At 38.4% G+C, this 72,089-nt stretch overlaps 3 protein-coding genes across 5 annotated transcripts; 2 read left to right on the top strand and 1 right to left on the bottom strand.

The window, feature by feature from the left end:
- Positions 1-835: 835 nt before the first annotated feature.
- On the top strand, positions 836-4,993 carry LOC144707950 (protein OSB1, mitochondrial-like). Its single transcript, XM_078581232.1, has 6 exons — positions 836-1,219; positions 1,314-1,452; positions 2,323-2,407; positions 2,494-2,600; positions 3,670-3,857; positions 4,831-4,993. Exons 1-5 carry the CDS (start codon positions 867-869, stop codon positions 3,853-3,855), a joined length of 870 nt encoding a protein of 289 aa, XP_078437358.1. The 5' UTR covers positions 836-866; the 3' UTR covers positions 3,856-3,857; positions 4,831-4,993.
- A 10,410-nt stretch (positions 4,994-15,403) lies between these two features.
- Positions 15,404-20,725, bottom strand: LOC144707542 (uncharacterized). 3 transcript variants are annotated; one of them, XM_078580712.1, is made up of 8 exons: positions 20,458-20,725; positions 19,797-19,860; positions 19,627-19,720; positions 19,468-19,523; positions 18,485-19,149; positions 17,392-18,097; positions 16,361-16,812; positions 15,404-15,794 (listed from the first exon to the last, which is right to left on the bottom strand). In XM_078580712.1, exons 5-8 carry the CDS (start codon positions 19,111-19,113, stop codon positions 15,515-15,517), a joined length of 2,067 nt encoding a protein of 688 aa, XP_078436838.1. In that variant the 5' UTR covers positions 19,114-19,149; positions 19,468-19,523; positions 19,627-19,720; positions 19,797-19,860; positions 20,458-20,725; the 3' UTR covers positions 15,404-15,514. The 3 variants fall into 3 exon arrangements, with proteins under 3 accessions (XP_078436838.1, XP_078436839.1, XP_078436837.1); XM_078580713.1 differs by having other exon boundaries at positions 19,676-19,720; XM_078580711.1 differs by lacking the exons at positions 19,627-19,720; positions 19,797-19,860.
- A 15,748-nt stretch (positions 20,726-36,473) lies between these two features.
- PUR5 (phosphoribosylformylglycinamidine cyclo-ligase, chloroplast / phosphoribosyl-aminoimidazole synthetase / AIR synthase (PUR5)) lies at positions 36,474-41,338 on the top strand. Its single transcript, XM_078581159.1, has 8 exons — positions 36,474-36,888; positions 37,792-37,886; positions 37,957-38,058; positions 38,191-38,250; positions 38,517-38,689; positions 38,767-38,878; positions 38,962-39,120; positions 40,979-41,338. Exons 1-8 carry the CDS (start codon positions 36,567-36,569, stop codon positions 41,147-41,149), a joined length of 1,194 nt encoding a protein of 397 aa, XP_078437285.1. The 5' UTR covers positions 36,474-36,566; the 3' UTR covers positions 41,150-41,338.
- Positions 41,339-72,089: the final 30,751 nt, after the last annotated feature.

Here is a 72,089-nt window from a genome sequence, read left to right as displayed (position 1 = left end):
CTTGAACAAACCCCGTTCAATGGTTGAACGGGGTCTGTCCAGGGCGGAATGGGTCCCCGTTCAGCGGAACGCTGCCCCGTTCTGCGGAATGGGGTCCCGTTCAATCTGAACGGGGCCCGTTCAGCGGCAGCGGTCCTCTGGCAGCTACCTTGCGGCTCAACGGCAGCCAGCGGCGGCCGATGCCAGCTCAGGCCGTGACTCGAATTTTCGAGATCGGGTTTGACCAAGCATGATGGATGACGGGATGAGACAGATGACCTAGCATGATGGATGATGTGACGGGGAGGATGACGGAACATCATGGGATGACGAAACAGGAGGGATAATGGAACGTGGACCGTCGTCCTGGAAATACTATATAACACCTGAAAGACGTCGCCATGACCATGGATGACGGAGCAGGATGGATGACGGGACGAGACAGATGACCGAACATGATGGTTGATGTGAAGGGGAGGATGACGAAACATGACGGATAATGGAACGTGGACCGTCATCCTGGAAAAACTATATAATGCCAGGAAGACGTCGCCCTCGCCATGGATGACAGAGCAGGATGGATGACGGGACGAGACAGATGAACGAACATGATGGTTGATGTGACGGGGAGGATGACGAAACAAGACGAATGACGGAACGTGGACGTCATCATGGAGACACTATATAACACCAGAAAGACGCCGCTAAGGCCATGGATGACGGAGCAGGATGGATGACAGGACGAGACAGATGAACGAACATGATGGTTGATGTGACGAGAAGGATGACGAAACAGGACGGATGACGGAAGGTGGACCGTCATCCTGGAAACACTACATAACAATGGGAAGACGTCGCCTTGGCTTGTGCAAGGAGAAAACTCATCCATGGCGACGGCCGTAGCAGCGCTTAAACCCTCCTTCCTTCTCCTCCGACTCGCTCGCCACGCCCAAATCCCCAATTCTTCATCATCATCATCATCATCAGCTTGTTCTTCGTGTTCTTCATCTCCATCTAGGGCTCTTCGCGTTGGACGGTTGAGTATCAGTTGTTCTGCGGATTCAAACGGCGGAACGGCTTATCCCAAACCGGTTTCGATTCCATGGCGGAAGGACCTCGCCAACGTTGTTCACCTCATCGGCGTCGTCGGGACGCCCGTGCAGATCAAGTACGTCAGCAGCGGCAAGGTCCTGGCCTGGACTCGCCTCGCTGTCAAGAATTCTGCCAGTGACACTACCTGGTTTGTGATGCGGAGTTTGTGTTTCTTGTTCCTCTGGACTGTTTGATTTTTTTTTCTTTTTTTGGTTTTGAATTGTGTTTGTGGTGATTTTCAGGATTAACTTAACTTTCTGGGATGATTTGGCGCATGTCGCCTTCAATCACGTGAACAAGGGTCAGCAGATTTATGTCTCTGGAAGGCTCGCTTCGGATGCGGTTGAAGGAGATGATAATAAGCGACAAGTTTATTACAAGGTAATTTTTTGGCTTCACGCGTTGAGTCAATTGCGTCTTTGCCATGGTTTTTATGTTTTTACTAGTTTTTATGTGTGTCTCTTGTTGTTGCTGGTTTGAAGGTGGTCGCCTAACTATTGATTTTCATGCTTTTATATTTTTCCGAGGTTTTTTCTTATTTCTGGTTTGAAGGTGGTCTCCCAGGTATTTAATTTGATTATTTTTTATGTTTTACCTGAATTATTTTCTTGTTTCTTGTTTGAAGTTGGTCGCTGATGAAGTGAACTTATATTTTACATGTTTTCTTGATTTTTCCTGTTATTTTTGGTGTAAAAGTGGCAGCCAGGAATGAATTTCATAATTTTTACATTTTCCGAGCTTTTTCCTTTTATCTGGTTTGAAGGTTGTCGTTCACCAATTGAATTTCATCATTTAACGTTTTGTTATTTTCCTTTGATTCTGGTATGAAGTTTCAGGTCTTGAATTTCATAATTTTAGTGTTTTTGTTTTGAGTTTTTTTTGGTTTCTGGTTCAAAGGTGGTCGCTCAGGAATATAATTTCAAAATTTTTATTTCCTAAGTTGTTTCCCTTGTTTATTGTTTGAAGGTGATCGTTCAGGTATTGAATACCATGTGTTTATGTTTTTTTAGTCTTTTTTTTTCTTGTTTCTGATTTGAAGGCAGTCACTCAGCAACTGAGTTTCTAAATTATTGGTTTTCTGAATATTTTACTTGTTGTTTGGTTCCAATATGGTCGCTCGTGAATGAAATTCCACATTTTTTATCGTTTACCCTTTTTTTCTTGTTTCTGTTTTGTAGGTGGTTACTCAAGATTTGAATTTCATAATCTTGTGTTTTTTGCTAAAACTTTTCCCTTATCTATGAATTGCAGGTGGTTGCTCAGGAATTGAATTTCATAGAGAAGAATCTACCGCAGGTGCCCTTATACGAACCAGAGTCCAGTTCCCCCATTCCTGGTGATTATCCATTCGATTATTATCGGTTCGACGTAGATTTAATAAACATTTTTAATGAAAATTATAATATCTCTCTGCTTCTACAGTTGGTAGAATGGGAAATCACAATCCTAATCAGGGCAGCACTCCTGAAGAGTTATGGCAGGCATTCTTCGCGAATCCCACAGAATGGTGGGACAATCGCAAGAACAAGGTCAGCATAATGAGTTTTATGAACATAATATTGGATAAATATTCTAAATTTGAACACTGCAGAGAAAGATGTTTTATATGACATGTTTAAATATTCCTCCTTTGGACTATGCTTGAAAATAAATTCTTTTTGTTTGTCCAGATGACTTCATATCTTAACTTGATAAATCCCCTGTGGGGAGTTGATACGAACCTAGACCTAGGCTCGTATCGGGAGGAGGGTTGGGGACGAGGTAGGGTAGAAGTTCCCGGGGTAGAGAGGTGAAACGGGATTGGTAGAGGACGGGCCGAGCTGAAGAGGTAGGGATCGGCCGAGGACGAGCCGCCTGAAGATGCGATGATGCAGAGACGATCGCGAGGACGAGGATCGTGGAGAGAGACGGAGCGAGGATGTAGAAGAGAGGAGAGGGGAAGGGAACCAACTATTACTTAAGAGCCAACATTCAAGTCTGCCCTCCTCCAAGGAGGGCTGTGCTATTTAAAGGGAACATAGGGGAAAGGAAACATAGCAAATGACGATAATGCCCTTCACGCCGCCAGGGGATCTTATCAGGAGTGTTCTCCGTGCTCGATGACGATGAAGAGAGAGTGATGACTTATCGTCCTTGTCATTTGTTTGGCAGGATGACGACGATGATGGCGAAGTCATCATCATCATCGTCTACGACTTTAACAATGATGATTAAATCATCATCAAATCACAGCGGTGGATGATGACGATGATAATGATAGCTGAGCCAGAATTAGGATAAAGATGACTAGATCATCATCATCATCATCATCACTGGTCTGCAACAAGAGAGGATGATGAAGAAAATTTCATCGTCTTCTTCACTCAAGCTTGTGATGATGATGATAACGACAATGACGATCTCTGGATGATGATGATGATTTAGACCTGTGATGGAAAACACTGTTTTTAGGTTAATCTGAGAACGATTCTTCTCCAGGGAAAGAAATCCTGTAAATTCATCATAAATTTATACAATGCGCGCTATTATATTAATATTCAGTAAATGGTTATTACGACTTTTCTGAACTTTTCTTCTGAGCTTGTCAATTTCTTGCAGAGAAACCCGAAATCTCCTGATTTCAAGCACAAGGATACTGGGGAAGCCTTGTGGATAGAGGGTAGATACAGTCCTCCATGGGTAAAATCTCAGCTGGCAAAATTGGATTCCAAGATGAGATCATTCCAATCGAATGACGTAAACCCTTCATCGTTCATTCGTGGTGGCGATTTTTCACATTTCTGAAGGTAACCCATCTACGAGCCCTCAATCAGAGTGCACCGAATCAATGTTCTGGCCATTTCTTGCATATTTATCGCTTACTCGGTTATTATTGATCCATATTTTTGTTCTTTTATGTTGGTAAGATTTTGAAAATCTTGGCGGAAAAGTTGATAAATAATGTAGAAAGAGTTTCAGTGCGGTTGATGAACTGAAATTGAGTCTGTTGGGTGTTCTACCTCTGCCAGTCGACATCATACTCTCAATTATCTTATATTTCCTCTAAAACTTGCTGTATTTGATATTATTTCTCTTCGCCGTTTGCTTTAGAGCATCCTTTGTAAGCTTATATTTTTCTGCAACAGTTTCCAGGATTAAAAGTTTGATGAATATATAAATTAAGGGGTTTGATGCATTTTTGCACCTCTTAATCATGAATGAGTTATGTTTATTTCAAGAAAATTATATTATTTGGTAAAATGTTTCTTTTTGCGCATAGTGATCCTACTTTTCCCTAGTTTCTTTTTATTTCATTACGTTCTCGAAGAACTTTAGTACTGCCTGTTCGTAAACTCCCGCGTCGTGCTTCTTGATCTTAGCCATGTGGCAAGGTCCTACCTACTATTGAGGTTACCAAGATTCCCTCTTATTCCATTTAGTAGATATTTTATTTACCTTGGAAGAACATATATTCTTCATCCTATACAAAATTCCTCATTCTATTCAAAAAAAAAAATCTTCATTCTTATGTTCTTTGCACCATACAATTTATTTTAGGCACATTTGTGGATAATAGGATGCATTCTTATGCTTGTGTAATGAGGTTAATATATGGGCCAAGGTCCATATACAAGGATAAAACTAATGCTTAATAGAACATGATATCAAATTATAAATCAATCTCCCTTGAGAAAACTATGCTTAATTATAAATCAATTAATACCACAGATCAGGTATTAATATACATTGTTTAACGATTTGTTCTTTCGTGTGCCGCAGGCTAGGGAGAAAAAACTGAGGCCAGATGGCATGATGTGGAATTGGCTGAGGGCTATCTTGCTGTTTCTCTGGCATTAAGAATGTCTCACATTCCTTGTCATACCAGGTTGGAATATGATAACAATGGAAATGATGCTTTAATATAACATTAATAGTTCCAAAATACTGAGAGGGACAAGCCTCCCATACATATATATGTATGTATGTATGTATGTATTTGTACATATATATATATATATATATATATATATATATGTTCTTCAAAAAAATGTGTGTATATATATACATATATATATACACACGTGTATATATATAGAGAGAGATAGATAGATAAATAGATAGGTTGATTGATTGAGAGAGATGTATAGAGAGATAGATATAGATACATAGAAGGTCGAGGGCTGTATTCAGATGTCTCCATAGCCGGGGTTAGGTATTGGTGTGTATTATAAGACGTAAGATGTAATCTTAGATAAGGTGATATATAATGATGTTTATCACACTTCACTTAAAAATAATATTAAAGTGTATAAACTTCTCTTCAACATACCTCAACATAAACCTCTCCCTCTCACATCCCGTCAGTAATAATAAAATTAGAAGTTTCTAAAATGTCTGCTGATGAATTAATATATCATTGTAGCTTTATAGCTACGCTAAACACACATTTTATCACGGACCACTTTAGAAAATTCCAATTTTGTTGCATGATGTGTGAGTTTGTTCCATATTTATTTAATCAATTTCTAATCATATTTATTGAAATTTAAGTCACAGGATGCTTAGAGAAGATTATTAAGTGAATAAAATCAGATTGAACAAGAGTCTAATTGTCTTTTAATCGGATATAGGTTAATAAAATCAGAATGGTCAAAATGAAAGCAACTTGATTATCCACTAATATAAGTTGTTCTAAATTAATTTATGACATGGAACATGTTTTGAGAGAGCAAGAAATCAAAAACTACTCTGTGTTATGTGAGACACTTAAGGACAAATGCTTGTTTCAACTTATCAATGATTTCACCACAAAATAGATCTCTTTTTGTATCAATTTGCAAATGCCTGTATAGAATAGATTTGTATGGATCTCATATTTTCAAACCATCATTTACTCTTGTTCTTTCTTAAGGTAAAAATTTTAGACGATCTGTTACACTAGGCAAGGAAGAAAGGGATAGGACATTCAAATATATGTAAAACTTTGGCCATCTAATCACAAACAGAAGACCCAGACCTTCTGTGTTCTTGAGTTGGTAGGGGTGGCGTCGTTGCATAGCCATTATTATTCCTTCCACGATATATCTTGAATTTGCATCCACTCTCTATAAACTCAGTCTGAACACACATCAAATTTTTAATATTTAGGATAGTTTTAATCATATGTTTATCAAGCTGAAACCTTTTTATCATGGCATCTGCAAGTGCAGGGGATATTAAACAATTATATGGGAGGCTCATCGAACATATGTATAAGAACTATTGTGGTAAACTTATTATAATTTGGTATTCTTGTGCAACAACATAAGTAAATGGCACTTGGGTAGTATTTTTCAATGAGTTCTGTTTTCCATGCAAGAGTCATCACATTATAATTTCTTGACTTTCAATGAAAATGCAACCCACAACAGCCTGTTCTAATGTTTTTATCATCTTTTATCTTTCTCTGAGTTAATCATCAAGCTTGTCGCCTAATTTTTAGCACATAAGGTCATCTTCCATGACCTAGCTAAAGGGTAGAACCCCAGGTACATACATCTTTCTGTTTGTGCTGATACTTGAATCCAATGATCCCTCCAGTATTTTGAGAGTGCTAACTAACACCTAATTTGGATCTTTTTCTTCATACTTTTGCATCATAAATGTGCCCTTTGGCTTTTTAATATATCGTGTCACCACTTATCATAAGAACCCAATTAATGTACTGTCTAACTCACACACATTTTTTTAATTTTAATCAATGAGTTTTAATATTTGACCACATATTTTTGTTGCAGAAAAATGCCAAAGTCATTCCCATTGAATTAAATAGAATGGTGAAGACGGTTAATTTCTTAATTCAACCAAATCAAGTTACACCTGATTGGATCAAAAACTGTACCACTGTGTTATAATCACAAAATATGTCATTCAGAAATCAGGATATTAGGATTTTCACACTGATATTTAGACATAAATAATCAATCAGTTTTCCCAGTTTGTTTTGTCAGAACATTTCATTATTTATGCGTCGGATAATTTTTCGACGCTCTCTCTTGTAAACGCTCCTAAAGTTGTGTCTTCTTGTTACTGGGAACTTTATTTCCAAAATCACTTTCACAACAAGCAAGGAAACACAGATTTTCAGATGGTAAGTTGGGGGGATGTTGAAGATTGGTCCAAAAACATATGACCTTGTGGATGGAGAGGGATTTGAACCCTTGGTATTCATCAGTACTTTGGTTTTCATGACTGACTCTTTCAACCGCTTAGACATGTATCCCTTTATGTTTCGCTCGTCCCAAAATTTTACTTTGTTTCTTTCATTTATCCAAAAATGACATTAAAATTTTTATAAATAATTATTCAACATTCAAATTGACTTTTATTTCTTCAAATGCTAGAAAAATCTAAATAAAAAAAAACCATAAAATTATAATTTATCATAAAAATATATTTAGTGATTATAAGCTTAAAAAGCATGCATATTATATCTTTCCATGCTTATAAACATGTAAAATATATGATATTGTGGCCATTATTAGCATGTTATTAGTGGGGAAGCCCCTTTTCTCCTCAATTGGGTGTTATAGCAGATGGAAGTATTGTGGTCGACAACCCAATCATATATTCCATATGTCATTCAGAATTTATTAATTTAACATATCCATCATAATGCATGTGTGATGTTTATGATGAAGTACATGAATACATGATCTTAGTGAATTCGCATGATGCCATAATATAAAGATCCCTGGTCTTCAAGTGTGTGCACCAAAATATTCATATTGAAAGTATACTAAAGAAGGTCATAAAATATTTGGATAGAATAACACTATCTAGTAACACTCATACGATGAGTGTGGTTGATCCTATGTCCATTAATGTGGAGATACTAAAGGCATATAGTGGGTGCTATTCAGTAGAAATCATTCATTAGATTGATGATTTACCAGCACATCATCACTACCTAGGATGGCTAATTAGGGTTTCATTGTAGTACTGGGATTTTTTGCTTTGATTAGAAATTATTCAAACTCAATTCTATTATGGAATATTAAATCAAATATGTCTAAAAATCAATAATTTCAAAAACCAAATTTGTCATTTATTGGTTCATTGAATGAACATCTTCAAGTTGCTTAGATGTCTGACGTCGATACAAAACCGCATGATGTACAAAGCATTGGGTCTCCTCTTATTTTTGTGACATTGGCTGCCAAAAATCTAATTTCTTCTCCAACCAGTCTCCACTAGAATAAAAAATAGGAAAGAGGTAGTAAAGAAAGATGGATGACAGTGAAGAGGACTCACACGAGTATCAAATGAGGGTACCATAGAAATTATAAAATGTCACTCAAGGAAAATTTTCTATTGATGAGTATGGATCGTCTAAAAGAAATGGTAATTAGGAATTTAATATTCTTTAAATAATGATTCATGAGATGAGAAGGGATACATATAAAATACGGGGTCTATGGACGAGAAAATTTAAGGCAAGAGACTGATAAAATTAAGATGATTATAGTAGATAATAGATAATTATAATTAGAATAATGAGTGAGAATGGAGTGATGTGATAAGAAAGGAAATACACAAGAGTGGCGATAATGAGATAAGAAAGGAAATACACAAGAGTGATGTGACATAAAGAGTGAGTTCTATAAGGGGGGACTACAAGTGAGATGATAATAAGACGGGGATGTCTGAAACATGATCAAATTTGAAAAGGCAAGAAGTTATGGTAGAACATAATAATGAATGTGATCTATGATAACCATGATGCTGAGAAGAACCAATGCAAGATGATGAGAATTACCATATATCATTATGTTCTGCCAAGATCACGATGATTTTCAAGTGCAAGCAAGCTCCCTCTATTCTTTGTTGCCTCTTCTCACATAACGACAACATGAACAAGATCGATGGATCTCAGAACTTCACTAGCTCTCAATCAGCCTACAAGTGTATAAAGTATATTTAATGATGAATTTGAGAAAGATCCATGTCTCTAGTTTAATGGAAAGAGGGGAATGAAGGCGAAGCGACCTTTTGGAACGTCAGATATCAAGATTTTTCTTTATCCCTGTCATCGGCAATGTCTCTTCCTTATTTTCTATTTACCATTTGAATATTAAAAGGTCACTCATTTAATGATTGGCATAAATCCTGCGTCTTCTGCAAATACTAATACCAAGGATAACATGTGTCCCACCGCAGAGTAAGAAGATAAAAAAATACTTTTTTATTTATAAATCATAGTTTGACATCATTGCGTGTTGTTGCCTGCCATGTCAACACTCCTCTTCTCTTTTTATTACATCAAATGACACATTGATGATGGGTTCTGGAGCCTTGATTGAATGATAGAAAATACCTTTTTATGCAACGGAAGCATTGATCAATTACAAATCGATCTCTAAAACATAATACATGACATGTACCTTGTGGAGAAATCATTCCATCCTTGACTTGGTCCCTTTGATATTGTTTTGAAGTTGTTCATGTGTCTTGCCTATAGAAGTATCAACATGATCAAGTTGCTCTTAGATCTCGACACGATCAAGTCTCTTTGATATTCTTTTCCACACGATCATGAAATCCTTGTAGACCTTATCACCATGAAAACTCTCTTTCTGGATGAATGGAGAAACCTCAATTGGAAGAAAGGGAGGGGGGGGCAGCTTTGGCTGGCCTGGGTGCCTAAGATGGGTGCCCCTTCCTCTATTTATATTTTACTTAATATTTTCATAAAAATCCCATTTAAGTGAAATATGTTCACCACTGCCCCTATGATCTTATGCGTGTGACCTTGTTGGCCCATATACTGTTCTAGTTAATAGTTTTAGCGGCCCAATAATAATTATTAGCTAACTAATTAGTTAACTATTTTAGCATATATATTAATTAACAAATGATCGATTTAACCTAGTCGATAGGTTAAGTTTTTAGCATGCAGGGTACCAAACTACACCTCATGCTTTAGAAGATACCGAATAGTGTTTGAGCTCTCTCATGAAACCTTTACCGCCATCGATTATTGTATATGTATAATACTTCATTTGCGCGAGACTCCCAAATGACTTAGGTTGTGGTTGATTATCAAATCCTAATCCGTCATTCGATTAGTAATGATGTATAATGGGGATGATTAGAGAATGCCTTCTCCAATATCCTCTCTACCTTGGCTAGATATTTTATGCATCATCTTCCTGGAGTCAATCTCCTCTTATATCGGGGTCAGATGGTCCTGTCTTGCCTACTCAATCACCTTCATGGGCTTCTTACTATATCCGAGCTATGTCTTGTTTGACTCACATGGTTAGACACTCGCAAGTTGTAGTAAAAAAATTGTTATCCATCCACGAGATGTCTTTGGTATTTCAAGTTAATTGATCATTTATACAACTGTGACTTGAATCAACCCGATTGACATCTAGATGTAATACAAATGAATTCAATGCACTCTTTCTCCAAAGAGTACCCACCATCTATCCTTAGTGTCTCCACACTAGCGACTACATGATCAACCATACTTATTTTTTAAGTAGGATCAGATAGTATTATTTTATTCAAGTAATTTGATGCTCATCTCAACTAACCATCAAATAGGATTATTTAGAATGCATATTTAAAGGCTAGTGATCATTACATTATGATCTCATCATAATTCATTTGGTCATTGCACATATTCGTAGACTTCATTAAAAATATCACACATCAATAAAAACGAAGGAGTATTCCATTCAATGAACTTAAATAAAACATGACGGTGTCATTGGCTTGACGGTCACATAATATCCATCAAGGGGGGAGGGAAAGGAACAAGTAGGAAGAAGAGAGGGGGGGGCATGAGAAGAAGTGGGATGAGAAGGAACAAGAAGGGGCACGAGAAGGAACAAGGATGGAGGGGGGGTCAATGAGAAGGAAGAAGAGCGGGGACGAGAAGTGGTGAGGCTGCTTCTAGCTTGGCCCAAGGTGGTTGGAGGGGGGGGGGTTACAAGGAAGGAAGGAAAGGGGGCACAAAAAGGAAGAAGAGTAGGGGGGGTGGGAAGGAAGAATAAGGGGAGGCACGAGAAGGAGAAGAAACAAGGAGGTCCATGAGAAGGAACGAGATGGAAAAAGGGGGACGGGCGACAAGGAAAAAGAGGGGGAATGCGATGGAAGAACCATAGGAAGGAGGAGGGAGAAGGGGGGGGGGGGGGTACAAGAAGGAAGAAGAGGGGGAGGTAGGAAGGAGGGCGCCATTGTGTTAAAAAAGAAACAAGAATCACCTTTCTAGACAAGCGTTTGCAAATGGTTCATCTGTTCAGGAATCGTTCCCGAACATTGTTCATCAGGGATTTCCTACTTTCATGCTCATGTTTGTTCATGTTCGTTCTCACATTCGCACGCTGCAAATGATTAAAATCCTTTTTGCACATCCAAAGGATTAGGGAGAATAAGATGATAATATGAGTAAGATAAGGAATCATTCATGTAATAAAATAGGAGAAGGGGTGCATGGTAGGCGTTTGCTGAATACCTAGAAATGCAATTGAAAATTCTATTATGGCCTCAATGTGATCTGAATATAATAATCAAAAAATGAAAAATAAGTAAAAATATACCATATTGAGTTAGATTTCACCAAATACACTCTCATGTGGATGAGCAAGGTGAAGGGCGCCAATTGCTGCCTCCTAACTTTAACAAGCTTCCTTGCTTATCCTCCTATGAGCTGGTATATATCCATGTCTTTTTAAGGATCCTTTGGCACTGTGCTGAAGCTGTTGAACTTATATGAGGTTACCATGTGACTCTTTGAGCTGCATCACAAGGGCTCTATACAGTGAACCTTTTCTAGTGATAAGAGATGAAGATAACGGGACAAGAAAACTCTTTTTATAGCTTGGGAAGGGGCCTTGGAGGCTATAGGTGTCCTGATCCAGCCTTGGAGGTCCTCCAAGGGTTGTAGGATTGGCCTAGCAATCCCTCCTTGGTAGAATCTGTCATCTTGATGGCAAAGAATGACGAAAAGGGGTAGATAGAAAGGGATCTGCCCTTGGCCATCCAATATGCTTAAGAGATGGACTGACGGCTGTGATTAAATTGTAGCTGTGGTCCTTTTTTAAGTGGTGCTCCCCATGCGCCATAATTTTTTATTCATCTTCCCCATTGTGCTTTTTTATTCATTTTGATGTGGCTCCTATTGTCCTATTCAGCAGACCTTGGCAAATCACTACAGGAAGAAGAAATAAAAGGTAGGTTAAGTAAATAAATACGACTATCTAATCTTTATGAGTAAGTGTATGATTACGATTCTATCATTAGAGTTTGACCGTCCAGATCCAATCTGGATTTTTAGCAAAGATCCATAAAGTTTAGTTTGGCTCCGGTCCGGTCTAGTCTTGTCCTGGTCTGGTCTGGTTGTCTAATCAATGTGAAAATCAAATTAGAACATTTATGTTGATGGTCATTTTGAATATCAACATAACAAGCTTTAGAACACTTGGTCTTACTGAACAGGAAGATAGGAGAGGATAGGGAGCTACTGAGCACGTTGTGGGTCCGAGCCAGAAAGGGGGAAGGGAAAGCATGGGACAAGGAAGGGGAGACAGGATGCTAATGAGCAGGCATTGGTAATTTAAAAAAAGGAAGGGGAGCAGAGAGCTAGGGTGGGGAGTAGTAGGGAGCACTGGAGTGGGGAAGGAGTAGTAAGGATGGGGATTGATAGTAAAATTTGTTTTATTAAATTTAGTAGGTCCAGTCCTTTATCTGGATTATCCCTAGACTGAAGTTAGACTGGACTTACCAGATTAGAGTTCAACTTCATAAGGGATATCAACAGCCAACACACCAGCCTATCAAGCATTTAGCTCTCAAACTCACACCATTTTTTATTTCGGTAAGATCTGCCTACAAAAGTGTGGGGTTCCTGTTGTCTCGAGAGACTCGCCATGATGACCTCTCATGTATGACACACACTTTCCCTTGAAGGTTCCTGTTAGTGATGAATCACATGTGTATGAAGAAGATGGCATGCCTCCAGCATCATCCGAATAAAGCCTCACCAACACCACATAGCTAACAAGTGAAAATCATTGATGGTATTGACAGTGTCCCTCCCCTCACTGCTCAGCGTTTGACTCGCGAGCAAAGATTACTTGAATGGCATGTAGGCAATTAGCTAGCTGAAGTTGACATGCCAAGGTCTGTCATTTATCATATGAGCATACAAGTGAAGTCCACGTGTATTTGGAGTATTTAGGCTTGTACCTTGCCTAAACAATATGTTGTACACCATTTTCTTCACCAATAAGATATTCCCTACAATCAAGAGCAGGGCATGGCTAGCTCCAGCCATATCTCAGAACCATGACTTGCCAATTAAAGAACATATTCCCTACAAATTATACTACTAGCATTCTTTGGGTGTTCACATACAACTAGAACAACAATTAGGAATATACTTAATTATGGTGGTTGAACAGGGAAAGTGCATGACTATGGTGATAAGTACATGATTAGTAGCCTCAGTTCCCTACTCCACTACTAACTATTGAACTCCATCTTGTCAATTACAGCTTTACTTAGATTATATGTTCCCCATTATCATCCTTTGGGGGACAAACCTCTACTAGTCAGGTTTTTAGAACAATATTCCTGTATCAACTTTGAATGTAAAGATTGAAGATTGTCAGTAAAGGTGTGGATGAGAATATGTCATAAATGTATTTCAGAGCACTACTTTTAATATGTATAGATCTATTAATTATGTTTCAAGTGGCTTCTATTGTTCCAAAAGCCTGCTACCTTTGACCAATGATGAGCTCTCGGGATTGGGGATCCAATCGGATCTGATCATTCAAATCCAGATCGAAAGATTCAAGCGATCAACAGCCAATTTGAGCTAAACGGTTCGAATGTTTTGATCGAATAGAATATTTGTTCGTGTTTGAACAAATTTTTTTATTGAAATATTCGGTTTGTTCGTGTTCGATTGGTCATTTGTTCGAACTGTTTGAACAAGTTCGAACAAATGGCCAGTAAACTCAGGCTTTGCCAGAGTAGAGATAGGCGTGGCAGCAGAGAGAGGAGAGATGGAGTGTCAGGCAGCTGGGAGATCTCCAGACATTCACCGGTACCATTTTGGGCTGGCCGAGCCTCGCCAGAGCTCTCCAGACCTCTCTGACTTGGCTGTGCCAAAGAATTTGTGAAGCAAAAGAAGAATTTGTGAAGCATGAGGAATTTGTGAAGAAGCATGAGGAATTTGTGAAGAATGAAGAAGAAGAAGAAGAAGAGGAAGAAGAAGAAGAAGAAGAATTGAACTGATCAGATCAAATTCAAACATTGGATTCAAACCTCGGGTCTGTTCAAATAATCCAATCCAAACCCAATGCACAGATTGGATTTGGATCGAGTCTGAAATTGAATGATTGGGGTTTGGATTCAATCAAACATTCAAGCAATAAGTCCGAATCCCCCATCCCTAATGAGCTCTAGCTGTTGTATACTTGCTTGCCTCGAACCCATTATACCTCGATCTGGTTAATCATGATTATTTACAAGTCAGATTATTCCTCAAAGCTCATGGTAGATTCATTGATAGAGGAAAAGAACAAGTCCTGTTATCCATTCACTTCAACTCTCATCTACCCAAGACTTTCAAGAAGTCCTTGTTCATGATAGATATTGCTCTTGACTTTTGGACTCATAAAAAGAAGATAATGATGAAGTAAACTTAAGAAAAAAAGCATATTAAAACACCTTATGGTTCACATGCCCCCTGTTCCAGAGGCACAAGAATACCCACAAGGAGATTCGAAATTACAATAAAAGATGAAGAGCCGTCCTCTACATTCGAACGGTGGATGGGAAAAGCTCTTCCGTTTTTGCAGAAATATGGAAAATGAAAGGGAATTGAATAAATACCCAAGAAAAGACAATTTTCATGAAAACTGCAGAAAAAGCTGGGGCAACAAGCAAACTAAAACATGCCAATGTAAAAAATGAACAGCAGATCCCAGTTCACAATCCTCATTTTCTAGAGGTAGAAGAAAGCTCTCAAGAAAAATAATTAACAAAAGAAAATTATTGACGATGATGATAATGACAATGTTGATGAATATGGTGATGCTGATGATGACAGAGCAAACAAAAAAATGCTGATAACAAAATTCAGCGCATTCTAGTTCACATGCCATCTAATCCAGAGAGTCAGAAGAAAAACCATTTAAATAAGAAAGGAATTATGACAAAAGAAATCAATCCAAGATCTAGCCTACAACACACTATAAATGATAAGACCATGAAGAAAAAGGAGACGCTGGACCAAACTGAAGAAGGTAACCAAAACACGCTGATAAAAAAAAAAATAAACAGCACACCCTAGTTGACCTGCCTCCAGAATAATTTAAATAAAGATTTAATTATCTAACCTGCTGCACACAAGAGAAGACCAAAATAAAGAAGAAGAAGAAAGAGGAAGGCCCACCCTCTAATTTCAGATGGGCGCAGCACAGGTGGTCCTAAAATGGCCAGTCTGGTTGCACCGGCTGCAGTGAACAACCCTCTTGACTCTTCCTCTGTCCTCTGCCCTGATTCTCTTCTTTCTCGGCCGCCCCGGCGGTCTAAGCGACTTGGGCGGGTTTATCATCATCTCCACTGCCTTGCTCTCCCCTTCCCCTCCCATGTCCCTCCACAGACTCTTGTCCGGGACCGGGTGAATTGTTTGTGAGTAAGTCTTCCTATAATTTGCCACTGTAAAGAAGCTCTCCGCGAACCTGCCATGATCATCCATAGATTTTAGACCACCCAAAAATGAAGGGAAATGGTATGTTTTTCACGGTATTCCCAAGAAATACCCACGAAATGACAAAAAACAGGTAGGAAATCTCATGTTGCATCTGCGATGATCATCATTCAACATCAACTAAAAAGACAAAAAAAGACGTAGAAAACCCATCATGAGTAAAAAAATATGTTTTAAGGGCATGTTTAAACCAGCTTCGACGATCGTCATTAACAAAACAACAAAAACGGCAAGTAGAAAATTCCATGATAACGAGGCTAAAAATTTTTCGAGATCTTGTATTGATGATCATCATCAAAATCACAGAAAAAATGACATGATAAATAATGTTGCTATATTTTCTTCGGGTGAAATGTTTATTGTCAAAAAAAAGACCAAAAGTTACATGAAAAGTGGCATAATAAATGCATTATTTGCTAGGAATGTTAACCTCAATCTACAATGACCATCATTAAAAAATAACTCAAAATGCCATAAAAAGTAAAATACCCCATAACAGATAGACATTTTATTTTTAGTGGGCAAGCTATATCACACCTGCTCACATTCTGCCGGCATGAGTGGAGCGCAGCCACAGCATGCACACATGGCAAACCGTAGAGCTGCCACCCCCGGCAAAGGCAACACCGGTTCCTTATATCCACAATATTGGGCCCTTCGTGTGCCGCTGCAACTTCAAACTCCGCCTCATTCGCCCTCGCAACAGTGTATCCTCGGGCCCTCTCACATGCCTCCGCGACGTGCCGCTCCGCTGTTGGCACAAGCGTAGCCCCCCACTCCATACTGGCCTCTCTCCGTTCATTAAACCACATCATCAGTTGTCGCCGCACGGTCTCCATCATTTGAACCACAGGCAGGCCCGCAGCCTCCTGCAGCCACGGGTTCAACGACTCTGCCACGCTGGCGCTGAGCTGGCCGAGTCGCGTCCCCTCAAAATACGACGTGGCCCAGAGCCTTGGCGGTACCCGTCGCACCCAGAATGCTGCCTCCTGCAAACAGACATGAGCTTTCAGGATATGCTCCTTTCCCTTCGACTGACGACATCATCTGAAAGGACTCATCAGTGCCTGATCATCATTTGAGAGATGATGATGGGATGTTATCATCGTCATCCATGCCTGCTATAAGAAGATGTTGACGAAGACATCATCGTCATCCATGAGCAGACTAATGACAAGGACAATGACCAATCCTAATCGCTCCCTCATCATATTTGCCAGTGATCATGGGCCTGACATCATCATCATCATTCATGTCACTTTGGGAGAATGATGACATCACAATTGCCATCTTATTCCAAGCAGACTAATGTTGGAAGGCTAAACAAATAATCCTTCCAACTATAATTCCTTGTTAACAAGGAAGAACTTCAACAGATTCAAGAAGGAGAGACAGAAAGAATCTTAACTTCTTCATTAATTCAATCAGTTCCCATGTACCCCTTATATAATGGGATACAAGGGAGTTAGATGTAATGGAAAAGGAAACAACAGAAAAGGGAATGTCAAAATATGGAAATAACAAATTCGGAGTTGCTAACTGACAACTAAAGAGACGAAACTGGGTACCTGTGAGATGCCCTCCATCTCCAGAAGCTTTGATTCAAACTCAATGACAGTCAACGCCTGAGCAGCCTCCCATAAAAGGTTGACCAGCATCGAGTTGTTGAACTCCTTGCGGAAGCTCTCGCTGAGGTGGCGCATACAGAACCCGTGGAAGGCGGTCGGGAAGTTGAAGTCAACACCCTGCACGATCCCCTTCTGCCGGTCAGAGAGAATGGTCAGCCGCGGCATGTTCTCCGTGTGGGTTTCTAGAAGGCTGTGGAGCTCAGATAAGAACCAAATCCAGTTCTCTTCATTCTCTTCGTCGACAACCGCAAAGGCGAGAGGGAAAAGGGCGCCGTCGCCGTCAAAGCCGCTAGCGAGGAGGAGAGTCCCAAGGTACTTGCTCTTGAGGGGAGAGCGGTCAAGGCCAATGAGGGGCCGGCAGGCATTGACGAAGCCAAAGATGGAGGCATAGAAAGAGATGAAGAGACGCCGGAAGCAGTTATCGTCAGGGTTGCCGTAGACATTGGCAATGGAGCCGGGGTTGGTGCGTCGGATCTGGTCACAGTACTGCGGAAGAAGACGGTAACCTTCTTCAAACGAGCCACGGACCGCAGCCATGATCCGTTCTTTCCCCCGCCAGGCTTGCTTGTAGGATAGTGTGATGCCGTGCATGCGGTGGATTTCTTCAAGAATTTCCTTTGGCTTGTAGTGGGGGTTCTCTCGTAGTCTGGAAATCATACAGATAAAGGAGTCAATTCAAAACCACAGATCTCAAAGAAGGGTTCAACACATCCCGACATCACTGATAAGTAACATTGACATTAGTCAACATTTGATTTGCAAATGATGGCATCATAGTATACAGGCATCAGTATCTACATCAATCTTTTACAAAAATGTGGACCATGCCGGTTTACTTTATACAATGGACTGGGCTAACAATTTTAATAGCTTGAACAGAACGAAATTGATGGCTGATGTCGACGGAAGAAGACGACTATCAGTGATATCCTATTAATTGCTATCATAACTTAAACAAAGTCAACGAGGGTCGTTGAATTTGACAATAGCTGAACCTAATTTAGAGTGAAAGAGAGAGAGAGAGAGATCTCACCGCTCTTCGACAGAGTTGGCGACCCACTGGACAGAAGCCTGCTGGTGGCCAAGGTGGGAGATGCCGGCACAGTTGTGAGACTCGTGGATGGTACGGATCGTGAAGGTCGGCACGCCAGGGAGCTTAGCTGCGTGAATTCGCCACGGGCAGTTCTCCGCAGCGCACTTGGCCGTGAAGCGGGTCTTGTCAGACTTCACGGTCTGGATCTCAAAGTGGCAGGCGATGGCGGCGTCGCGGATGGCACGGCGACAGCTCTTCACATCGGAGAATTCTTGTCCGACATGGAGCTCGTGCTTGGGATGGATGGCAAGGGCCCGGGACTGGAGCACCGGGGCCGAAACCATGGAGAGCGGCTCGAGGTTGTGGTCTAGCGGTTCTGCGAGGGTGAGCTCGTGGTGCTCGGCAATGGCGAGGGCATCGGCCTGATTGTTGAACTCGTCGTCTTCGTCTTCGTCTTCCTCTGCCTCGTGGCGGTGGTGTTGGTGGTGGTGGTGACTGAGGAGGAGTTTGTGATCGAGGGCGTGGCCCAGCCCGATGCCGTGATGATGCTGCTGGTGCATGTCGAGCTCGTGGTTCTGGCCAAGGGCTAGGTCAGGGTTCTGCCCTAGAACCAGCTCGTGGCTCGCCATGGCTGCTACTTTCCCACCTTCCGGAGATTTCTCAACCTAGATCGAGGAAAGCAAGAACAGTAATTCATCATTAATTCACTTTTTGGATGAACAGATTAAAGAATGATCAGTTGATAAATTTATGCATGAGCGACGGATTCCGCCCAAAATAAGAACAATTTATTCATGAAATTATCCGATGCGGATGAACAGATTGGTGAAAGATCAACAGTTGAGTTTAAGCGCTAGGGGTGGGGATCAAGAAAATAAGAACAATAGTTTCAAGAACCTCTTCCCGCGGATGAACATTAAAAAGAACGGTAAACCAATTTTGAGCCGGAAGATTGAATTTTTAATCGAGGGGCAGGGATTTACCAGAGAAACCTGTCAGGGATCCAACTCCATGGGAGCACAGGAACTATTCACTACGGCTGAAAAGTTAAGAACAAGATAAAATCAGCACAAATCTCGAAGAAGAAAAGGACGAACAGAAATTCTATGGCAAGGAAATGGGAAAAAGCTTCTGAGAGTGACCGGAAGATGAACGAATTGGCGAAGAAATGGACGAATTCATCATAGAAACCTGTCACGAGACAAAATCCACCGATGTAGGAAAGAGTATCCCTCGCTGAAAAACGAGAAAGACGACGAAATCAGAACGAAAGCCTCGAGGAAAAAAAATCTGACCGTCGAGAAGGACGTACATAATGTAGAAACCAGGGGTCAAGAATAAAGCTCCATCCGATCTAAGGAAGGATCTCACCGAAGCTGGAAAACGAAGAAAGCGATAAAGTCAGAATGAAAAAAAAACACGAATAAAAGGTAAAAAACAGAATTTCCATCGCAACGCACTGGAAGAAAATACTCCGGAGAGACAATGCAGAACGAACAATCAAACTCCATGGGTAGCCAAGAAAAACGAAGAGAACGAGGAAATCAACAGGAAAATCCCAAAAAAAACGGTGAAAAACAGAAAGCAATACCAAAATCAGCAAGAGAAACAAAAGGGTACAACAGAAATCAAAAGCAGAACCTGCGAAGATCGAGAGACGAAGCAAATCGAACGATCAAACTCATGGGCACCCACGAAAAAAGAAGAGAAAGACGAAATCAGCACGAAAATCCCAAAAAAAACAGTGAAAAACAGAAAGCAATACCAAAATCAGCAGGAGAAACAAATGGGTACAACAGAAATCAAAAGCAGAACCTGCGAAGATCGAAAGATCAAACTCATGGGCAGCCACGAAAAACGAAGAGAACGACGAAATCAGCACGAAAATCCAAAAAAAAAACGGTGAAAAACAGAAAACAACACCAAAATCATCAAGACAAACGAAAGCCAAAAACAGAAATCAAAATCAGAACCTGCGGAGATCGAGAGACGGCGAGTCGAGGGAGGAAGGGGGGGAGCTTCCCCCGCCCCCCTGGGCGGAACGGGGGGGAGGAGCTCGTTCCGGCGATTTGGCGGGGTTTTGGGGAATTTGAAAAGGTGGGTAAGGGGCAAGATGAGGAATTTTGACGAGGGTAGTCGGCGATTTGCAAGGGCAGAGACGGGAAGCGAGGTGGGTGTGTGTGTGGGGGGAGGAGGGGAAGAGGAAAGGGCAAAATTGGGGTAGAAGAAGAAGAAGAAGAGGAAAGGGCAGTTGTGGCCTTCTGGGTGGGGGTGAAGAAGACGATCTGACCATGATGCCCTCTCTCTCTCTCTCTCTCTCGAAACCCTAATCCGTGATCAATCTTGATTTGATCCGACGGCTTGGGTTTTTTCTTGTGGGGGAGCCGTTGGATCTTGATCGGGTGGTTTTTTGGGTGGTTTTTCTTTCTGCCTTGTTTCTGGGGATTGTGGTATGGGATATTTTGGGTCATTAACTCCTCCCTCTCCCTCTCTCTCTCTCTCTCTCTCTCTCTCTCTCTCTCTCTCTCTCTCTCTCTCTCTCTCTCTCTCTCTCTCTCTCTCTCTCTCTCTCTCTCTCTCTCTCTCTCTCTCTCCCTCTCTCCCTCTCCCTCTCTATCCCTCTCCTTTTCCCTCTCTCCCTCTCCCTCTTCCTCTTCCTCTCTTTCTCTCCCTCTCTCTCTCTCTCTCTCCCTCTCTCTCCCTCTCCTTTCCCTCTCTCCTCTCCCTCTTCCTCTTCCTCTCTTTCTCTCCTCTCTCTCTCTCTCTCTCCCTCTCCCTCTTCCTCTTCCTCTCTTTCTCTCCCTCTCTCTCTCCCCCCCCCCCTCTCTCTCTCTCCCTCCCTCTCTCCCTCTTCCTCTCTCTCTCACTCCCTCTCACTATTCTTCGCTCTCTCTCTCTCTCTCTCTCCCTCTCCCTCTCTCCCTCTTTCTCTCTCTCTCTCTCCCTTCTTCTCGCTCTTTTTCTCTCTCTCACTCCCTCTCACTATTCTTCGTTCTCTCTCTCTCTCTCTCCCTCTACCTCTCTCTCCCTCTCACTATTCCTCGATCTCTCTTCCTCTTCCTCTCGCTCTCTCCCTCTTCCTCTTGTAAGAATTCTTGGAAGCAAAGGAGGCAGAAGAGAAGGAAACGAGAGAAGAAGAAGAAGAAGATGAGACACACTAAGATTGGTGATTAAAAGATCATTGTAATTCCCCAAGAATTAAGTGATTACATTGGTTATTAATTTATAATCTCATATAGTTGTGTAATAATAGAAACTTTCGGTTTTGGATCCTACAAGTTATAATTGGTTACAGCGAATATCTATGATTTAATCCTATCCGTTATAACTGGTTACAATGGATACGAGGATGAATCCAGGCCGTTGATCTATTTCCTCTCTATGATTTAATCCTAGCCTTCTATCTTTCATCCTAACTATGTTTGAAACTATATTTAATCCTGACCGCTAAATCTCATAATCTCATAATGTGTCAATTTATTACAAGCTTATCTGATTAAGTCCCTATCGATCTGGCTGTTGACTGTGACGTCCACGTGGCGAGTTGGCTGAATCATCAAAAGAGTTTGCTGACTCCTCAACACCTCTCTCTATCCCTCTCTCTCCCTCTCACGATTCCTCTCTCTCCCTCTCTCTCTTCCTCTTCCTCTCTCTCTCTCCCTATTCCTCTTCCTCTCTCTCTATCTCTCTCCCTCTTCCTCCCTATTCCTCTCTGTCTCTCTCCCTCTTCCTCCCTCTTCCTCTTCCTCTCTCTCTCTGTCTCTCTCCCTCTCATTCCCTCTCCCTCCCTCTTCCTCTCTCTCTCCCTCTCTCCCTCCCTCTTCCTCTCTCCCTCTCTCCCTCTCTCTCCCTCTCTCTCCCTCCCTCTTCCTCTTCCTCTCTCCCTCTCTCTCTCTCCCTCTCCCTCTCTCTCGTCCTCTCTCTCCCTCCCTCTCCCTCTTCCTCTCTCTTGTCCTCTCTCTCCCTCCCTTTCCCTCTTCCTCTCTCTTGTCCTCTCTCTCCCTCCCTTTCCCTCTTCCTCTCTCTTGTCCTCTCTCTCCCTCCCTTTCCCTCTCCCTCTCTCTCCCTCCCTCTTCCTCTCTCTCTCCCTCCCTTTCCCTCTCCCTCTCTCATCCTCTCTCTCCCTCCCTTTCCCTCCCCCTCTCTCTCCCTCCCTCTTCCTCTCTCTCGTTCTCTCTCTCCCTCCCTCTCCCTCTTCCTCTCTCTTGTCCTCTCTCTCCCTCCCTTTCCCTCTCCCTCTCTCTCTCCCCCTCTCTCCCTCTCTCTCTTTCATCCTCTCTCTCCCTCCCTTTCCCTCCCCCTCTCTCTCCCTCCCTCTCCCTCTCTCCCTCTCTCCCTTCCTTCCCCCCCTCCCCCTCTCTTCTCCTCTCTCTCCCTCTCCCTTTCCCTCTCCCTCTCTTCTCCTCTCTCTCCCTCCCTTTCCCTCCTCCTCTCTCTCCCTCCCTCTTCCTCTCTCACTCTCTCCCTTTCCCTCCTCTCTCTCCCTCCCTCTTCCTCTCTCACTCTCTCCCTTTCCCTCTCCCTCTCTCATCCTCTCTCTCCTTCCCTTTCCCTCCTCCTCTCTCTCCCTCCCTCTTCCTCTCTCACTCTCTCCCTTCCTTTCACTCTTTCTCTCTCTTTCCTCTGTCTCCCTCTCTCCCTCTTCCTCTTTCTCTCCTTCTCCATCTCCCTCTTTCTCTCTCTATCCCTCTCTCATCATCTCCATCTTACTCTCTCCTCCCTCTTCCTTTTCTTCTCTCCTCCATCTTCCTCTCTCTTCTCCCTCTCCCTCTTCCTCTGCCTCCTTCATGTCATATTCCTCTCCCTCTTTCTCTCTCTCCCTCTCTCCCTCTCCCTCTTCCTCTGTCTCCTTCCTGTCATATTCCTCTCCCTCTTCCTCTCTCTCCCTCTCCCTCTCTCCCTCTTCTCACAAACAACAGAATTTTAAATGAATAATTCCAGCGTGGGTGAATTTCTTTCAGGACCTTCCCCCATTTAGGCAGTGGGTATTATTACTAAAACCCTTAACTTTAAATATATTTTTCGACGTCAATTTTAATTTTATAATTTAAAATTCTGTCATTCCTGACGGCCGTCTCATCATATCACCCATTTGAGACCCTCAATCACTGCCATATCACTTGTTGTGGGTATTTCATATGGTCATCCATCATCGTCACTAGGCTATGGAATGTCATCCTTCATAGATCCTTCACTGAGACAAATGACGTGATGGATGATGTTGTCATTCCTGACCACCTAATAAAATCCCATCCCATTTGTTCTGCTACCATTTAGCCTTTGGACAACAGGAAAAAGTAACATATAACTCCTGATAGGGAATGGTAGTCGTCATCCGTCATTTCACACGCCACGGTAATGACAACATGACGCTGACAATGATGAAATTGGTGGCACGTGACGGTGACGGTAACGGTGACAAACTTTCTATGACGTTTACATGATGGTGACAGGAGTCCTCAAACGAGTGATGTGAAGGGACGGCTGTTACGGATGACATGACAGGACGGCCATTGCGGATGACAGCTGTGGGAGATTTTTAAAAAACATTTTAAAAGGGCCAAAAAGGCTTAAAATCATTATAATGCATTGTGCATTCATAGGGGATGTAGTTTTTTCCAGTGTGGAAGCAATAAATCATTATATTTTACTATGGATTTTATTGCTGCAAATTTTTTGCTTTGAAATATTTTATCTGCAATCTTTTCATGAAATTTTGAGTATTTATGACGTTCTATAAACTTGTTATTAATTCCTTAATTTGAAATGAAAAATAAGGTCAAAACAGTTTCAAAAAATTATTTTTGGTATTTAAAATTAAATTCCATTTGTATACCCCCAATACTTTTTAGTGGATTATACATTTAATGGCCCACTATTTTTAACATGTTCCAATTATATACTAATTTTGTTTTTCATTAAAAATGACACGGCTGTGAAGACATTAATTAGATATCAAATTTGGTTATCTCAGGAGAAGGTTCAAGATACTACGTTAAATGTAACCCTCATGTTTAAGTATTTAGATTATGTTGTCCAATAATACCTCTTATTTCTTACTATTGTCAACGGGTTCAGTTTTAAAGATCTGACCCTTATTGGATATTAGAATGTATGATAGTATGGATGATAACTTTGCATCCCCAAACATGATCTTGGATATTGTAGAAGATTGGGTTCATCTCCCTCATCATGGCATTAATGACACCTTTGGATGCTCCTTTTGGCATGGCGGATTGGCAGTGGCCCAAAATCATGTCTAGATCTTTTGCAAATAATATGCCCTGATCATATTGAGGTGCTGATATATAGAATCTCACATATACACAAAAAGAAAATACATGAATATTCTGAAACTTGACCAAAAAGTATCAAGGAAGAGAGGGCTACTCATGGTTTGGATTCCCCGTGCCCTTTCTGAGTGTAGACATAAACTTAAACAAGGGGATGTGTCCTTATCCGACTGACACATGTAGACCCAACTGGATTGCATATAATAAACATATAAAATAATTATGAGGAAACTTAGAATATTGGTGGACATAAATGAATGAAATTACAAAAATTTAGAATATTGGTGGACATAAATGATGATGGACAAAGAGAGAAATGGTGGTGGAAGCTTGAGGCAATAACTGCCATTGGTGATGGCAAGATGAAGAGCAGTGATCATGACAGCTTGAAACACAAAATTTAATTAAAAAATGCATTGTCATTTCTTGTGAGTTTGCATCCTCAGTTCTCCACGCAGAAAAAAACAATACAGATGGCTTTCTTAAGTCAACTCCTTGACTCCAACAAATCGAGTTACAACTCTTGAGGAGTCACCTCTAAACTTACAAGACTCTGCATCCTGATTCTCTACTAGTCAAAAAGTCAAAACTCTTTGGAGAGAACCACAAGAGTCAATGAGATGATATGGTTTAAATACCGGTTTTGAAATTTGCGATTTCATTTTTGGGTTTTCCATACCAATCCGGGAGGAGGGCTATAGGGAGGGAGCTTTGCGCGTGCGTTTAGAAATAAACTTACTCCCCGAGTTGGTTCATTTCTTCCTGCGCATACTCGGGCGTGTAATATATCTATCGCCTCCCCGAGGAGGTAGAGATATTTCCTGCATGTATGTGTAGATATCAACTACCTCCCCGAGGTAGTTGATATCTTGTGCGTGCATATGCATGCTTGTGTAAGTATAACATAAATAAACGCGCTCACGTGTTTATTGTAATATGATAAGCCAAAAATAGTGGTAAAATTATGCAGTTTTTAGCCCTTGTCGTTGTAAATTTTAGCTTATACAATAAAATTTATAAAACCTCACTTAAAATGCACATGATGAGTGAAGGTATCATCCTAGGGAGGCTAGTGAGAAGTTCAATTCGATGATTTTCTATAATTAGGACCACTTAATCTTTAATGAGGATCAATTTAACCTAATTGGAAAGAATATTGAGAAAGGGAGGTAGAGGAGATGAGAAGAGTAGAAGAATTTAGGGGATTCTAAGTTGAATTAGTTGATCCAAAGAAGAGGATCAAGGGATTCACTTTAGAGGGAATTAAGAAGAAGATTTTTTACTTGGTTTGTTTGTCTTGCAGATTAACTAATTCAGAACTGATTACAACACTATTTGATAAAGATAAAAGAAACTAAAGTTTTAATACCCTAGAATTCAAAGTTAATTTTTTTAGAGTTTTTTTTTCTTTGGGAATGCAATTGAATGCCTAGTTTAATCCCTAAATTTCTCATCTCAATCCTAATCAGGGCTTGTACATGCCACTCAAGCCAAGCGATTTAGAAGTTCAGATCAGAATCAAGAAGAAGAAACAAGAAATTGAACTAATTTCATTCAAAATGCACCAAAATTCAAATACAATGAAGGGAAATGTACCAAACAAGTTGATACAGGCTGGGGCTCTTCTCTGTCTTGCAGCTGTGATAGAGAACCATCAAGAATGACCCCCTCTTATTGAAATTTGGCTTTTATACCTAGGTAAAATGAAAAAAATGACCATTTACCCCTAATTAGTAATTCGTTAATATCTATCAATGTAGGCTTGATCTCAATGATCCAACCATACAGATAGAAATAGGGGATTATTACGAGCAAATCCATTAAAAAATCATCTCAATCGGACTTATGGATCAAAAGTTATGAATAAATGAATTTAAACCAATATTAGCCATTGGATTTAAATCATTTATTCATATTTATATGTTTTTTCTCGAGCGCTGAGGTGTCTTCCGCTGATTGGACGATGACTCTTCAACTCCTCCAGGCGGGCGCATCCTCCTTGCTCCACGTATCCCCCTGGCAAAAATAAGAAAAAAAAAGAAAATTTAAAAGTCGCGTTTTGCATACATTTTGATACGCACATACGTGTGCGTTTCTTCTTCGCCTTGTCCTTTGATAGTTTGCCACGTCACCGGCCCTACACACACATTGTATGCGCTGTGGGGGCGATGACGTTACCTCCCAGCGCTGGCGCTCATTAAGCACCGTTGGATTATCATCCGACGCTCACCGTGGAGCTACGTCGCCAGACCGAAAGAATCCCTGGAATTTTGTCAAAAGGACCCTCTTAAAAACTGGCATTGCTATATGACGCCGCCCACAGGTAATTGCATATATACCCTGTGCACATTCTCTGTCCTCCGTTTTTTTTTTCTTAAACATTAAAACAAATAATCAATCATTTGCAATTAAACCCTGAAACATTTAAATCATATCTTTACGCCTGCAGTCACGATCGAGAGCTGTTTTCAGGGTCTTTTTACAACAAAACTTTGCAAAAAGGCCCTTCAAAGTTCAGAAATTATGTCAATATTTTTTTCCTCTTATAAATATATCTTTTTTTCCTTAGAATAAATGCATTTCCTCTTCAAATAAATCTCAGAAAAATCCTAAAAATCGTAAAAAATTATAGAAAATTCTAGAAAATTCACTGATTCATCCCTATACTGATAAATCACGAAATTAAATATTAAAATTGCCATTTTCATTCAAAAATAGTTATTTCGAGCTCCAATAAATCCTTTAAAATTCATAGAATCAACAAAAAATTAGGGGAAAATCAGAAATCACTTGAAAACAAAATTTTCATGTAAATATATGATAACAACCCCATTTTAAGCTCTTTAAATGCATAAAATTGTGCTAATAACATGAAATAAAGACCGAATTTAGGGTGTTATCATAATATACTAAGAAATGAGCTCTTCCTGATGAAGATCAATAGATCAAATATATACACTCAATTGACTAGAAAGAAGTAAAATCTAAAGTAGCTCAATTCATCTCTCTCAGATATTTCTACTGTTCAGTATCAAATTTTCAATCACTTTGTTCACAAATCACTATGATATTCTAAAATGATCATTCAAAACACTTTTCTTAATCAATAATGATAGTAAACTTCAACAGTCACAAAGTGTATCATATAATCAATCACTAAATTTGTGTCTTGAGTCAAGTAATCAATCTCAATGCTTCAAAAATTTTCTACATGATATCAACACTTCAAATAATTGAATCCTTAAGTTAATTTCAGTGATGTAACACAAGTCAACTATAATCTAGTAGATCGATCAATCTTTAACAAGAGATATCTCATTATATCTAATCAATACCATATATATGAATGTGATATGAATTTCAGTCAATCAGTAAAGTTCATATTAGGTTATTCAAAGAGAAACATGTAATAAACCTGCATTATATTATTCAATTTTAATTCCTTGTTTTTATTGAAGCAACATATTTAACATAGAAGTATCAATTTCTACCAAAATATTTTTAGAGAACATATTCTTTCAAGATTTTACGATAGCAGTTATAGCATAAATTTATAGAAAATGCTTACGGTGAATCTTTAGAACTCAAAGACTGTCTTAGCAAAGATGATAGAACAATATGTTATTCCATTGAACATTTGGAAACATCAATGTTTTAAAAGAAACACAAAGTTCTTATACCAATTTCCTCTACATTAGGATCTCACGAAAAGATTATTTTAAGGCAAAGTGCCAAAAGATGATGAACCCAAAGTCAAAACTGTATTATTCATAATACTAATGTAAGGAATTGGGATGAATGGAAATGATGATAGGGCGCAACACCAGAGGAAAAAACACCAAATGGCGGATAGGATGCATGGCAGAAGCAATGGATTTAGTTGCACTACGATGCTAACAAAAGCCGATGCGATCTATCAATGAAAACTAAGGCGCACATAAGCCGCCGAGTCAGGTCAAAATCCCCAACGGAAACAAAGTAGTGGATCAAGATGATAGATCCTTGTGACTTGACATGAGACGAATGTGACTAACGTAAAATTTAAGACAATTACCTTGGCGATGACGCAAAATGGAAAGTTCAACAAGAATATGGAAACTGTAATTTGGAGCCCATCCATGTATAGGGGAAATAAACTGTAATTTAACAAATATATATCAAATCATATAAAGACTGCGACAGGCCTTTGCCTGTTTAAGGCTTTGAAACATAATAACCCCAGGAGTAGCGAGCATGAAACTCTGACCTGCTTAGATCAAAGAGATTTGGTAACCATATGCAAATAAAAAAAAACAAGTAATTGTCAAAAATAGGGTAAAAATTGTGTCGCATCCATACATTACTATTACAATTAATACAATTCTTTCTTCTTGCAGGCCCAAGAATGATACAGCCTACACATCTTGTGCTTCTACTTGGTGTCTCCAAGGAAGTGTTGTATCATCCCATTTAATTGAAATCCTGCATAATTCTGCAAAGGACAAATATATAAAAAATATTTCTCATGAAGCTCTGTGGTACTTAAAATCATGATTAATACCTCATACTACTCGTTGTCGTTAGAAAAATGCTTGACATTATCACCATCACAAAGATGAGCATTCTCAGAATGTAACCAACACTTCACAGTGCCAAGGAACTTAATGCTTTCAACAGTAAGATGCGCCCTCTTGAAAGTGATGACTGCAAGTCCTTTGGAGAATAAACTCTCTGTTGGGCCACTATTCGTGCATACAGAAAGAAACTCTTGAGCAAGGGTAGATACTCGAGGGTAAGTCCGAGCCCTGATGTATGCCCACCATCCTTGTGTTGTCTCTACATCCTTCCTCTCTTTTGATTGGAGATAAGTTTCCAATTCTTCTGTTGGGGTAGGTACCCATTGTTCCTTCATTGATGAGTTCAGTGAGCCAGTCATCACCCACGGTCATTAGAAGCTAGATCTTGGTCCCCGTGAAGGGGCATAGTCGTCATACATATACCAAAGCATCATGACTGACACTAGGATTGAGTGATGCCCCCTTGTTGAAAGGGTCAAGAATGGACGTTGTTGTGTTCGCATGGTTATTCGATAGAATTGAATCCTACTTCAATATCTTAATCTTCATACTCTCACACGCTTTTTGGATAGATGCGATTTGACCGACATTCAGCTTTCTTCTCGAAGTGAAGATTGTGGACATGTCAAACTTATGTAGGGTAGTATCAATATGTCTCATCATGGCCTTCAAAATGCAAAGTACTTCCATGACTCTCAATGTCTTCGAGCCAATTACATAGTTTGTTATCCTATAAAATGGCCTTAGGATGTCACAAAAGTCAAGACTAGGATGAAAAATTTCCCACTCTTCACGAGAAACTCTCAACTCCTTCTCTCTTACGGACGATTTGTAAAGCCATGAAAAATTGATGACCTCTCAATTTTCCAATGCAACATGTAACATGTTGTGAGTACTGATCCATCGTATTGGGCGGTCTAATGGGATTTGGTTATGATTATTTTGCTCGAGATCATTGCATGTCTTCACGTACTATTGACATCATTGAGTCGATGCTTGGATGTTTATGACTAAGGCTCTCAGACGAGCAAACACATCCCCCAAGACAAGTGCAGTATCATGAATCTTCATGTCCATGACTCGCCGCGGCCTTGCACATGGCATCCAAATCATCTATGTCAGCATCATACACACTATCATCTCCTTTTCCAACTATGCAGTTGTCTGCAATCCTAGGGGGAGGTACATTCACTGATACACTCAATGACTTCAAGGCAGCCTGAACAATGATATTAAGCACAGGGGCAGCACATGGAATGTTGATCCATTGTGAAATGGTCATTCACCGTCCTAAGTTCCTTCGTTAGTAGTGAAATCATATGCATGTTGTTTGAGGCATTGTCTGTTGTGATATCGCCAACCTACAATGAAAAATGGTGAGTTATGGAATAAAGTAATATACTACACAATTAAGCTTGATGGATTGTCGCCGACCTTCATTCTCAAACCAAAGTCATCCAATGCCTGGAGCACAATTACGCTCATATTCTCGCCATCATGTTTCTCCACTAGCTCGCGTATTGCAAGAACATGTTCACATAGTTCCCACTGGTTGTTCACCCAATGAAGCCTGATGCCTAGACGATCACATGAACTCTCAGAATTCCATGCGTCCACTGTCAATGAGACCTTAGGGACATTTGCTAATAACTCTAAGAGTCTCCCTTTCATGACCCCGTATAGTTTCTATGCCGCAGCCTTTGTGGCCTTCAATCCTGGGGGTCAACTATCATCTCAACGGCGTACTTCCACATGATCTTGAACCCCACATTGTCCACGATGGCCCACACAGAGTCCATAAGACAAAAAAAATTACACTATAATCTCCTTCATCTTCTCTTGTGTCTTCATCATTGCACTGCCCTACTAGCACGCCTCAACTATTGAGCGTTGATCATAAGGAATGTCCTTAAGTTTAGCATAGATTCTACCATGACTGAACTGCAAATGCCTCCAGAATATGTTCGTGGATCGATCTTGGCGTCTCTTCAACCTATTCCGTAATGGGTCAACTTTTTGGTCACAACATAATAGGCACGCCCATATGCCTGACCTAAATTTTCTGAAATCTCTCAATATTTCTACCTTCCCTTAATGTTTGGTATGAGATGTCCCTCTGTGAGATTTTTTGGGACATCATTATTAGGTAAGATCAAGATCAGTTATGACAGTCCCATGAATGCCTTTTGAGACAACCAAGCTCGTAGACACCTTAAAAACCTAACACAGAGATCAACTCTCATTTTGGGCATCACATCATTAAAATACTCCTAGCTTAACCCTCATCAGCAGGAGTTAAGAGAACTAAAAAGGGGAAATTGTGAGGGGCAGGGAAAGAGAGTGAGAAAGAAAGAGAGAGACAGGGAGAGAGAGGGGAAGAAAGAGGTAGAGCGAAGAGAGTTAAAAAGAAAGAGCTAGAGAGAGGTAGAGAGTGAAATAGAAAGAACCAGAGAGAGAGGGGGCGAGCGAGAGGGAGAGAGCTAGAGAGTGAATCATAAGTGAGAAAGAGAAAGAGTGAGAGGGGAGAGAAAGCGCTAGAGTGTTAAACTGTTAATATGTGAGTGAGAAAGAGCTAAACAAATCATAAAGGGATTAAATGGATGGAATTTATACAGAGTGTGAGGAGCAAAAAATTCAAAGGGCAATAAGTATTCCTCAGTTATTCTATGTTGGTTTCATACTAACTCTGCCAAGGTAGCCGAAAGCTATTTTTTCTATTTCTCCATGATCAATGATGCACCAACAAATCAAATTTATCAAGCTAAGTTGGCCCACGGGCAAGAAGATGATGAAAAACTTTAAAATCATGATAAAACATACCGGTGCCTATCCTAAAGTACACATATGAGATTTCAATTCTTGGACATGCAGGGAAGGACTGAGGTTCTCTATTTTTCTCATCATAATAATCAGAATTCACTTTCTCCCATGGAACATAACTGCCTTAATTCCAAATCCTTTTAGCAAGGGATTATACTTTAGGACAAAACATAGTGTAGAATTCATATTAAAGGCATGCCTGCATAATTAGGATAGGTCCAACAGATGACCTTGGCGTGTTCCAAACTTTGAGACTACATTCCAAACCCAGCATTTTAAAGTTTTGTAATTTAATAGCTCTTTTACAATCTCAACGCCAAAAATGAAGAATTTCATTCAACTCCAAAAGGACTTATTAGAATTAAGGAATATATTTGTTATCTTCCTAGATTTGAAATTACACTAGCTTTTAATATAAAAAATTTTAAGGTTATATTTCACAAGGCATTCAGAGATGTATGGTCTTGTACTTCTCTTACTATTATCTATTAGGATCGGTTATCTGATAACACCCTACATTCTCTGCTTAATTCAAGTAATTATCACAATTTTACCCTTTCAAAGAGTTAAAAATAGGGTTGTTATCATATGTTTATATGTTAATTAATATTTCAAGTGAATTCTGATTTTTACCCTAATTTCTGTTAATTTATGATTTTATGGAATTTATTACAGCTTGGAATAACTCTATTTAAATGGAAATGGCAGGTTCAAAAATTAATTTAATGCTAATTAATGTGGGGACAATTTAGTAAAATTTATAGAATTTTATTGATTTTTTGGGGAATTTATTCGAAGAAAAAATGAATTTTTAAATACAAAAGGATATAATTATAAAGAAAATAGTACTTTAAATCAATTTCTAAAGGCAGAGGGACTTTTATGAAATTTTGGTTACAAATATGCCCTTAAAATAGCTCTCGGTCGCCCATCGCAGGCATAAAGATCCAATTAAAAATAGTTTGAGGCTTTTATTGGAATAATCTATATTTTTCCATGTTTTTTAGGGAAATATGGAGAAGAGAGAAAGTAGAGGGACATATGTACAATTACTTTTGGGTGGCGTTATGTTGTGCACGCAAATAAAAGCAGGGGGTTTTGTGCAAAACTTCAAGAAGTGGATTTCGTAGGGACATGTTGCATGATCTCATCCATCGGAAAAGAATCCGATGAATTGAACATAATGGGAGAAATCTATCTTTGAGGCAGTAAGTGCACAGCTCGTGCTGCACACACAATGCGTTTGCATAAGAGGTGACGTGGCAGCTTGTGAGTGGGTGGCACTAGTAAAACGCACATACTTGTGCGTTTTAAAATGTTTTCTTGGTTATCTTTCTTCGTTCTTTTAAATTCAGGACAGGGGTATGTGGTGCGCCGAGAGAGGAGGCAGCAAAAGGACCTTAAATTTTTCCAACCAATCAGGAGGCAACACACGATTGCGTGTAATGAAAAAATTTAATTAAATAAATGAATATTGATCCAACGGGTATGATTGGTCAATATTCATTCATTTATACTTTTAATCCTGAAGTTAGATTGAGCTCAAATTTTATGGGTTTTCTCATTTTGACCTCTTTCTATCTGTATGGTTAAATTAGTCAGATCAAGCCTACATCAATGGAAAAAAATTAATTACTTATTGGGGGTAAACTAGATGTTTTTACCATTTATCCTAAGTATAAAATCATAAATTCGAGTTGGGGAAGTCATTTTGGAATTTTCACAACTGCAAGACAGAGAGGAGAACCAGCCTGGATCATCTGAATTTGGTATATTTTACTTCACTGTAATTGTATTTTAATTTTAGTGTAATTTGAGTTATGTGTTAGTGAATTTCTTTGTTGTTCTTCTTGATCTCTGTCTGAAACTCTAAGTCGCTTGGCTTGAGCAGCATGTACAATCCCTTACGACGATTTAGAGGAGTGATTATTGACTTTATCTAACCATTCAACTTGCAATCTAAGAACTAAGAAAAAGAAATTTTAATTTCTAGCAAAGATTAGATTTTGTTTATGAGATAGTAGTGAGTAAATTGGGATACCAAATTCCCCCAAAACAAACTAAAATCAACTTTTCTTCTTAACCCCTCCACTTGACTCCTTTGATCCATTTTATTGGATCAAAGACGTCAATTTAGAGATCCCAAATTCTTTCATTCTTTCCATCTCTTCTACCCTCCTTTCTAAATTCTTAATCTAATTAGGGTGATTTTATCTTCATTGACGGTGAAATTAACTCTAATTAGGGTGAAATTATTCAAGTAGATCACTAATTGGATTGCATTAGTAGCTTCCCATGGACGATACCCACACTTATCACTATACATCGTATGTTACAGATTTTATTGTATAAGCTAAAATTAGCAACAATAAGAGATTTAAAGTAGATAATTCAACCCTATTTTTGGTTTATCATTAGGCATAGCTGTAACTTGCTCTTTTCCTCCTAGCCCAACTCGTCAGTCTTATCATAATCAAACTCACAGATGATTGAAAATATTGCTTCTTGATTTTGTTTTTCACATGATCCCCTCACACTTGTAAATCACTTCGTGATCAAATGAACTAGACTAAAATAATGATGATACGTGGAGGCAAAAAATTGAAAGAGAGAAATAGTCATTTAACCAATGAATGGAAGAATCAGTTCACTAGTGATGGATCTTTCATCATTTGGAACCTTGTGAGAACCAACCAAATGAGGAGCTGTTGAATAAAATATAGACGACAAAAGACAAACCTGAAGTCGTTCCACTTCCAGAGTCCACTTTTTCTTCTTCAACTCCTTGCCCTTCACCACTCTTTCTTCCTCAAATCCCTCCTTTGACCAGGCTCTTTCTTCCACAAGCCTAGACCAGGCTCTTACTTCCTCAAAGCCTTGAGCCATTGACCACGCTCTTTCTTCCGCAAAGCCTTGAGCCCTTGACCACGCTCTTTCTTCCTCAAAGCCTTGAGCCCTTGACCACACTCTTTCTTCCTCGAAGCCTTGAGCCCTTGACCACACTCTTTCTTCCTCAAGACCCCTTACCAGTCACGCTTCCACGCGTTTGGAGAGAAAGAGCCTGGTTAAGGCCCTTAACCAAAGAAAGAACCTCACTCAAGGCCCCTAGCCATCACACATCCATGCGTTTGGACCTTGGAAAGAACCCATAAGAAAATTTGTATTTCAAGTCTTTTATTTTCCGTCACCTGTGACGGTGATGCCGTTCGGTGACTGGGACGTGACGGGACGAAACGCTAGGTGACTCATGACGAGATTGTGACAAAATTTTCAACAATGCTGGGACGTGTGATGGGACGGTGACGTGACGAAAATACCATCACATCACCCTCAGTCACCATACGTCACCCATCCCGTCACCTCATGTGCCGTTCCCTATCTCTTGCTTCCTGCATGTCACCCATCATAGCTATTTCGTCACGTCATCAATCACTGCCACATGGCTAAGGAAAGTCATCCTTTACAGATACATCACGATGACGAATGATGTGACAGATGACGTTGTCATTTGGATCCATCATCATCCTTCAATTATCCTTCAACTTTTGGACAGTAGAAAAAACTAAAAATTTCCCCAGAACAGATGGCTCCTGCTTCCATCATGTCACCATCACATAGTTATTTTGTGACATCAATTATCACTGTCACATTGGTAAGGAACATCATCCTACATGGATCCATCACAATGACGAATGACGTGATGGATGACGTTGCCGTTTCCTACCACCAAACAAAATCCCAACCCCTTTGTTCAACTAACATTTATCCTTTGGACAACAAAAAAAATAAAATACGGCGTGCCCGAGAACAAATATCTCCTGTATCCATCACGTCACCCATCACAGGTATTTCATCACGTCATCATTTCGTCACGTCATCCATCACGGATGGACGACGTGATCCATCACGGATCTGCCCATCACATGTTTCTCCTGTTTCCATCATGTCACCCATCACAGGTATTTCATCACGTCATCCATCACGGATGGATGACGTGATCCCGTTTCATCACGTCATCATTTCGTCACGTCATCCATCACGGATGGACGACGTGATCCATCACGGATCTGCCCATCACATGTTTCTCCTGTTTCCATCATGTCACCCATCACAGGTATTTCGTCACATCATCCATCGCCGTCACAGGGCTAAGAAACGTCATCTTTCACAGATCCATCACCGTGACGAATGACGTGACGGATGACGTGACGGATGACATGGCAGTTCCCTACCACCAAAGAAAATCCCAATCTCCTTTGTTCAGCTACTATTTTAGCCTTTGTACAGCAAGAAATAAAATAAAATAAGATATCTCCTGCTCCCATTTCCTCCATTTTCTCCACCAGAGAGGGCAGCCCAACTCCCTCTCCCCTTCCTCTTCTTCTTCCTCCTTCCCATCTCTCCATCTCCGCCATGAACGGGAGCTTCAACTTGTCCTCTGCACCATCAGAGCAGATCCTCCGACCCTATTTCGCCGTTCGTTCTTCTTCCCAGGCGACGGGGAAGAATGGGTCGACGACGGGATCAAGAGGGCTGCAGAGGATTCTCCGAATTGGGTCTCCTAGAAAGTGCAGAAGCGTTGCTTGTTGCTCATCTTCTGTGGAAGGAGGGGGAGAAGGCCGTGGCTTGACGTACAAGGACGCCGGCGTGGATATTGATGCCGGCACCGAGCTCGTTCGCAGGATTGCGAAGATGGCTCCTGGCATTGGCGGGTTCGGCGGATTGTTTCCCCTCGGTAGTTCCCTTATCCATCTTTTTGATTCTTCCTGAGTGCCTCAGTTGAATGATCATTCTACTCTTTTGATTTTAATCTTGGTATTCGCAAAGGGTGATCGATTGAATTATTAGGAATTGCATAGATTTTGATTATTTTTTTGAAGAGTTCCGAGGATGAGATTTAATGATTATATGCGGTTGTACCCTCCAACTTTCTTCCTAAACCCTAAACCCTAAACCCTAAAACGAGATCCAATTCTCCTAAAATTCATGGAATTATGTTTCGATGTGTAAACTTTGACTGCGATTGATGATGATTTTTTTGAAGAGTCTAGGTGTGTGAGATTGATGGTTTGTTCGAATTATATGCTGTTTTACCCACCAACTTTCTTCCGAAACCCTAAACCCTAATACTAGATCGAATTCTCCTAAAATTCATGGAGTTATGTTTCGATGTGTAAACTTTGACTGCGTTTGATGATGATTTGTTTGAAGAGTCTAGGTGTGTGATATTGATGCTTTGTTGGAATTATATGCGGTTGTACCCACCAACTATCTTCTGAAACCCTAAACCCTATAACCTAAAACAAGATTGAATTCTCCTAAAGTTCATGGAATTATGTTTCGATGTGTAAACTTAAAATGCGGTTTATAATTATTTGTTTGAAGAATGTATGTGTGTGAGGTTGATGATTTGTTGGAATTATACCCAGCTTCTATAGTGAGGATGAATTCTTCTAAGTGCATAGAGCTCTGTCGCTTCAAGTTTGGTGTAACTAAACTTAAGCTGAAATTTTTATTATTTCGAAGAGTTAGGCAAATGAGTTTGATGATTAGTTGCAACAAAACCCTCCAACTTTCATCCTAATCTCTTAAACCCTAAATACTATTCTCATGAACATATTTTCCTTTTATTTATTAGGGGATTCATACCTTGTCGCTGGCACTGATGGCGTGGGAACAAAGCTTAAACTTGCATTCGAAACTGGCATCCATGACACCATTGGCATTGATCTGGTAGCTAGTCTCATTTATTCCACCATTTTTTCTTAGAATTTTATTTTTCTTTATTTTCACTTTTTTGCAGGTTGCCATGAGCGTGAATGATATTGTTACATCTGGCGCAAAGCCCTTATTCTTTCTTGATTACTTTGCAACTAGCCAGCTTGATGTCGATCTCGCGGAGCAGGTAACATAAAAGTAATTCCATGCTTTTCCATTTTGATTTTCCTTCGTCAAGATCAGATTTTGGATTTGTAAATATGATTGAGTGATTTGATTATTACCATGATAAAGAAAAATCATTTTCTGGTACATTCAGGTGATTAAGGGAATTGTTGACGGATGCCAGCAATCTGATTGTGTTCTTCTAGGAGGAGAGGTAATACTGCCTCTAATATTCATGGACTTATCTGATCAGTAATCTAAAATTTTTGACTCATTACTAATTCTATATTGTATTTTGGAGATTCAAACTCTTTGACCTAATTCTTCAAATTATTCTTTGCTGCCCTCCTCAGGGGAGGGATTCCTGTATTTAATGGAAACCTGACCTAAAAGTAAAATGGTGACAATGCCCCTAATGGGCTGATCTGACAGAAATACCCCTACCAATTTTAACCATTACTTTGAATATCTGCATTTCAGACAGCAGAAATGCCGGATTTCTATGCGAAAGGCGAGTATGACCTTAGTGGTTTCGCCGTTGGTATTGTCAAGAAGGATTCAGTCATGGATGGAAAGAACATCAAGGAGGGGGATTCTCTGATTGGCCTCCCTTCAAGCGGTGTTCATTCAAATGGATTCTCATTAGTCAGAAAGTAGTTTTTTAAATCCTCCTTTTCTATTTTAAGAAAAAAATTCAGAATTTTTTTCTCACTCATCAGATTTCTTCCAGAGTTCTAGCTCGGAGTGGTAGTTCCTTGAATGATCAGCTTCCCACAATCAATGGCAATTCAATCACATTAGGTCAAGCACTGATGGCTCCGACAGTCATCTATGTCAAACAGGTAGATTTATATGGAAATAAGATATTTTTTATTTTTGTAGAGATGGTTCTAAAAATAATATTTTTTGGGTGCATTGAAAACAGGTTCTTGAGATTATCAGCAAGGGTGGTGTGAAGGGTATAGCGCATATCACTGGTGGTGGCTTCACTGATAACATACCTAGAGTGTTTCCAGCAGGCCTTGGAGCAAAGATTTATAATGACTCTTGGGATATTCCTACTATCTTCAAATGGATTCAGGAGGTATTTCTTTGGTCCACGATTTCTATGGTTTTCTTGTAATTTTTGCGCTACCAATTCTTTGGTTCTCTAGTTTTGTTTATATTATTTTTGTTAGAAGTAGGGCATTATAGTAATTTCCCTTCTTGGGGTTCTTGTTTTATCCAAAATGAAAGAAATCAACATCAAAGGTGAACTCCTGTGAGGTGATACAATGATGCCTAAGAGTCTAAACTTTCTCCTGCCCTTATCATGGTGGATTCCGATGTTCTGTTGAGAATTGTCGCATGAAGAGCCCCCTCGCTTAATGCAGCTCTTGCTTCTGCATGTTTACCTTTTTAAAAGAATAGTTTCCTGCTCGATGCCTTCTCTCTCCTCCCCATCTGATATTTATACTTTCTGCTTCTAGTCGTCATGTGCTCCTGCATGTGACTGTCTGTATTGTCCTTTAAATCTCTCTGGCGCCAGCTGCTTCTCATTTTTAGTCTTTTCCTCGGTTAAGCTGACCCCATATTGTAACTGGTTCCTACCCCTACATCAGTTGGGAGCTTTTTGGCTTACATGGGTTTGGTTTTAGCTTCTGTAAGACCAAACCCGTTAGAAAGAGGATAATAGCATGGGACATTTAATTGACCAACTTTTTTGTTCTATCACCCCTTTATCTTCTCACATTTCTTTCTCACTCTCTCTCCTACTCTAGGTTCCACCCTCTTTCTTCTTCCATATGGAAGCTTGATAGTGTAAAATGGGATTTAACTTTCATTTAGTGCGGTTCAATCACTTGTTCAAAACGTTAAGCCCTTTCTTTCAGTTGTATTCAAGCGCTCACCAACTGTGCTAAATGCTATTACTCATTGCAAGGGCCCCGCTTTTCATATTTAAGCTGGATGTTGTTCTTTACTACTCCCCTGTGACACCTGCTGGTGCCTTATTCATGGCCCTGGCGTGCAGTGTTTTGCTTCCGGAATTTGAACCTGCTACCAGGCCCTGATACTATGTTGGATTCAAACGATTACCAACAGTGCTAAAAGCTATAACTGATAACAAGGGCGCTACTTTTCATCTTCAAGCAGGATGTTGTTCTTCAACACGTTCAATTCCATTTAGGAACCTAATAGATTTTTTCAAGGATTAGATAGATTTTCATGTCATTCCTTTAAGTTGATTTCATATATGATTTTGTTTTTTTAAATTTATGAAATGAACTGAATTGGCTGGTAGTAGAGTGGTTTTCAATTTGTGAAACGAGAGTGTACTTTTACTTTATAGAAACCTTATGGAATTTTCCTCTTATGATTCATTTCCATGCCAATATTATGGTATTTTAGATGATACCTAATGTTATTATCCTTGTAGAAGGAGGTTATCCCCATTCTTAAAGTTTCTCCTCTTATCCCCAAATTTTATGATTTTGCTCTTTTTACCATTATTTTATTTGTTTCGAGCTAATTTTGAATGTTGGACTTGCGTAATGTTGATTTGTCCCAAGTTTCCTGTGACGTAGTCTGAAATTTATTCCAATTCTTTTATTCCATTACTCATGGAAATATTGAAGGCTGGCCTGGTCTTATGTTAACGTGCGAAAAATCATGTTTATTTCATAATCCATTCTAAATTTTTGGGATTCATCATTCCTTTTATAATTATTTGATTCCGTTCCGAGATAATTTAATGTTGAAATTTCATAAGTATTATCTGACGCAATTTGAAATTTATTTTTCCTTTTAACTTTTTGTTCAGTCGCCCGTACTACTACTAAAAGTTGGGTTGACGAAAACATTTATCTATTTTAAGTCTTATGTGACCTGGTTCAGAATCCATAAACGTGTCATCATTTTCTGTTTGTGGATTAACATTTCTTGTCCTTGTTAATTAATTGCAGACTGGAAATATTGAAGATTCAGAGATGAGAAGAACCTTCAACATGGGAATAGGAATGGTTCTCGTTGTCGACCGTGATGTCGCCCCCAGAATAATCACAGAATCCAGCAAAACCAACCCTGCGTTTCTTATTGGTGAGGTGATAACTGGTGAAGGTGTGATTTTCGCGTGAGATCAAATTATTAACAATTTTGGAGAAGAGCAGGCTTTCCGCAGCGCATTATTATTTGATAAACTTTTCATTTGCAGAAGAAATAATATGGCCTACTATTTCATGTTACTTTTCATCAGGTTGGATAAAAGTTCATTTACAAAAGATGTCATACGTTCTTTTTTTTTGGCAAGCAATTTGTTAGGTGGATCTTATATTGTCGAATGGTCTAACATAACTTACCGAAAGGTGGTCTACATTTATCTACAGTGAGCAAGGTGATAGTTTTAGAGCTGATACCACCACCAACAAGTTATAGATGAATAATTTATTGTGGCTTCTGATATAACTAATGTGGATTGATCTCGTGTGATTTATAATCTTCTCCTGATTCTAGCCAATATAACCTTACATTAATCTAGTACTCCTGATTTGTAATGCATAATCTTGTTCAATGAGACAACTAATTTTACTTTAAATGTGGTCACTGAAAGGGGGGAGTTTCGATGCGATTCTCATTGTATGTAGGGTAAATTTGTCATTTTGGATATCATTTTCTACTCTACTCATATTTCCCTTTAAATGAGGCAGCTCTTTCTTTAGGAGGGCACTCAAGAAATATATTGGAACTAGAAGGTGACATCCACTCTGTCTCTAGTTCCTGGCTGATGTCCGTTCCATCAGTATCTCCCCTCAAGGCAACATCCATTCCACCAACTCTGATTAACTCCACTGAGATATCAGATTTAAGAGGCAAAACTTTCAGTAGGGAAACTCAATTTAATATGAATTAAGTGCAAAGTTGATAAAGACATTGGAGAGGATAGAGAATCCTCAATGCTATAACATTACTTTGGATTTATAGATCTGAAATAAAGCTTTGGAAAAATCTTCTCCTTACCCAATTGTGGATTTTTGCTTTGAAAATTTAAAGCATGGCAGTTGCTTGCACAATTTATGCTGGACGATTATATTACAAGTATAGGAAACAAACTCATTTGTATGAAATATTGAAATTACGGTTTGCTAGATGAAATACTTTTCCTCAAGGTATCTCTGGTATATCGTTTTACCCTATATGCCAAAAATGTCAAACAGGAGTCCAATTGTGAGGATGTTTGAGTTACTGTCTTCTTCTTTAGTTTCTATTGGTTTTACTTCTATCATGGAATAAATTTGATAACTGGGGATGATATTTTTGGAAAGGCCAAGTTTTTAATCCAGGGAAAAATAGTGTGCAAATGTAGTTTGGAAAAAGTACTTACCTATTTATCCAGTGGTTAAGCTTTAGTAGACTCTGTATCTTGTAATGAACAAGAGTTTATCAACAGAGGATAAATAAAACTAATAGTTGATATGAGCACACCATCACCAGAATCAAAGAAAATAAGCTTATCCTAAGTATAGTTGGAACCAACCTTCAACGATCAAATTATATGATACTTATGAGGTGCAGAAGTTCCAGACTTACGATTCCAAAACTTCTTGAAAAAAGAGACCCATTCTCGAAGACATGAATATATGTTGGCTTCTTTTAGTACAAAGCCCCAAGGATCTATCTATCATCAATCTATTTTCCCCTCGGAAGATTTATGTAGAATCATTTAATCTTACTTATGACCCCAATCATAGGTATGCACCTTCTCCATTTTTCAGAATTTAATTATGACTTTAGGCACACTCAATACTAGTCTGAGGAGTTTTCATGAGAAGGAAATCGAAAACAATTTGGACTTGGTGATCCTCTAGTGTTGATGTACACAATGGTGCATTGAGGAAGTAGATAGGCTCACACATATCGTGGACTGATGAAAAAGAATTAGAAAATCATGAAGTCGAGTATTTTAGTTGTCAACTAATATATACGATATCTTGGAGATATGTTTAGAGCTAGTAATACATGTTTGAGATTTTTTGATGTGGATTTCAAATCTTAAATAGGATTTATGAAACAAGTAAGTGTTTAATGGACCATGGGTGAATGACGTGAATGAAGAGACGACTTGTTTTGAAATAAATCGAGTAAATAATGAAATATTTTTAGTAAACGTATATTTGATTCATCAAATAAGGGAATAAAATTAGTGAGATCTTTAGAAACTACCGACTATAGAGATATTTGTCATACCTTTGTTATAGATCATTATACTAATGTAAACACATACTTATTTCATAAGTAAGGAAATGAAATTGCTGAGATATTTAGGAAATACCAAGTATAAAGAATTTTTGTCATACCAATTAAATAGTTTAGCTTGATCCATGGAAAGCAATTATAAGAACTCAAAGATGTGATAATATCACTCTAGATTTACTTTAACTATTTATTGATATTTATCAAGGATTACAAATTAATACAATAATGATATACAAATTTTAAATCGACATAAGTATGGTGCCTTTGTGATCAGCGTAACTAGTTCTACAATAGGTCTAGCCATGCCCTCTATATTGACGATGAATTTTTAATATATATTGAGATTAGTGTTCCACAAGACATGTTAGGCATGGATTCATCCAATACATATAGACCCACTAGTCAATGCTTATGATAAATGGAGATATATAACAGATGCCCATACTTGGGTGTGCCATTGTCATGGAGCTGACCTTGTACATGACAGTGGAGAGATATACTTTCCATAGGCCGTCTCTGAATGGAGTTAGGTAAATTGACAACAACATATGGAATGTTTGTTTGATGATGCATCGTGGTGTTGACAACACTAGATTTAGTGTGCGACAGAGGCCCTAAGCTTCCAGGGGCAGATCCTACCTAGGAGTAAAAATAGTGTGAGTTTGTCAAGTGACTGCATGGGTAGAGAATGTGTCAGCCATTTGGCTCACAATGTCCACACATGAAACCTCACAATGTATCTTTGAGCATGTTCTAGATTCCAGTGATATCAAAGTCAAGGCTTTGCTTAATCAAAGATACACCTCAAACACTCTTGCGGTTCCATGCTAGTAGGGATTTGGAATGTCAAATATGTTTTGAAAGAAATAAGTTGATCAAATCCTTATTTTGAGTATTTTTATTGCTTTCATTATTTTGTTTTAAAGAATGTGGAAGGTATATAAGTTGATTTTTCAGGAAAGTTGAGAAGGCAGCATGAAGAATACGATACATTTTGAAAAGGTCATTGATAATATGATAAATGCATAGTTATTTTCGTACATTTTATATGATTTTGGTATTCTTAATCTCAACTTTATCATGTTATTATCTGAATATTTATGCATCAGCAATAAAGTCCAGTTTGAAGTCAAGGAGTTATATTACTGATAAAAAATTTATAGTTCCACTAGTGCAGAAATTTACAGGAATGAAAAGAGTCAACAATTGATGAGCTAGAGAATTTCTGGGATCTTATTGATTCTGAAAATGGGTTTGAAATGGTCAAATGGTGTTGTGAGCCTTCAAAAGAACAATCAGAGGAAGATGGGCCACGACCTAACCTGCTAATTTGGCTATCAAATACTTTATAAAAGAGGGAAACTGCAATTTACAAGGAAAATCTCTCAACCAATGGGGAAAAAGAGGCAAAATGGCAATGAAATAGAATATAAAATCACAAAGGGGTCTTTTAGTAATTTTCCCTATCTATAAATACTATTTTTCCTTATCATTTTCCATCATTCTGGAAGTTCTATAGCAAGTGGCTGGCCAGCAGGACAAGGTAATATCCATGATCTAGGTTGCTTAACCTTCTTAATGTAAGTCTTCTGAAGTTTGAATTCAATCACACCTCTTGTTTGCATTGAAAAATTCCTGATCCTGGAAAAATATAAGAATCTAGACTTGATCGGAAGCATCGAGGGCTCAAGAGGCATACATTAAGGTTATAGGCACTTAGACCTACATTTTCCAACTATTCTCTATCCAATTCCACTTTTATTCCATCACTTTCTCACTCTAAACACCTGATTTTCCTTATATCTCTCTCAAGAATCATCTATTTTTATCTGTAAGCCTTCCTCCATACCTCTAGGTTGTTCCCCCAAGATTTTGTGAAAAAACTCAACCGTTTTCATCTTCAAATTCCACTCCCAACATCTCCTACACCATTCCTTCTCTTTCTCTCTCTATCTCTTAAGGTAGACAACTTTCTCTCTCTATGATCCGAACCTTTCTTTCTCAAGACCCTACAATATATCTCTACTTCATCTCTTTAAAAAATCACATTAAGACTTCATCGTTTACCCATTCAAATCTTGGATTTCTCCACCACCGCCACTGTTGTGTAGCACGTGAGCGGCAAGCACGCCCTTTCACCTGCCGGTCACGCGCTCCAAGAGTGACGGGCCTGCCAGGCAGAGGGATGTTCCACCTCAGGACGTAGCCAAATGCTGGCTAAGTCCCGAAGCTGGTGAACCACCTTGAAGTGGCCTAGACCGGGCCGAACTTGCTAGAAAAACAAATCTAAATTTTTCTGCCTTTAAAGATTGTAAAACAATTAGGGAGAAATTCTCTAAAAATTAATATAATCAATTTATTTTGTTTTTGATTTTAAAAAAATCTATACAAATAACCAACTATCATATTTATTATTTCGAGTGATTTGTTTGTGAATTTTATTCCAGAAAAATCTACATATATATTTTCTATCTCTAGTACTAATTAAAACTAGGAAAATTATTATAAAATATTTCAGTGTTATTCTTTGCATTTCTTCTTCAAATGAAATCCTAAAAATTATATAAATTAACTTAAAATCCAAAAAATCCAGAAGTTATATTTCTCACTTTTATACTCATTTCTTTCATTTCCTATCTTAAAAAAAATTTTAAATTAAATTTCTGCCCCCATGTGGTCCGACCACTTACTTGCCCTATATTAATTATAGAGTATTTAAGTGGAGATTTTCATAATTATTTTTGGCTAAGTCTAGATTGAAACAACGGCATAAAATCCCCAAATTTGGACTTATCAGTAATTGCAAATTATTTTGGTGTTGTTAAAAAAATTGAATTCATAATCCAAATTCTGATTTAAGAGATGAGATGAATATTTCAATATGAGATAAGGCCCATTTTAAGAAATTAATAATAACATTACTCTATTCAATATCCTAATATATTAGCTAACTAATTTCTCATATTATCGTCCTATTCGTTCTATTCAAAACACAAGCATTAGACCCTTCTCTCAGAAAAATGTCTCAGAGATATATTGATATAATGTTTGAGTTATGAATAAGGAAAATTGGATAATAAATGTAAATTTAGCATGTCATTTATGTTTCAGAAGAGATATAATGCTTTTAAATTAACATATATCCTTGACAATGATTCTACATCTTCTTTTTAAGAGTTCTGCAAACTTATTAGAAGCATGAAATTATAGCTGCCTTCCTTCATCAAGTTTCAATGTTTAAAAAATTATTCTCAACTAAATAATGGAAATATACTTTACTTAACATTACATATGATATTTATTTAAAATTGGAATCCTAATCCTATTATGCATCATTTTATGCATATTTTTTCTTAAAATATGAGATTAAATCCATTTGACTCCTCCAAAGTCAAATTGTTTACTGCTCAGATTTTTCCATGAGTATATGATGCATGAGAATAGGTAGAATACATGAGATGGTCACAATATGAGGACAGAAAGGAAAAAGACACTTCATCAACTTCAGCTTCAACAATATGAAACAGGTTTGCATGGCATTGAATAGATCATTCAGAATCGAAGAGTATCTCTAGTTTAAAAAGTCAAAGTCAGTTTAAAGTTCGTAAATTAAAGAAGTCGGACTGATGAGACAATCCATCGTAAGTATGGCTGGATTAGATCGTACATAAACTTTATGTTCTTCATAATTTGAGATACTTGATAATTCATGAATAAATAGGATTGAATTATTGATCCAATGGAAAAAATTTGGTGGAAAATGGATGTGTTAAATTTAAAGGGGTACTTCTGTAATTTTTGGGATTTGATTTTTACAAAAATAGGATTCCACGTGGCAGACTAGCCACATGGCGTGCGCTGCACACAGGTGGACAAGTTTTGTTTATGCAACACAAGATAGATCTTATGATTGGTGCTGCCAATCGGCATTGTCCAATCACCATTTAATCACATCCCATCCCACAAAATGTGTGGTGCCTCGTGTAACCTTCAATTATGATCAGATGAAGGCAAAGTAATGCATTTATGATACAAACAGGACACATCTCACTTCTTGAAGGTATTGGATCACAATCATGGAAATAAAATGGTCCACATTCCACCTAACTTTGAAGAATGAAAGAATATATAATAGGCACACAAAAGGGGCGATCTTTTCTGTGTGTATATATATCCGCATACACAAACATTCTGTCGCACCCAATCAGGACACAACAGCCAGCACATTAACAAGCACCCAATCACATGGATGAATGACTGTGAATTTTTTGAAATTAAAACCACTATATCTGTTGATCTATGAAGCATTTTGCAATTAGATTTTATGGGCAGATTTATCTATTATCACTGTTTTCATCTATGTAGCACGATCTTGAATTTGGGCACAAAATAATGGATATTATGTAGCCGTCAAGCCGATCACACCACCATGTTTTTTTTTAAGTTCATTAAAGATAACATTTGTTCACTATTATTTTTGTGTGATGTTTATTATAAAGTACACGAATACATGCAATGACCTAGTGAATTATGATGAGATTGTAATATGCTGATCACTACTCTTTAAGCACGTATTCTAAATATTCATATTCTGGATAGTCGAGATGAAGATTGAATTATGTGGACAGATTAACTGATGGTGAAGCCCTCAACGTATCCGCATTTTTTTTTCTAGGTTTAGTTAAGGTTTTATATTTAAATAAACTTTGTACTAGTGGTCTTAAGAGGGGGACCCTTTCCTAATGGGTTCCCCCTCTTGGACCACTCCTTAGGGCCCATTATCCTCCCTACATAACGGAAGGAGAGGGCGCCCGACGGAGTAAGTCCATTCTGAATTTTTGGAAAAGAGAAGAGTCCCGTTCCGTTCCCGTTTTGAGAGAAGAGAGTAAGAGAGTGAAGGGCGGACGGGACGGGGCCGACTTTGGCCGCCCGTCCCGTTCCGCCCTCCCCCGTTCCGTCAGGACAGACCGACGGAACCCTAGGCGGCGGCCGCCGCCGGGGTCCCAGGTCGGTGGAGCGCCGCCCGGATCGCGGAGCCACCGCCCGAGCAGGGGCCGCCGCGGCGCAGGCCGCAGCCGCAGCGGCCGCAACCGCCCGCAGCCGCTGAGCGACCGCAGCCGCCCGCAGCGCCGGGTCGCGCAGCAGCCGCAGCGGCCGCAGCCGCCCGCAGCCGCCTGCAGCCGCCGGAGCGGCCGCAGCAGCCCGCAGCCGCCGGAGCGCCCGCTGAGGCCGCGGCTGCCCGCAGCGGCCGCGGCTGCCCGCAGCGGCCGCGGCTGCCCGCAGCCGCCGGATCGGCCGCGGCAGCGCAGCCGCCGGATCGGCCGGCAGGCCGCAGCCGCCGGATCGGCGCGGCAGGCGCGCGGCCGCAGCCACCGCAGCCGCCGGGCGCCGCAGCAGCCCACAGCACCCGCAGCCGCCCGCAGCGGCCGCAGCGGCCCGCAGCGGCCGGAACCGCGCACACTGCCGCGCACTGGTCAGTCCTCAGCCGTGCCGACTCCGCCCATTGGGCCCAAGCATTATGGGTCAGTGCCTCTATTCCGGTCCAAGGGGCCCACTCGACGAACCGGCTCCCGCATCCCGAGGTGCCACATCCCGCGCCTCAAAGCGCCGTCGCCGCCCTCTGCATCCCCGTGAAGTCCAGCCGCCAGCCGTCGTGCCTCAAACCGCTCTCCGGGAAGCCCACTCGCCATGCAAGCATCTCCAGGATTTCCACTTTGTGAGTTCTCCGACATCACAATTTGTACTTAAAACACAATTACTCACTTTTTCCCAGGATGATCTATATACCAATATTCATCTCTACCTTCTGGAGCTAACTATCATAAGAGAAAAAAAACAGTAAGAAAACTCCCAAGATATTTTAAAATTTTATCCTTGATGACATGGACTTGTCTCAAAGCAGACTGAATGGCCCAATTTCCCATTGTATAGCCAATCTCACATATATGACATCGCTGTGAGCCAATTTCTATTTCTCCAATATTATATTCTCCTTGAATAATATGTATTATTTCGTGAAATAATTTTTATTTAATTACCCATTTCAGCGACATGTCCAACAACAACATCACTGGAGAAATACCTTCTTATCGTGGGGAACTTTTAAGTCTTAAATTCTTGTAAGCATGGGGGATTTGAACTATCCCGGTATCTTGAGCATCCTCAGACATTAAGTATTCACCTTTTTCAGGAACTTGGAAAACAATAATTTGAGTGGGGATATTCCACAATTGCTCCTTGAAAGATCAAAGAATGGCCAACTAGTTTTGAGGTTGGTAATGTGCCATTGTTATTTATTATTAATTTTTTTCTACATGATACAGTTTAGATCAATAAAAAGCAGTGTTAGAACCTATTGAAAGAAATAGCTTCATGATTATTGCTTACTTGAATTTTCTCTATTTTGTACTATAAATATTGTGATTTTCATATCCATCAAAACATAGGAATCATGTTTTAAATTGTCTTGTCTTTGTTAGGATATTTGTATTTTTAAGGAAATAGAAGACAGTTTTTTCTCTGATATTAAAATTTGTTTTAATCTAAGGGCATAATGTTTTCCTCAGAAAATTTTTAAATTTATAAGATTATGAATGACATATGTTGCCTTTTATCAATAATCAGACCATGGCTGATGCTACCAAAAAAGATACAAATCTAGGATTTTCAACTGCATTGTGAGTGTTTTAAACATTATATCTCAACAATTCTATAAAGAATGAGGGATATAAACGGATGCTGGCTCTTTAAATGTAAAGCCACATGCGTCCTCTGACCTATCTTATATTGAAATCCTAGGGTCAACAACAATCCACTTTTGTGTTGTAATGTAACTCTATGTGAGATGACATCAGTAACAAAAAAATCAAGGAAAAAAAGGGTTACTACTCCCATTGCAGTAGCAGCCTCAATCTCTGTTGTACTTGTCTTCGTGGTCCTGCTAACAGTTTGCACTCTGAAGAGAAGAAAGAAAACATGAATTTCAGGAAGGTGTGTCTTAGTAAATTCAGACTATTGCAGTGATGATGTTGAAAGGTTATTATTGGAGTTATGATCAAATTTTAATCATCTTCAGGGATACTTCAAGTTATGAAAGAAAAGAGAAATCCAAAGAGTTTATCAGTGGATGAAGAAAACATGTGTCAGTTTGATAGTCATGTATTTTCATTATCTGACCTGATCACAATTACAAATAATTTTCAACGGAAAATTGGAAAAGGAGGCTTTGGAACTGTCTATCATGGTCAATTAGAAGGTGGAATTCAAGTTGCAGTCAAAGTACTTTCTCAATCTTCACTACTGGGAGTGAAACAATTCAAAGCTGAGGTGAAAGATAAGACCAATTCATTGCCTATTGTTTTTTATCGTATAGTTTATTTATTTATTTTAGTGTCTTCAGTGATATATATTTTGTATTCCAGGCACAATTATTGACTCGGGTGCATCACAATTATTCACTGTGGGGATATTGCAAAGAAAATCTTGCCCTAGTTTATGAATTTGTTCCAAATGGCTCTCTATCCGACCATCTTTCATGTTTGTTACAATAAACTTTTATGTTTTACCCAAAACATTTAACGGACATGGTTGTTTATAAAATGTCAATATCATATAAAAATATCTTTTCAGGTCACTCTTCAGATATAAGTTTATTAAGCTGGGGTTGTCGACTTCGAGTAGCTCTTGAAGCAGCAGAAGGTTAGATTACAAAATACAAGTTCCATCTTCCACCATGAGATAAGGTTTAAAGAATACTATTGAATTAAATTTCAGGCTTTGATTACTTGCACCATGGATGCAAGCCACCCATTATTCACCGCAATGTGAAGGCTTCAAACATCCTCTTGAATGAAAAATATGAGACAAAATTAGCAGATTTTGGGCTGTCACGATCATACCCACAAAATGATGAAAAAACTCACATATCAACAGTTTTAGCTGGCACACCAGGATACATTGACCCAATGTATGTCAAAAAAAGTGATGTTCCTCTTATTTGGATAAAACACTATCCCTCGACTGTTATCTAATCCTGTGTGCATTTTCTTGTGCAGATGCTTCCAAACAAACATAATGAATGAGAAAAGTGATGTCTACAGCTTTGGGATTGTTCTACTTGAACTTATCACTGGGAAGAAACCCATTCCCATGGATGACCAACATGCCCATATAACACATGAGGTGCAAATGTATTTGGAACATGGAGATATTAACAGCATTGTGGACCAAAGAATGCAGGGCCAGTATGACTTAAATTCAGCATGGAAGTTTGTTGACATTGCACTAGCTTGTACATCACTCAACTCAAGTGAGAGGCCAACAATTAATGATGTAGTTGTGCAGTTGAAGGAGTGTCAATTGCATGGAGCATCAAAAGAAATTCTTGTCAGGGATAAATATTCTAGCTCGCCATCATATTCAATAGTACTTGCTGGCCCTTCTGCAAGGTAGAGTTTTTGCTCAACTTTATCATGGCATATTTAATGCTTTAATTTATAGAGTGAGGAAGCTTCATAATTCCATGATGTGAGATATGTCCCAAAAAATACTTTGGTGAATAAAGTTAGTTTTGAGAATACTACTTTGAGTATTAAAAATATTTTTTTTACTAAGAAGTCACAGTAAAATCCAAATTCCTACAATTTTGTAATATAAAACTTGCAGATTTAGATATAGCTCATGTATATCAATATCGATCTTGATTGTATTTCAAATTAATCATTTAACTAAATAAAATGTCATTTCTAAAATTAATCATTTATAAAATGTCATCCACAATCAATACCTGGAGTAATCATGTGGCAAAAATAAGCCATTAGATAAATTTGACATTTTATTTTCAAAACTTCACAGCTAAGTGTGAACTAAAAGAATTTTGAACACTGAATTTCAGAATCGTAGGAACTGAGCACCCACATGACCTTTGAGAAGCAGTATTAGATGTTGTTTATTCAAAAGTATATGATTGGATGCAATCCTATTTTATAAAACAATTTATGATTATTTTGATTAACTATAAAAATCCTACACAAAAACATATGGTAAATTCCTGCATAACAATTATAATATATAATAAAATTTACAAATTAACCGAAAGATGTCAATTTTTTAGATATTTGAGTTAAATTCCTACCAAAATACAAAAAAACTTCCAAGTTTAAGATCCTTAATTAAAGCATTTAAAATTGGAATTAACAATACGATACTATTTGAATGTATATTTTAGGACTTGTTTATTTAAAAATGTAAATAAAATAAAAATAATGAATTAAAAATGACCTAACGTAACACATAGCATGTATTACAAAACTTTTCACCTATTTCCCTCCAAGTTTATTAGTATCGCTTAGTTCGTACTTGTCGATGAGTTAATTGAAATGACAATTGTTGTTTAACGGGATAAGGACTAAGAAACACGAGTGACAATAAGTATTTCTAATCCTCACTCAATATTTTTTTTGACGTCCAGCCAAATGTTGGGATGACTACACCAATGACAAACTTCCCATAATCCAAAAATAAAAGGGAATAGAAAGCTTACAGAGATATTTAAAAAGAACTTAACACACTAAGAATGTTAAAATAATACATTTATATTTCTTAAAGGTTAAAATAAGTCCACTTTGATGTATTAGCTGGTTTAATTAATAAATAAATTTCAAGAGTTCAGTAAACAAATCATTAAGATTCTCTTTTGATGGCATTCAATCTTCTCACATTCAAGGTAGAATATATCACTTTCTTGAAACTTGGATAATCGAAATAAACAGTATTAAACTCTGCCAATTTTCTTAGAAAAATTGGCCAGTCAGAATAAGCTGACATGCCAATTTTTTTCTTGTTACATCACCATTTTTATGTTCCTTCATAACAATAAAACCAAAATATTTGGTGCTGATTGATGTGCATATTTTAATCTTTAGATACTACAGAAACTCTTCAGATGACAATTATATCATTCACTGATTTCCCATATAAACGATGTTAGAAACAATAAGCCATTCATCATGTTTTGATGCCTTGCCCATATGGTGAAAGATTCATTTATATTTGTTAAATTGAATATAAATATCTAATTACTTGAATTTAAAATCATAAGCCTTCGTCTTTGTATTTATATATTCTGCCATAAGAAATGGTTAATGACTGAAATTAAACTGTTTTATCTCCGACATATTTATGTATTATACAATTGAAAGTAGCTTTGTGTTGGCTACCATAGAGATAATCATAATTTAAACAATGATCATTTCATTCCCCGGGATATATGAAAATTATAAAATTCATATTTTAAACTTTATCTATGATTTCTATAATGTACATAACTTCAGGTCAACTCTAGTATTATCAAATGATGGCCATAATAGATATGTTTATTACAACAATATAGTTTTATTACTTTAATTTATCTTCATAAAGCAAACTCTTTTTTAAGCAAAATAAATGTTTATTTTTATTAGATAAATAGTAAAGGCGTTCAATAGAGAAATTAACATACTGTTTATGTGTTTTGAAAATAAATGATTACAACTTATTTCCAAATGTTGAAATGATGAGTTGTAATTATTTAGCTAATATAAATAATTATATATTTGTCCTAGAATCAATATTATTCTACATCTGGGAGAAGGAAAATTGAAATAAGTTTCCATCAATGTCTTTCTCAGTATAACATGAACTTTTCATTTTTGGTATCCTTGTTCAGCCCAATTTTTGAGTGATTTTCTTGGGGAGTATTCACACAAACACGGTTAGGGCACATCATTACCTTGGGGCGGATACCCCCAAACACCCTTAAGGATTAACCTAAGCTGTCTAAAAAAATAATTGTGTCTCCCATTTCCACTACCTAATTTCATAGGGAGAAAATTCCTTTGGTATTTAAAAAATAGAAAACAAATAATATAGGTAGAGAACCTAGTTCACCCCCAACATGGTTCTTTTTTGGATGTTCAGAATAATTTAAATCCATTCGTTTATTTTCTGGGGATTTAGATAAATGTATTTTTTATAAGGAATTTAAATTATATCAAAACCTTAAAGAGGAAAGCTTCAAGGAAAAGACCGAACATTTTTTAGAACTTCTGTTAATTAAATGCTACATATTTTAAAATATTAACATAATGTTTCCAATAAATTTTAAATATTTTGATGATAAACTACCTGAAAAATAGTAAATAAGTTATAAGAATACACTTTTCAAAATTCATGTCTTTGGAAAACAATTTTCAGCTATGTCATGAGTACTTAATGGTCCAATGTTGATATGCATACCATGGTCACTATCTAGCCTAATAAACTTATTGATTGATTAATAGTTTAATTTTTTGAACATAATACTCTGAAGTTACTGCTTCATTCAAACTATATATTACAGAAGTATAAATTTGATGCAATGGGTGGGCCACTCTAATCATCAATTTGGGCCATATCATGAGCATGTTTAACACTAAATACTGAAATAGGATATTGGTGATTATCTTGATGTCCCTCTTATGAACATTCAGAATTTATTCGTTGACTGGAGTTCAAAAGTTTACTAAAATACGTCTATGAATAGACATGGAGTATCATGATATTCAAGGTATTTAGGAAATTATAGACTCTTGAAATGACTACAAAGGAATAAATGAAAATGAAATTTACCATTGGATAAATAAATGCTCTTTTGAAATCTTTGATAAAAATTATCCACATTATAGTACACTTATTTTAGGATAAATAATTATTTCAAAATTTAAAATTATAAATGGATATCAAAACAACATCATCAAACTAGGAATTTAATGTCAGACCATTATTTTCAGATTAATACCTTACATTGAGTGCACCATTTGATAGGTAATATCCATATTTTTCTAGTATTTCAAAAAGGATCTAATTGAACACATATGTTTCTCTTCTTCCCATGTTTTGAAACTTTTGAACTCTTCTTCTTCCCATTTATTGGATTACAATGATTTAACTATGCATCAATTATTATCTTCAAGTGTATTCATAAATATTTTTTAGGTGTTTGACCGGAATGGGATGATTATGACAAAGATAATCAAGCCCCGCCAAAATATAACCTTGATTGTTCAATGGGTTTGCAGCCTCAATCATCAACCAGTGCACCCCATGGACTGTCAACTAATAAGCCCAATCCAAAAGAACCACCATGATAACATTTTTTAGTTTAACTCTAAATAGCACAAGATCAGATGGTTCTGATTTAATTTTTTCTAGTTCAAAAAAAACAATTCAGTTAAATTTTTTGGAATGTTAAAACCTATTTTTTAAAAGAAATGTTTAATCCAATTTAACAAATTTATTAATAATATAATTAAATAATGAAGGCAATGGCATTTATAGAATTTCATTACTGGAATTCTAGAGGATTGTCAAGAGGTAATGTCTTGTTAGGCCTCATTAGGATTGCACATGGGTCCCCAATCCTGTACTAGTCCCACCTCTTTCCGCCTTAGGGGCTATGTTTTTGGTACTTGGAAGGGTATCCCAATTAAAGTCTACAATTTACATTTTGATACTATGGAACAAACCTTGAGTGACCTATAAACTAAGAATCTTATGATTTTGGAATTTAAGTAAGAACTTAATGGGGGAATACAATTGTTTGACTTTACTAATGGGGCATGATGGTGATGTTGGGTTCTGGTGCTTTGATTAGAGTGCTAAAAAACTATTTTATATGCAATGGAAGTGATGATCAATTCTAAATTGATCTCTAAAACACTAGACATCATGTGTACCTTGTGGGTAACTTGTTTCATGATTTACTTGCTCACCTGGAGATTGTGCTGCAGCCATTGATGTATCTGGCCTCTAGCAGTGTCTACGCTATCAAGGTGTTCTTGGATCTCCTTTTCCACTTCTTTGAGTCTTCTTCAAGATCTTGTAGATCTTCACACCATGAAGACACTCTTCTTGGTTAATCGAGAATATGAGAAGTAATAAAGGGGGGTTGCACAGCTCTAGTTGGTTGCCTAAAATGTTTGCCTTTTCTCTATTTATACTTAACTTAAGTTTTTTTGAAAAAAAATCATTAACCAAAAATATATCTACCAATGCCCTTATAGTCTTATGTGTGTGACTCTCTATGTGATGTATCATTCTAGTTAATAAATTTAGTGTCCCAATAATAATTATTAGTTAATCTTATAAATTAACCAAGGAATAATTTAACCCAAGATTGACTTTTTGATTGATAGGTAGATATAGATTGACTTTTTGATTGATAGGTAGATAGATGGACTGATGAAGAAACGCGTGCATACTAGACAGTATAGTAGAAGCAGATTTATAAGTAGATGGATAGATGGATAATCGATAGATAAATACATAAATGTTTATAGACGAACATACAGAGTAGGTGAACCAAAGCATAATCGATAACGATAAACAATCTTCGGCAAGAGACAAAGAAATCAAGAATCAAGGGAGACTGACAATGCTAGTAAATTCTGTACATACCCGCCGTGGAGGGATTCTGCGCCAAGGTCTCTGAAAACAAAAAACCAAGCACCAGTACAACGAGAAACATCGGTCCTAACCGCACCAGCGGAATCTCTTTCATTCTCTCTTTGAATCTCTGTCTCTCCCTCTTGCTGCGTACTCTTGTTTTCTTCTCTAACTTTGGGTATAAATAACCTTGAGCTCTCTTCCCGAAACTGCCGAAGGCTATGTCAACGCCATCACTGGCGAGTACTGGATTAAAAAACTTGGTTCGTAGGAGCTAAAGACTTAGTCAAGACGTTGGGTTTCAATCAACAGAACAGTCTGTTGGGCTATAGCTGCAGGATACCGATGGTTTCGCCCATTGAAGTTGCGTCGTGGGGACGACGTCTTTTAAGACAACCTTATCATTAACGAAACAGGAACGTTGAATTCAATGGATGAAAGGTCTGCTATGGAGATTCTTCCGTAATGATCCTCTTTCTTAAAACAACTTAAACCCCATTTTTATTTATTTTAATGAGCAATCAATGTTTGATACAGGATAAGGAATCTCCTTGTTGTGTTCGCTTAGCTGAAATTTAAGACTTCGCGGTTCGAACGTGGTTTCTTCGGATATAATATTTTCTAACAAGTTTTGAAAAGTTCTTCTGAACATAGAAAAATTTGCTGGAAGAGATCATTTTATATCATGTCTCAGTCAATGTCTCTTCCGACGACAATATGATAGTGTTTTTCGCGGACTATAACGATATTGTGGATGGTGAAAACAATGATAAATATCAGAACTCCAAAGGCCAAACAATATGGTATGTAGGAGAGACGGAAATGAGAGACAGCAGAGGTATCAAATTCAAGTAAGTCACCGTCTCCCAAAAGTCAACACTATCAAATCTGACATAGTTCTAATATTGGAAAAAAATAGATTTAATACCCCTATGTGCCTTGGGGTAGCGAGAAACATATTGATTGCATGTGGTTCATTTTTGTAGTTAGATTATGTATGGCGAGCAACCAATCCAATGCACATAAACACATGAGATTATTAAAGAAAATATTAATATCATGATACTTAAAAAACCAGGTGTAAGAATGTTTCAAGTCCTCCCATTTATCTCCGCATTATAGTAAATGTGTAATTACTAGTTTAAAACAATTATCTCAAGATAATAGTTACAAGTCAAGAATAAAAAAGCTTAAACCTTGCATCCTGAACGGATTGTTCTCTCATGATTTATAAAAAGAATGCAAATGAAGTCAATGAATTAGAACACTTTTAGACAATTTTCTACCTCTTATAAATTGAAATAATTTTTTCAGTAAACTACTATTTTTTATAGTTTTATGGATTATTCTATTCCAACTTTTTTTGTAACTGGGAGCTATTTTTCCTATAATTGTAGCCCACAAAGTAGATGGAAATATTTATATGTTTGATAAAACTTGTGTGCAATGTAAAACATAATTTACCAAAGATATAAAAACTATGAAACAGATTCATTTATTTCACCTGAATGAAAATTTGTTCATCAATAGATGGTGTCCAATAAAATTTAAGGTACACAACCTTACTTCCACCAAATTTTCATTATGCCTTAGGTGAAAAAAATAAGGGTTGGTTATTTTGTATGTATAGTGATATTTTTGATACCTTAATACTTAAGTCATATTATGATTCAACATGTACTTTAGTTTTTATGGTTATCAACTTACCAGATATCAAAAACTTATAAGGATAATCAAAAAATATTTTTTGAATCAGAGACGCCCCCATGGGGAGAATAAAAAGCTATAAAGATGATGGCATATGGCAGTCTTAAAACATGGATCTTTCAGTCGTTATTTTTATTTTGATTGTATAGTGCACTAACTGGATTGACATACATTCGTCAAACTTACTTTACTAAATGCATTACAACCAGGAACAACGGTTTACTTACGCATCAATAATATATATTTGATTAGAAATTAGTAGTAGTTGGATATGTATAGATTCAATTTAACAAAAATAAATAAATGTTTCACCATCTAGTCAAGGCTTCAAATCATGATGAATGACTTGTCATGTCTAACATAATTTATATGGAACGCCAGTCATCAAATTATGTCCATTTGGATAATTGTAAACATAAATCATATCGGAATACTTTATGTAGCCACTAAATAATAGGTTATGCAAATCAAATTAGCATCAAAAAATTTGGTTTTAGTATGTGAAGGAAGATAAGAAATGGTGACATATATAAAAAACCCTTACAGGTCCACATAGTCTTCTTATATAGTTTAGTGTTGTTTACTGAAATGAAATACATTTCAAAACAGTGTTATAATTGACTTTGAATACGTTAAGATTACATGCCATTAAAGGATAAAAATAACAAGGACTAAGGTCATGGAGAGGTCCCTAGAACTGATGATCTCCATAAGTTATAATTTTACAAAATTTTCAATTGATAATTCTAGAAGAATTTATGATATGAGATATTGAAATTCATTTGGTAATGTATCTATGAATTTAACCAGATAATAAAGAAGGTAACAAAAATTTAATAAATATAAAATAAAAAAATTTAACATTGTTACTGTGAATATTTGATTCAGTTTGGGATTACTCTGAAGTACTCTGAAGTATTCACTAGAATGTATTTGGGGATTGAGGAAAGATACAGGGTCCAACTAAGAGATATTTTGGGGTCTTACCTGAACGGAGCATTGTATGCTGACTTGGATAAAGTGCTAGGCAGATCATTTCCAAAATACCTTCAACTACAAGGAGGTCAGATCTACATCTATAATCTATATATTTTTATATAGTTTTAAATGTTTTGTTAATAAGTATCATTGGATTGTGCGACATCTGATTTTCTTGTTATACTCATCAAAACACTGGCTGGACGTCAATAATTTATTATTAAGTATTTTGGATACATATTAAAATATGAAATACCTAGTTTCACATGTGTTTTGTTAGTTTTATCCAGAAGCTCAAAATACCAGTTAAGAAGCACAAAGTATATGTCACAAAAAGTGATGGGGACCATCGCGTCAACACAGACACGGGACGATTCAAACCGCACCGAGCCGCTCGTGCCGATGCTCACGTCCCCGACTTCAAGTATTTGGCTTAAAATCATTCGTATGTTTTCCTTAGTGTTTGATTGTATTTTTAATTTTGTTGGACAATCAGACTGGGCCATTATGTGTTGGGCCTCGTCCGTTAATCATTATTTTCTCGTTGTAGTGCTTGTCTAGGGGGGATTTTGTCTCGCGATGTTTTCTTTCCCTTGGGACGTCCCCTTGGCACCCATCCTCCCTATATAAGGGGATGACATGCCCAAGTGAGGTAGGATTTTTGAAAATTGAAAAAGTTGAAAATTTCTTTCTTTTTGCTTTTTAGAGAGATTAGATAGCAGTTAGGTATGTAGAGAAAGTGGAGGATGTGATTCTTTGTCGTCGCCTACGCCACCCACGTCGAGATCACTCTGTGGAACGCTCCGCCACTGATCGATCACCTTCACACCCTGTCTTCTTGAAGCCCCTCCAAGAATCAGGTTCTTGATTGATATCGCAGCTTGCATCTGCCACCAATGTCGCCCTCGCTCACTGCCATGCAGCTAGTGCCAACTTCGCTCCAGTTTTATCGCGCACCCCGCCACTAGGTGCACCAGCGCATCGCGTGCCCCCGCCCGCGCATCGCCAGTGCGCCGCGCCCGCCTGGCGCACTCACGCCCCCCCACGTGCCGCGCTCTGCTGGGGGTGTCCCATCCCTTGGCACGCCCGTGCTCGCCTGGGCGCCGTGCCTTGGTTCCCGCCTCCTCCACCCTGCACAGTGCCCTGGCCGCTTTGCCGCCCTGCTATGCCACCGTGCCGGTGCCTGTACACCCGATCGGCTGTTCGTGTGCCCACACGCCTCCTGCCCCCGCGCTTTGCTCACGCGACTACACCTGCGTGCGCCATTCCTCTTCGCAGGTGCGCCCAGGTGTCCGTCCGTCCGCGCATCTGCACCGCAACTATCTCCACAATCATGCCGGCTTACAATCAACATATTATATTGAGGAATTATGAAAAGTGGGTTTCGGCTCCTGCCAATCTCGGTTCCTACCAGGTATCTCCTTGTCGCCCCTCTATCATATCAGTATTATTACTCCTTGTAGTGTCGTCTTCTCCTATCACTTCTATCGCCGTGGTTAACTAAGATACAATTTTTGTAGGATAGCCACTTGTGTCGAGGGGTAGGATATCCATTGAGGTGGACGATTAGATTCCTGATATAAAGTGTGGACATTCTTGAGCCGTAAAATGCTCCTTTCGTCCTAGGTATTCTTGTTATTTCGCGGGTCATTGAGATTCTATCGTGATTGCCTCATCCTTCGAGATTTAACTGGGTTGTTCACCTAAAACCAGTCGTGCTTCTTATTGCTTGTTACAAGTTTTTCTTAGAATACTTGCATGCATGACATTCTATCGATCTAAGAATTCTGCCACATAGTGTTGTGATTCAAGCCGTTGATTCCGGCATACTCGTATTACTTCAATAAGACTGGAGGGGAGGAGGTGGGAAGTTTTGTAATACATACAATATGCAAGTTTATTGCCTTTTGAATTATTTACTTGTGATGATATTTATGTTTTTTAAGGTAACATGTCCTAAGCATGTACTTTTAAATAGTATATTATCTTACTTCCAATTTTAATGCATGAATTAAAGATATTACACTTGGGATTATTTTTTGTCATTTCATATGAATCCAACCCAACTATCTGCAACATATGCATCTCTTGGGTAAAACTGTAGATTTTATAACATATTTGGGTCCTTAATGCTAGCACGCACCCTCTATTCCTTACTAGGGTTTCTTTAGATAATTCAATAAGCATAATTTTTATAGAACTAATTGCATTAAATCATAGACTAATGATTAAACAAGATATAATACTGTATACTATTAAAACCCACTTCTTAACTCGCAATTTATTGTAAATGTTTCAAAATAGCTTTCCAATTTTGTCTTTGGATTCTTCCTACATAGTTTCTGCACAAACACGATTACACCAGACATTTGTTTTGTTAGTTTAAAAAAAAATCAAGTTCAATATTTATATTTATGAAAGCCATATCTTTACTTCCAAGTTTTGCACTAAAAATCATGGAAAGATGAATTTTTAGTTAAACCTTTGAGCAAATCAATCTAGCGCACTGTCCAAATATTATCATCAGAATGAATCTTTCTCACAAAGGTAGTAATTGGGAGAGATATATAGATGGGTGGATAGATAGACAGATAGAGAGACATAGAGCTAGATAGAAAGACGGACATACAGATAGGCACATAGATCGATGGCTTGATACATAGAATGCTAGATAGAAAGATCAATAGATACAAAAACTCTGACTCCACAATTTACTCAACCCATTGTCCAAAAAAGAGATTTAATAAAATATGGATTAAATAGTATTAGTTTTCAGCTGAGGAAATAGGTGAAATGGCCAAATGTTTGCCGGAGTTCATTATTTGTGCATTCACATATTGACGTTCAGATGTGAACATAGTTTATCATGAAATGGAGAAGCTCAACATTTGCATGGAGGCATTCTCGATTAGTGCACTTGGCAATAGACACATTCTGATCATAGTTTAAAACAAAATAGATTTTGAAACTGCTTCATGTCAGTCACAAGGAAGATTATAATGATTTACTATGAGATAGTTCTGATAGACCCCAACATTTTCACCTGATAAAGAGTCTAAAAGATTCCCAGTCTGGATTGGAATCACACAATTGAGATCCCATTTATATATGTTGAATGCCCTTAGATCTATTATAGCAATGTTAGGAACCTTAATAACAACTGATAAAGATGTCAGCAATTTCTTGAGTATATATTAGGCAAGAGAAAATGTAGACATTAATATTTTTCAAAAAACCCCTGAATATATTTTAATTCAGCATGTCTCAAGTGAAAAAATCAGACAAAGAGTTATGGTGAAAAGTCACTTCTATATTGTGAATAGTGTCAAAATACGTGACATAGTATGTCCTACTGTAGGAAAGCCAACCTCAGTACCCACACTGAGTCAGAATCAGTTTGCTTTGTAATCGATTAAGATGGAAAAAATATATTTCAGTCAGAGAAATTATGCTTCAGAAAAGCCTATGATGGAATGGCACCCAAAAAGCAAATTGAGCACTAAAATAAACAATCCAATAGTACAAGGTGACGTTAATCTCAAACAAATGCATGTTTATACGAGTTGAGCGTTGAGTGTAGAGCTAAAGAATAGGTTCATGTTTCAGTCAACTCTCAATCTAAGTCAGATGTAAAAGTCAAACTAGTAATTCATATCACCACACGCTATCTAGTAATACGATAGTAAGTAGGCAATTCCAATATGCAGGAAATACAAAGCTACATTACCAAAAATCTTAGGAATACCTTATGGAGAATGAGATCTCTATACATTTAGCCTCTTGGATAGTTCACAGAGCCTCTTAATTTGATTAAATGATCTATACACTTTTCTGAAATGTTACGGGTATTTAAAATCACAAACCTAGTTAAGAAAAATGAATAAAACTAATAGGATAGAGATAACATTAATGATATAACCCCTTTCTCATAAAAATAAATATGATATCAAACTAAATTCGACATACAAAATGGTGTAGCCCACGGACGGGGAAAACTTTGGATCTTGTGGAGTAATGATGTTAACCTTAAAGTTATAGATTGATGCATCCAAAGCCGAAGAGTATAAATTCTAATAAGGAATGTCTCCCTATCGCTTACCATTGTACGTACCTCATATCATCCAGAATTGAGAAATGGGACAACATGACCTAGAAATTTAGTTCCACATGTTTATCAATGATTATTGTTGGTAATTTAATATTATTAAGAATGTAGCGGGGGGGGGGGGGGGGGATTGAACAGCCCGAATCCAAGAGAGATGAAAGTCTTTAATGATTCCATCATGTAATTGAATATAGTTGAACCGATACATGAGGGGAATCCCCTATTTTGTTGCAATGTACGAAAAGGTAGTCAGTAAAATTCTGAATGGCTCAATAGAGTTCTTGTAAATCAGCATACCCGTGAAATAACTAAAGCTGTGATTCAAAAGTTATTTGAAACCCTTATCTGATTATGCTACCATTTTAATGAGATTGCATCAGCTGTGCACCGACTTAATAGGACCTCCATTTCAGTTTCACTAAATTTGGACGGGGCATCTAAAATTTTTGAAATTGATAGAGTCTAATTGGGGAGGAAGAGTAACATCAGCGCCCATGCAAAACCTAAGGAATAAACTCAAGAACCTGAACTAAATTATTAGACATTGGAATCAAATCTCATTTGGGAATACGGATTGAGAAAAAGAGAAACTGAAGGGTGATATCGACACGTTGGAATTTGAACTACAAAATTGTTGGGAACAACACAAACATGGATTCAGGAAAAGTTTAAGATATGATTTAGCAAGTTGAGAGGGACTACAGGAACTTATTATTTTTAACCCAAAAAGCTAATACACAATGACTGATCGAAGAGGACAGGAACACTAAATACTTTCACTCAATAGTCAACGATAGGAACAAAATGGAACATTACACTTAAATCTGGGGCTAATATTATTATCACCAAAAATAATATTGATTAATGAGTAGTGGACTTTTATTCGGTTTTAATAGCTTTGTATACTTCTTATCCTGAATGTATTATTGTGTCAAACTTCAACTAGGAAGGAAATCAAAGATACCTTAAATGATAGAAATCCAGACAGTGCGCGGGGTCCCAATGGATTCAAACCACAGTCTTTTAGCAAATGCTGGCATCTCATTCATCAAGATGCTTGTGATGCTATTCAAAGATTTTTTGTTGCATATTGTTTGCCTATATCATGGAAAACTAGCTTTATATCAGTTATACCAAAAACTGCATCGCCAAGATCTTTTGCTGAGTTTTGGTCCATTAGTCTATTTAATGTGGTGTGTAGGATCACTAAATCAAGTTGGAATAATGATTACGCCGTTTACTTCCAATACTTACTTCTGAAGAATAATTTAGATTTGTAAGCCACATCTACCCGTGACATTATAACCCTAGTCCAGGAATTAGCTCAATCTTTAAACACTATAGTACAAGGGAAAAATGTTTGTTTGAAACTCAATCTTAAAAAAGTGTATGATAGAATATAGTGGTCATTTCTGTTTATGGTTCTCCAAAAATTTTACTTTTCTCAACAGTGGATTGACACAATAAAAGCATTTGTGTAATACTACAGTTTCTCAATATTTGTTGATGGGAATTCAACACCTTTCTTCCAATTCTCGAGAGGTCTTTCAAGTGAATCCTTTGTCACCAAGTATTTTTATTCTGGCTCAGGAAGTGCTTAGTAGGGATATGTTAACAAGTATACTGTCCAACAGAGTAGAAACATATTCAACGAAAGGAAATCCATCATTTTGTGGATGACAAAATAATTTTCTTGAACGACACTAACAGTATATTAAGAATATGATGGAATTATTAGTACAAAATGTAAATATGTCATGACAAGGAATAAATACAACATCAAGTGCCTTTTCTATTTTTAATGAAAAACATGGATGAAAAATTGTGGACCTTTAAGAACAAACATCATTTGTCTGAGGGTTATTTCCTTTTCCATAATTCCGGTGTCCAATCCTTCGAGGCCTAGCAGAAGCTATTTATTTTGATGGAATTTTGATGGTATTCAGAAGGAAGCTGGGAACATGGGAAGGTAAACTGATTTCCCTTAGAGGGAAGCTGATTTCCCATTCCTATATTATGTTCTCAGTAGTATTCTCATTCCTACATTATCGCTCTTCATTTTCCCAAAAAACGTATGAACATCTATAATGTGAATTATGGCACAATTTCTATAGTCAAGCAATAAAGGAGGACAAAGAAGGCAGTAGACTTCATGGACCAATATATGTCATCAAAATTAGGAGGTTGGTCGTGGGATAAGGAATCTAGATGGTGTTGGGAGAGCTCTATTAAATGAATCAAACTTTAAGTTTCCATGAGAAGGAAATGGTACAGAGGAAACTCGTTCGAGCAAAATTTTGGGATTCAGAAAGTGAAAATATTCAAAAGCTAATGCTATACATAACTGGGAAATTAAATATACATGGGAGGAGATGAAGCTGATAAATAAGGGGAAGGTTGGAAAAAGGGATATCAATGCATGGAGTTAAAAATGGACAAGTTTGGGGTGCTTACAGAATACCCCTGGATTTAGTTGTAATGAACTACACCTCATAGTTCAACAACCTTTCAGGCAAGATTCCGAAACATACATAAGTCAAATAGGTGTAAGGAAAAGTAAAATTACCGGCGAAGAAAGAAAATAATTCAGCAAACATCTTCCAAGGACTCTGCAGTTTGCAGTATCACAAATCACGGAGAGCTAACAGTAAAATTGTAATGATATCATGTGAGCAATAAACGTCCAAAACAGGGGATTGCAACAACGATCTGGAAAAGTGGTGTTCTGAGCAAGAAATAATTATTCATGAGGTGGAAACTTAAAGATGTACAACCTTTTGATGAGAACATGCAGAATATTGGGATTTATTTGGCATCACAGTGTTCATCGTGCCTAACATTAACTATTATACAAAACTTTTGTCACCTTTTCATTGAAGGGGAATGGCTACTCACAGCTGGAATTACCTGTTGGGCTCCTAGAATATCACACAAACACCTGGATTTTGAATACAAAAGTGGATCAAGCAGACTTGAAAATTATAAGGAAAAGTAAAAAAAGTAATCATAATTAAAAAACAATAAAAAATGAAAAATACAAAAAAATATAGAATATGAGGAAATTTGTAAACCAGAATATAAGACACGGGACAGTTATTAAGGGGTAAAAAACTAGATAGAGATATAAGAGTATCTTACCAAACCTACTGCAATCACATTTGAACAAGAAAGCCAAAGTCTGCTCAATTGGAAATTTGAGCGAGGTAGAGAAAACTATTTTCAGTTTGTCCAACTTATTAGGTGAGTGCCGCAATAAATTCTCTTATATATCTCAACCCAACTAAAGCCTAGAAAGGAAATCGGGGAACGCCACACTCGGAGGTATTGTGTCGGATGATTAAAGTACACTCATCTTTGCCTTCACCATCCTTATAAAAATGTACTTACAGGTAGGCAGAATGGTAGGCCCTTTTAAATGGACTCAAAATCTGTAATCAGACAAAATATAGTAACAATAGATGTAGATAGACAGATAGATAGATAAATAGTTAGATAGATAGATAGATAGAAAGATAGATACATAGATAGATACAGATATATATATAACTAACTATCTCTTGCACCTTGGACAGATAGTTAGTTAGTTAGATAGATAGACAGGTAGATAGACAGATACATAGATGGAGGGATGGATACATGAGAGTAGATAGTTTAGTAGATCTAGATCTATAGATAGATGGGTAATCAATAGATTAGTAGAAATATATTTACATGTATGTAGTGTAAGTGAACCAAACTGTTATTGACAGCGGTGAACAAGCATCAGCTAGAGACAACAAAATCAAGAATCAAGGGAGTGCGACTACGCAAGAGAATTCTGCACGCAATGTATCTAAGATTAAAAAAACAAGCACTAGCACAAGGAAAAACATTGGTCACAAACACAACAGTATAACATCTTTTATTCTGTCTTTGAATCTATGTCTGTCTTTTTTTCTGTATCTCTCTACTCTCGTCTCCTTCTCCAAGCTTTCGTAGTAATCTTTGAGCTCTCTTCCCCAAAATATGAACTGCTATGTCCACTCCATGAATTGCATGTAATGGATTAAAGACTTGGTTCATATGAGTAAGGAGTTAGTCAAGAGGTTGGGTTTAAATCAACATAACGGTCTGTGGCCTATCACTGGATGTCACATGGTCAAATTTTGAGCTAGGACCACTGCTCAAATTGGGTGTATGCTAGCCTTGGTGCTTAGAGTGGAACACTGAGTAGCCTTGATCTCTTACAGCATATGTCTTTGCAATTGCTTAAGTATGCATAGAAGGGGTTAGAGGATAGGGTAGGAAGAGAGCTTCATCAGGGAATGGGACCATTGCATTGATATCGTAAAGAGGCTACATCATCGTCCTGAGCATTACATGAGGGAAGATGAGGGGTGATACCAAAGTAACAAGGCGAGGCACAACAAGCCTTGGTAGTGCGGATCTTGCACCTTGAGGTTCACCGCATCACGCGCGCGCACCTGCTGGCCCCGCCACTACCCGCGTGCCCTTGAGCTAGGCCTTACACGCTAGTGGGCCTGGCGGTCACACACGCCATCCCAATCATGGCAATCAGACACACCACCAGCACTAACTTTGATACTTATCGCATTTTGCTCCATGCATTAAGTAGGGTGTTATGCACCCATCACTACCTGTAGGGGCGCCATGCCCCTGCATTGTCTCAGCGCTTTCTATGCGTCAATGACTTAGTCTCCTGACGGGATGCCTCCCACCCCGCCCTGCACACACGCGATGCGTGCAATGTGCGCATGGCTGCGTGGATCCCCCGCATGACTCTGCACAACGTCACGATATTGCAGCACAGTCTGCCTGTTCCATGCACACGCGTACCGCTTGGTGACTGCGCACGTGCACTCGGCAACCTGCACACGCAGCACGCTTGGGCCTCGCCTAATTTGACGGGTGTGAGCCCTGACGTGCACGCACACTGTAAGGGTGATGGCCTAAAAAATTAGGGTCGGACTTAGCCTCCAAATCATGAGTCCCATACATGGACATGTCCTCAATAATTAGCATGCAGGCCTCTATGCATGAATGCTGCATACTTTGGGGCCTTACAAGCCCCCACCACTTAAACTTGTTGATGCCCTCGTTGACGTCAATTGGGATGCTTCATTAGCTCGTAGTTGGTCCTCAAATTGCTGTGAATCCGAGTCGGGCTACCATGTCTCTGATTCGACTGGTCTGTTCTTCTGCATGATGAAATACTCAATCTTGTGGTAGCACGGTGACATCCTCCCCGGTCAATCTCACTTTCCACAAGGACTGCCTCTGCCTCCTTGTTTAAATTCGTTCGCACATTTGGTGGAGCGTGCTTTGGCTGGTATCTAGCTGCATCTTTGGGGTATGATATATACTTTTTCAGCACCGATACATGGAAGACAGAAATGAATGCCAGCTATCGAGGTATGTTGAGCCAGTAGGCCACTTGTTCGATCTTGCTCACCACTTTGAACAGCCCATGGTAGCATGATACCAGCCCTTTGTGCCTTTGATTTGCATGTTTTGTCTTGAACATTTGGGTGTTTGTCTTCACCAAGTCCGGATCACCCACATGGTAACCTACATCCCATTTGTGCTGATCTGCGTATTTCTTCATTCGTTGAGTAGTACGTTCTAGTGTCACACAAGCTTCCTCAATGCGGGCGTGATAATCGCGCACAAAGTGTAAAATCGCGGGGAAATGTCCACCCCCTTTCTTTTCACCATTATCAAAGGGGTTAACGGTTGCGTTCTCGTTGCAATCTCAAATGGCGAATGTCTGTAGCTGAACTCTGATTGATATAATTGTGCTGCCACTGGTAGGTCCACTTAATTCTCTTGGTCAACTGATATGTGGTGTCACAAATACTCTATAAGCAATTCATTCATGCACTCCATTTGGCCATTAGTTTGGAGGTGGAAGCTCGTTAAAAACTTGAGCTTGTAGCCAATGTACTTGAACACTGACTCTTAAAAATGTCATGTAATTGTTGTATCGTGGTTGTTGACGATGTCTAATGGAGGACACTAGTACGTCGCCACATAGGACGTAAAGAGACGAGTCATGCCATCTGTGTGCACTTCCGATGTGGTTGGGATGAAAGTTGGGTATTTAGAAAAATGGTCCACGAGGACCAAAATAGCATTGTGCCCATCCACACCTCTAAGACAAGTGATTAAATTTATTGAGATGGACTCCCATGGTCAGCCCTTCCTTGGGAGAGATTCTAGTGTTCTTATAGCTTTAGCCTACTCAGTGTTATCTTGTTGATACACTGGGCATGAATAGACATAAGCCTCCACATCTCATTCCATTCCTGGCCAGTGATAGCTGCTGGACAACAGTGTAAGTGTACATGCTTGTCCTAGGTGTCTTGCGTGGGGTGCATCGTGTGCTCCGCGGAGGAGCATGCAGCACAGCCCACCCGCACGTTGCACATACTGTTTTTTTCCCCCTTGCGTAGATTCTTTCATCTTCAACCCAGAATCTCCTTGTCTCGCCTGCAACAATGCACTTCAGAAGGCGAACAATGTTAGATCATCTTTTAGCACAAATTTGATATCATATAGGGTGCTTCCCTAGAAAGCCGAAATTGCGGCCACAAAAAACACTAGGTTGTTGCGGCTGAGGGCATCAGCAACTTAATTACCAGGCTCTAGTTTCTACTTCATATTGAGTCAAACTTGGCCAAGAAGTCTTGCCATCTGGCTTGCTTATGGGTCACCTTATTCTTGGACACAAATCAATTAGTGGCCACATTATAAGTGTAGATTACAAACTTACCTCCAAGGAGATAGTGGGCCCATAATCCTAGGAAATTGACAACACCTGTCATATCCTTTTTGTGTACCAAGTACATTCTTTCGACGCCGTCCAGCTTCTGGCTCTCGTATACCAAGGGGCGTCCCTCTTGAATCAAGACACCTCCGAGTGTCAAAGTTGGGAATCGGAGCACTAGTTCACTAGAGGTTGCCTTCTACAACTCGTCGAATGCTCTTTGGCAACGGTCCATCCACTACAACTTCGCATCTTTCTTTAGCAAGTCTATCAAAGGATCCGGTAGTTTAGAAAAACCTTTCACAAACTTCTAGTAGTAATTGGTTAGCCCGAAGGACATGAGCTGGGTACTCCTTTCGGTGCTATCTAGTCCCAAATAGCCCTCGTCTTGGATGGATGAATGCGTACACTTTCCTTACAAATTAGATTTCCAAGGAATTCAAATTCCTGCGAGGAAAATTCGTATTTCTTTGGGTTGAGGTAGAGCTTGTGCTCATTCAGCTTTGCCACCACCTTTCCCAAGAGCCTCACACAGTGATCTAAGCCTTGGCTGTATACAAGAATGTCATCAAAGTACACTACCACAAAATCATCAAGAAACTATTGAAAAATATTGCTCATAAGCCTACAAAATATCACAGGAGAATTTATGGGACCGAAGGCCTTGACCCAGAATTCAAAAGATCCGTAGCAAGTCACATAGACAGTATGTGGCTCATCCCACTCCTTGGTTCACACTTGGTGTACTCGCTCTTCAAGTCCGTCCGCGAGAAGAACTAAGCATCACCGAGTGTATCAAACCATACCTCATCTTTTGCAACAGGATATTTATTTTTCGTTATTATCTTGTTGTGCGCTGGGTAGTCCACCTGGAGTCGGAGTGACCCATCCTTTTCGTGGAAGAGGACTGGTGCACCAAAGGGCGCCTTGGATGGCCGCATCGGTCCATTTTCCAACATTTCATGCAATTGACTCTACAGTTCTATAAATAGGCAGGCCACATCTTGTATGGCAGGTGAAATTGGTTGCACTTGAAATTCCAAAGGTTGACATTTTACTTGCAATATACAAGAATTTACTATCTCACAAGTAGAAAAAAATCTTACCATCTAAATTTTGTATTCCCCACCATAGTTTGATCAAAAATTGAATTTCAGGATTGCCCCCCTGAGGTTCGACCCCTTGTTTACTAAGGTGCACAAGAATTAAAGTTTGAAAACCCTTAAAGAACGACATTAATTACACTATTTTTCGAGCTTAACATTTGGCGTCGTTGTCGGGGAGGCAAAATGCCAAACTTCATTTTTCTTGATGTAGGGATTTGTTGAACATTTATTTGAATGAATGGATAGCATTCAGGTGTTTCTATTAGAATTTTACATTTTTTCAGTATGTTCAATGGTTATGGAATTAATGAATTCATAACAAAAAGATACCAAATATGGAAAATTGTACAATGTGTACATTCCACTGATTTACTCTGATTCATTTATCACAAATTTAACTTGGTTATTTATTTTTCAGAGCTTTCTATTAGTTTATATATATATGTAATCTGAATTTCTTTAAAAAATTATGGTAAGCATATTACATAGCAAATCTCAATTAAGATTTGCCAATTAAGATTGTCATGATCCAAATTCGGGTTGATAAGGGTTTGAACGCAAGGAGAGAGGCGTAATAATCTGATGATGAGCCTAAGACAGATGATTAATCCAAATAAGTTAAAAAAATTAAAGAATTAAAATCAGAAATTTAGAATAAAATTTCAAGTCTGATGAATCCATAAAATAAACTGAATTAAAAA

This window comes from Wolffia australiana, chromosome 9 (assembly GCF_029677425.1).
Source record: "Wolffia australiana isolate 7733 chromosome 9, ASM2967742v1".
Classification (NCBI taxonomy): domain Eukaryota; kingdom Viridiplantae; phylum Streptophyta; class Magnoliopsida; order Alismatales; family Araceae; genus Wolffia; species Wolffia australiana.
Note: the sequence above shows the minus strand (reverse complement) of the source record. Positions and strands in the feature narration are given on the sequence as shown.

Coding starts and splice junctions, on each gene's coding strand:
- LOC144707950 (XM_078581232.1), top strand. CDS start 867: ATGGCGACGGCCGTAGCAGCGCTTAAACCCTCCTTCCTTCTCCTCCGA. Junction 2,408..2,493: donor GTCCAGTTCCCCCATTCCTG/GTGATTATCCAT, acceptor CTGCTTCTACAG/TTGGTAGAATGGGAAATCAC. Junction 2,601..3,669: donor GGGACAATCGCAAGAACAAG/GTCAGCATAATG, acceptor AATTTCTTGCAG/AGAAACCCGAAATCTCCTGA.
- LOC144707542 (XM_078580712.1), bottom strand. CDS start 19,113: ATGGCGAGCCACGAGCTGGTTCTAGGGCAGAACCCTGACCTAGCCCTT. Junction 18,098..18,484: donor GCCAACTCTGTCGAAGAGCG/GTGAGATCTCTC, acceptor TATGATTTCCAG/ACTACGAGAGAACCCCCACT. Junction 15,795..16,360: donor TGCCGGCAGAATGTGAGCAG/GTGTGATATAGC, acceptor TGATCATGGCAG/GTTCGCGGAGAGCTTCTTTA.
- PUR5 (XM_078581159.1), top strand. CDS start 36,567: ATGAACGGGAGCTTCAACTTGTCCTCTGCACCATCAGAGCAGATCCTC. Junction 38,251..38,516: donor GTGTTCTTCTAGGAGGAGAG/GTAATACTGCCT, acceptor TCTGCATTTCAG/ACAGCAGAAATGCCGGATTT. Junction 38,690..38,766: donor GGATTCTCATTAGTCAGAAA/GTAGTTTTTTAA, acceptor GATTTCTTCCAG/AGTTCTAGCTCGGAGTGGTA.